At 40.1% G+C, this 72,089-nt stretch overlaps 2 protein-coding genes across 2 annotated transcripts; both read left to right on the top strand.

The window, feature by feature from the left end:
- Window positions 1-629: 629 nt before the first annotated feature.
- Window positions 630-12,438, top strand: LOC118565388. The gene is made up of 3 exons (XM_036145799.1): window positions 630-2,293; window positions 7,633-7,725; window positions 11,396-12,438. Exons 1-3 carry the CDS (start codon window positions 2,201-2,203, stop codon window positions 11,819-11,821), a joined length of 612 nt encoding a protein of 203 aa, XP_036001692.1. The 5' UTR covers window positions 630-2,200; the 3' UTR covers window positions 11,822-12,438.
- A 15,080-nt stretch (window positions 12,439-27,518) lies between these two features.
- tcf19l (transcription factor 19 (SC1), like) lies at window positions 27,519-47,145 on the top strand. Its single transcript, XM_036145798.1, has 6 exons — window positions 27,519-27,767; window positions 30,687-31,573; window positions 34,986-35,155; window positions 38,722-39,112; window positions 40,641-41,145; window positions 44,011-47,145. Exons 2-6 carry the CDS (start codon window positions 31,288-31,290, stop codon window positions 44,360-44,362), a joined length of 1,704 nt encoding a protein of 567 aa, XP_036001691.1. The 5' UTR covers window positions 27,519-27,767; window positions 30,687-31,287; the 3' UTR covers window positions 44,363-47,145.
- The last annotated feature ends 24,944 nt before the right edge of the window (window positions 47,146-72,089 follow it).

Raw genomic sequence — 72,089 nt, 5'->3', positions numbered from 1 at the left:
CGTGGAGTCTCTAACTTGTGTTAGATTTATATATTTGTTTTTTTTCTTCTGGCAAGAACAGCTTTATTCTAATTGCGTAGCCTCATTTTTTTTCTTATTATACAGCTGATTTAACACAGTTTAGATGCTTAATAAATGCCCCGCTTAGTGTTTCCACAAGTCATTAGGTTCCTCTTTTCAATCGCTAACCTTAATGTTTCGATTACTTTTGTAGCAGATCTTCTGTTGTTATGCAAGAATGTGATCAGGATCTTGCATATAGTCGCTTTTAAAAACGCTATAGTGGAATAGTTTATTTCTGACATAAAACATTTGAAGTCCATCCATGTTTTCACCAAGACGAAGGAGCAGCCATAAGACCTACATTTCACATTTTTCTCACCTCCTACATACAGTGTTTGATTGTGTTTGTCTACCTTTGCTGGGTTGTTTTTGTGGCTCACTGACCTTTAAAGCTAATGATGGTGTTAGCATCAATGCTAGCTTTGCTAATAGACACAAACTGCACCCTATTTGCCTCGAAGGTTAGGATAGAAAATGAGGTCACATGCAAGTAAACCGTGTTCCTGTAGTTGGAAAAGAAGGGAGATTTTCAAATAATAGTCAGTTTTCAGGCTAACTACTATTAGCTAACTACTATTAGCTACTGTTAGCTAATAGTAGTTAGCTAATAGTAGCTAATAGCTAACTACTGTTAGCTAAGAGTAATTAATAGCTAAGATTTCCTTATTTGTTCATGCAGTCAGACATGTTACATTCGCTGACATTGTCACATTTTGTAAGTTGTCTTTTGGATCAAAATACAGATTAGTCATCAATAGTATAAAAAAACACTTTTATAATTGCAACCATCACTGTATTTACGATGTTTGGCAGCCATGTTGGATTTTTAGTTTCAGGTTGGAGTGGAATCTCCTGATTTTTAAAATCAAACTTTAAACTTCTGCGCAACGTTTCAGTTGATTTTTTTCACCACGTTGGGACTCTTAAATTAAGGATTCTCAGAATCAGCTTTTTGGACATGTTTGTGCGCAGAAACAAGGAATTTGACTTTGGTTCCAGTTTGCTCTCAATGTACATCTTAAATATAAATATATAATAATTGGTGGGAAATAAAACATTTTTTGTTGCTCTCAGTTGATAATTTGTAAATATAGCTTTTCATTTTCTTTTCTTTCTTCCAACAAAATAGGCTGACAAGATTGAATTAGTACAAATATGCATGGTATTGATCTGGACACTCTGGTACTGTTAAGTGTCCATCAGAGAGACACCCTGGGAGAAGAAACTGTCTAATTTTTGCAAAAAGCAGTCGGTAGCGACAACTCAAAAATAAAAGCCTAAACAGTTTGTGTCCAGGATAAGCGGGATCTGCAAAGATATTGCCGCCCCTTTTTCTTCACCCTGGACCTTTACACGTCCTGGGTGGAGGAAGGTCAGCCCTGAAGATCCTTTCTGCAGATCCGACATACATAAAATCTATGCCAAATTTAGTTTTTCATATTACCAAACCCAATAACAATGAATAAAAAATGTCCGGCGTCTCTGTCTTTCCAGGTTCTGAGTTATTTAGCCGTAACATAAGTTATAACGTGGCTCTCGAACACAAGATCTTAACTCTCCCTAAAGTAATTTTGATGAAATTTTGTACTCTTGCTTAAACTTTCCTCACTTTCCTCCTGATATTGCATCTTAAGCTGTTCTGGTAAGAAGTAATTTCAGTCCTCCAGCTAACTGACATTTCACCTTCAACCATCCAATCTGCTGCAGCTTCGTCAGCAGATTCTTTCAGCCCCTCAGCGTTCGCTTCGCATTTTAGCAGAAAATGTAATTTCTCTAGTGTCACAGTTGTTTATGTCCCATTTGCAAAACCTCTCCTGCACAACATTTTCATTCTTTCCGCTGTCAAATCTTTGCATTTTTGTGCAAATCTTAAAAACTCAGCAGAATTGTGATTTTATTTTTTTTATTTTTTGATCAGGTGTGGCGATATTCTTCCAGGTTTGCATCATAGTTTAGGTGTGAAGTACTCCCGCAGCAACAAGGTCATGGATTGAGTGGTTTGCAAACAAATCTTTTAGTCAATTACGTGCAGATATGCGTGTGTTTCATATCGTATGTTTGCATTTGCAGAGTTGAATAATCTGACGTGGTCAATGTGCAGATCATGTCTCTGGAAAACAGGCTTTCTTGCACATAAATGGATGTTTCTGACTTTAAAGCTAATGGTGTTGCATGTTTATTACTTTCCCCCCCTCAAACATTAAGGAGCTTCAAACGGCGCCTCTTCTCGGTGAGAGATTTGTGTTCTGGCCTCCTCTGGTTCCTCCTCCTCCTCCTCTTCCTCCTCCGTTTTCTTTTTTGATATTCAGAGAGTCGTGCTGCTTCTGCGCCAGACAAGTTCCTTAGATCAACTTTGTTTCTGTGACAAACTTTCTGGTGGCCGCTTCAGAAATGTGTGTGTTCGGTATCTTTGAGACTGTTTGCGATAACATAAAGCCATTAAAGATATTGAGCACTCAATGACTCCTGCAGAGCCAAGAGAAACTGCAGCCATCAGACGTAATGATCGAGCAGATGTTGATTGAAGACCTAATTTGACTTAAAGTCGATGAATTACTTCAAGCAGATCTGGCACCGAGACTTGAAACAAAGTGTCTCTGTTATCCTTATAGACTTGTCAGGATTCATGTGACTGGCCTGCAGCTGTGGCATCATCTCTTATTTACAACGTTGCTGCATAATGTGGCATGGAAATTAGGATGTACACGTAACCAGCAGTGAGGGATAGAAAACAAAGTTGGAAATCGATGTAAAATGAATTATTAAATATTTAACGATTGCGAGGAGTTTATGCATCTCTGTCTTAATGGGTTGAGACAAACAGGGAGGTCGATTGGCTTCTATCAAAGAAAACCGTCGCTTCCTCGGGTCCAGAGACCTGTGTTTGGTAGTGGGTTGGATGCAGTTAATCTTTTATTTATTTTTAAATTGTAATTGACTGGGAAGGTCAGTTGACAACGAGTTCTCCTTACAACCACGGCCTGGCCAAGAGGGCAGATACAAAGTGAGAATAAAAGAACCTGATGCATAAAAATAATATTCTGGTGCAGGACTTTATCCAAATGACATAATTTTATTTTCAGTAACAATAAAAAAATTGGGGAAAAGGTCAATTATGAAAGTTGTTACACTAGTTTTCTGTCCCAAAATAAGCCAAAACCTCTCTGGATTATTTTTTATCGGAGTTCCTTTAAAATGACCTGCAGTATGAAGGAAAAATTGTGATTAATAAATGTTTAAAATCATTATGAAAATACAAACAAAAAGACAAAACACAATGTAAAATCTAATTCTGATAAGATAATGTGATAGTTAACAAATTAAATATCTTCTTCTCTTAAATTGTTAGTCCAGCTGATGGCAGGTATGAAGGCAAAGCAGAAGAGCTAAACAAATAAAAGCATTATTGTATTATTTTCAGCAAGTTTTTCTCTTATTTTAAGTTAAATAAATGTTTAGTAGATTAGTATACTTCATTTAATATAACAGTTTTAGGTGTTCAGCACATGTCCAGACCAGGGAAGGGAGGAAACTAAACAGGTTTGAAATAAAAAACACACTAATGCAGATGTGCATCAGAATCGTTCTGTATGCACTCTGTACGTACAAAATTACAATAAAGTTGTCTAAGTCTAAGTCTAAATCTAAGCGAGTAAATGCATCATTTTGGGAAGAAGTTTCTGCATCTAGGTGGAATGAAGACAAGCAGGAAAGAGGTGTACATAACATAACAGCCCAGAGCCAAGGTTTGCAAGTTGCCAGGTTGAGTTTGGGGCCGTGTGCAAGAAATAAATGAATAACAGCAAAGCACCAGATAGGATTGTGTGAGAAATGTCAGTGAAAAATTTTCTTATTAGTTTTTAGAAACACAAAACCTCCGGGGAGAGGATGAGAAATAAGACGAGGGCGGCAGGAATTCACTCTGAAAGGTTATTAGAGCGCCGCAGAGGGAGCTGTTGAATATCTGATGGGGCGGCGGGGTTTTTAGGGGATATAACGCACAGCCGGGGCTGGAGATCGAGCAACTTAATGACATTCTGTATGTTCTAGTTGTTTTGTTTAGGAAGGGAGACCCTTTTAGGTGTGAACACAGTTTCTGAACCACGCTGTGGACCAGAAGGTGTTGGTAATACTCCGTTCAGCCGGACGCACACCCTGTTTGTGCTGAAATGTTCATTTCTAGACAAATTTAGATTTCTGGTCCCTCTAAAAAGAACCATCAGTCAAATATATATAAATATTTACACGTCTCCAGACTGTGAAAATGTCAGGAGGTCTAGCTTCAGCTGTAAAGTGAAGTTTCACTCAGTCACGGGGCTGAAAACACGCGCCTCTCGCTGAGCATCACAGGAATCTCTATTTCACTCGTTCAGATTTTCTTTCCCTCTCTGCTGAATTAAAAACCAACAACCTGTTTATTTTCATGAACCGTCATCACAAGCGTTTCCAGTAAAGCTTCAGGGCCAGATTAAAGATCTCGTTGGGCTGACTTAGTGCTCCTTTTGCACACATTTCTATCCTCGGTGTGTTATTGTAAAAGGTAAATCATGATGTAAATGTTTGTGTGTGTGAGAACATGCGCCGGTTTCTGTGCCGTGAAGCTAATTTAACAGAAAATAAGTCTGTTAGTTTTTTTTTCTGTGTTTGTTTGTCGTGTTCATGTTGTGCCGTTATTAAATGTTGGGAAGTAATAAAGTAAAGCCTGCTGCTTTAACACTTATTGCTACAGTCTCACTTGTCAGGAAAATTAGAGTTAACGATCGGCCTGCCAGGAGTTTTGATCTTATTCAAAAGCAGATTTTGTGAATTTTGCCTCAGCTGATTTGTTTTACTGATTTGTATTCCTGCCGTATCGTTTAAAAGCCGGTGAAATTTGTCGTCTGTATTTAACTCTTTAACTCTGTATTTAACAGCTTTTACAGCGCCCAGGGACCAATCTGGAGCTTGTTTAGGGACCCATGGTGGCAGTCTTTGGGATTTGAACCGGAAACTTGCAGTCTTCTCAGAACGCAAGTGTGGTTCTTTAACCACTGGGCCACCACTACCCCATAGTACACCAAAGTAATATAAAGTAACTGAATAAATAAGGAAAAAAAACATAGTTTATCATCACTGCCAAATATCGAAATCATCGTTAAGACCTAAAATCTTAAAGTGTTTGTGTTTTCAACCAAAACAAAAATCATTTTACTGTTTTAAAGCTTTAAATCATTACGCATTTCCATTATTGCAGACTTAGCCCTGTAACGAGCCATGCATTCAGGCGAGTTGCGTCCATGAGCTGCAGGAGAGTAGCTCTCCAGGACGGGACGTCTCTGTCCAAAGATTTATAGGATCCTTCAGAATCCCTTAAAGCAGTGAATCTCCACACTTATCTGAAGTTTCTAGATGTGTCTCTGCTCCACACGCCTGAATCAAGCCTTCATTCGCTCCTCAGCAGCCATCAACGGCTGCAGAAGCTCGTTAATCAGCCGTTCATTAAAACCAGGCGTGAGTCAGCAGGAAACCACCAGAAACAAGCAGGACAGCGACTTCTGGGGACCAGGATTGAGAAACGATGCCTTAAATTACACGCAAACATTTAGAAAGCTTAGAAACACTGCTGTTAATGTCAGGTGTTCAAATAAGAGAATATTTATTTACTAATTGATACATTTTTCCTGTTTTTTTTTTAATGTTGTAACTGTTAAAGCTGCAGGTTTTTCCTCTTTTCTTATATGCGTCTGTGTTCATCGTTCATGTGTGTTTGTGACTTCCTGTTTTCCTTGAATCTCGTAACGTTTGTTATTATGACAGCTGATTATTTGTTGCATTGTGATGGTGGAGGTTGAGACGATGGACGACGCGCTCTTATAGATCCTAGAACAGGGACAACACACACTGACCAAAGTCAAGTCTCTATAAGACGGAGAAATCTCAGGCTGTGTTAGACCTCGAGAGAAGTAAAATCTGACGCGTTGATCAACGGCGGGTTCTCCACGATCTGACATGTTCAGCTTGATCCTGTTCTAGTAAGGCTTTAAGCAGAATGAGAAACTAAACATAAGCATTAAAAAGAAGAAAAAAAACTAGAGATAATCATGTCATTATCCAGAGAAGACAATGGAAAATAAAACATTTGAATATGTCCACTCTCGGCTTCCGTACTTTTTGAGATCTCGTTCGTTTTAAAATTTCAATATCTTGCCCCGCCCTAACTGTGATGAACCTAATTTTTGGATAATAAGTTTAATTTCATGAGTCACAGTGAGGCTGAGTTCCTGTCAGAACGCACTTAAACCTCTCTGACAGCATGAATCTGGCTTAAGAGATCTCAAACAACAGATGAGAAAATAAGTCGGTGACGTAGTCAGTCCTGTAAGGCTAAGGTTTTGGAACACCAGCAAAACACAGAGAGAAATTCATCCATAAATGGAGAAAACCTGAAATAGTGGAGAATTTTTTTGCACTTTTTGAATTGAGAAAGCTTCCTGGAGAGGAAGCGAAACGTCTTCAACTACGGAAAACAAGTCCAGTTGCTTTGTTTTTTACTTTTTTTTGGAATGACCATGACCTGGATGACTGAGAACCTTCACCAGCAATAGTGGAGAACGTTCTGAGGAGTCAACGGCTCATCTCGGAGGTCACGGAAAAAAACAGCTAAAGAACCACAGATTTTGTTCACAGCTGAGTTCACGGCTCAAAAACTAGGGGAAAAAAAAGGCCTCCGTGAGAAATTTCTGAGTCTAAAACTGCTGCAGACCCAAAAAGACATTTTAACGACCCCAAAGAGAAATTATTCTGTGGACCGACAAGACAAACGTGGAATTTTCTAGCATAAAACTAACATCTCTGAAACCGGCCGTCCTACAGACAGTCCAGCACGGTGGTGGCAGTGTGATGGTCTGGTGCTGCGCTGCTGCTTCAGCGCCGTGGGAACTCGCTGATGGTGCCATAAGCTCTAGTCTGAAGGAGAACGTTGGGTCGGTGCGTGGCAATTATATAAAGAACACCAGCAAGTGCGCTTTTTAAATTCCTCATTGTTCTGGAGTGGCCTAGTCAAAGTCCAGGCCTAAATTGGGTTGAAATATCGTGGCTTCTTCTGTAAAAGTGGGACAAAGTCCTTTCACGGCGACCTAAACGACTCGTCAGCAGCTATAATGCGGTTATTAGACTCAGGAGGCGATTATGTTGCCAGGTTTGTTCTCTTGATGAGCAGAATCCTTTGAAAGCTGCTTCTTGTTTTTACTTTTACTTTTACTTCCATCTGGTTTCAATCTTACTTTAATGTTTCAGAACAAATATTTGAGTTTTGTTTCCTCCTGGCGAGAGCGAACATCTCTGAAGCAGGGCAGCCTCCTCTCAGCCTCCTCTCAGCCTCCACAGATCTCTGTGAGCTGGATGTGGTCGGTGTGTGGGTGTTCTCCGTGTTCTCTGTGTTCTCCGTGTTCTCCGTGTTCTCCATGTTCTCCGTGTTCTCCGTGTTCTTTGATGACCGGCTGTGACTGAAACCCTCAGCTGTTGGGATGCTACGCTGCCGTGGAGTGGAACCCACTCATGCTGTGGGGATGTGTGTGTTTGTGGGTGCAGGTGGTCCATGACGCGTACATCAGGTTCACCGAGGAGTCGCTGGCGCAGTCGGTGTGTGACCAGCCGTCAGAGGCCACCGAGGTCACCATCAAGGTAAGAGAAAAAATAATATAAAGCTTTAGATTGACGGTAAAAGAAACGTTTGATGGTCTGTGAATGTTTGCTGTTTATTATGTTTTACATTTCTGCCGCTTTAAGGTTTTCTTCTTGGATTATTTTTGACATTTTCTTCTGTAAAACGTTCTTTTTCAAACTTAGAACCAATTCTTTGCAGTTTTTCTGTTTTTCTGTCCATCCATCTTTATTTTCCATTAACTTTCCTACAAACTTCTTGGTTTTGTTTCTCTTTCTTTTACTCTTTTTTAATCGTCTCTTTTTTTAAGACTTTCCAGTTAGATGATTGTTGGTTTTTATGTGGTTTGGCTTTCCTGTCCTAGTCCTAGTTTAGTTTTTACTAGTTAGTCATTTGGTTGATAAGGACCTTTGTTGTTTATTTGTTTCATGTTTATTTCACTCGTTTGGTTTATTGTACAATATTTTATCTATTTTTTAGCAGCAGTTAATAATTTTTTTTATTCATTTATTAGTTTTCTTTAGAGGTGCTTGATAAATTTTCTTTTTTCTTTTTATTGCTAACCGGTCAATTCCAATGAGTGCTGCTGTCAAAGTCACATCTCCACTGTATGATAATAAATAAATACATTTCTATGATAAAAAATCAATATGTTTCTATGACAATAAAGCAATAAGTTTTTATGATGAAAAATCAATGTTTCTATGATAATAAATCAATAATTTTTTATTAGATCACTTTAATCAGTTTCTGTCTTTGTGTGAAGATTAATTTAACTTTATTGTTAATGTTTTGCCCAGTAGCACTAGTATCACCCTCTTTACACACCCATTCAATATATTATAATTAATAAAAAATTAATTTATTTGAGTAACTTCACTAAATGAGGTGTTACATAGACTGATTAAACATAGACTGATATTTTCAAGCCTTTATTTATGCTAATTATGATGATTTTATGCTTACAGCTGATGAAAACTTAGATTACTACATCAGACAAATAATCATTTTTAATATATTAAAGTGGAAAACTATGTTTAAGACCTAATTATGGGTTATTAATTTAAAAAAATTCTAAGCGAGCCTCTCTGGAACAACTATCATTTTATTGAACATAAAGATTTAAGGTGACCAAACATCTTCCTCGCCACAGAGAGTCATCTCTCTCCATCTAACTCTGATCTTCTGCATCTTCTTCTCTCACACCAACAACCTTCACGTCCTCTAGGCCTCCCGCCTAAATAATCACATTTTTATCGCACAAAACTTTAATCCCAAACTTTTAAAGCTGCAAAATTAGGGAGTAAATGCATATGAATGTCAGCGCCTCGTAACCGCAGCATGAAACGATCTGATTCTAAATTACCTTTATGTGCGTCGTTATATTAATGTGTTGCAGGTGTTTTGTTTTAGTCTAATCTTTAAGCTTAATAATGTGAGAACAAACCTAAACGGTCAATTAAAAGCGGCTAACAGCCCAAACTGAACATGTGTCTAAACGTAACCGTCCGTGACATGAAGGCAGTAAAACTGAATAAAATACCGCCGCATTTATTTCTAATTGTGCACCGAGGTTAATGAAATTATTAAAGAATGTTTCTCTTTTGTTTTTGAGTAGATGTTTTAGAAAATTTAAAAGCACAGTGAGGAATTGTTAGTCTGTCTCACTAGCTTCTTTAAACTTAAATTGTAGGAAAAGCTTGAAAATCTGTAAAAGCATACACAAAGAGAAATGTCCTCTAAATAATTATTAACATTAAGGATCACATGACACCGGATGTTGAGCTAATGGAGCAATATTTATCATAAATAAGTTATTATACCAAAGTATAAGTGTTTAAATGATTATTTCTATCATTAAAGTTGTGTTTTATGATGAGAAGCGGCTGCTGCTGAGTTTCTCAGAGGTGCGTCCTCCTGAAGTATATCAATTAAAATCCAATAAAAGGCCGGAGCGTCAGGAATGGTCACTGGGATTAGTCAGCAGAAACCGCCGGCAACAAAATGCCACCAAAGTGCCGATCGTAATTAAAAAGCAATCAACCTCAGACGCTGCTCTCAGCAGTGAAGTGGATTAAAGTTTATAGCAGGGACCTTTTGTGGGGCTGAAGGAGGCGCGGCGAGCGGGGAGCGGTCAGGGTTCAGGGAGCTTTCTGCGTCGGCTGATTGGAGTCACCGTGCTCCATCTTTGAGGATCAGACGGAAACTACAGTTTCTTCCTCTGATTCTGGTTCACTTATGAATCACAAATCGCCTCAGTGACTGTTTTACGCTTCAACTTATTTACATTTAGCAGGACATGTTAGAGGGAGGATCGTTCCTGAAAGGGGAAAAAAACATTTTTATGCTGATTTAATATGAGATTTTCTTCACTAAACTGTTTTTCTGTTTGATTTACATGACTAAGTTTGACCTGTCCAGAAGTCCAGATGTTTACATACCCTGAATAGAAAAGACACATTTTCTTTCCTTCTATGTCTGAAAAAAAAAACTAAACTTGTTTGAAGATTTTGTGAGATTCCCGAATGAAATGAAAGAGAACAATTTTCTTATTTAACTTTTTTTCAGATTCTGAATATATATTCTGAATATAATATAATATGATTCCAGCAGTCAAAGAAGAAACAACACATTTGTGTAAATTTAGTTTTTTTTAATCCTTTATTTCTCCCTACACTCTGGTTTTTTTTCTTTTTTTTCTTTCTTTTTTTCCCTTTTCTCCCTTTTTTTCCCCTTTTTTCTCTTTTCTTTTTTCTCCATTTTCCCCCTTTTTCCCTTTTTTCTTTTTTCCCTTTTTTTCTTTTTTTCTCCCTTTTTTTCCTTTTTTTTCTTTTCTCTCTTTTTCTCCATTTTTTTCCTTTTTTTCCCCTCCACTCTAGTTTTTCATGAAGATATCGACCCTGGAGGTGTGAGTTTGTGTAAACCTGTAATTTCACTGAACCAAGCATTGATTTACTGCTTTTTCTCACATGATAGGATGGTGGTTAACCCTGGTATTACTTTTAATTTGAGGGAACAAATTGTTATGGATGATAATTTTATATCTTTAAAAAAACGAGATTTAGAAACACAGTAAAAGAACGTAGCGTTACAGGGAAAGGTGTACAATTATGGAATAATATCAACAAAGAAATTAAAGAAACAAGGCCACTTAAAGTATTTAAAAAAATAATAAATTAAATTAAGTGTATTGAGTAAATATGAAATTATGGAATAATTAAATGGTTTGTGACCAAGTTGATGATCAATAATAATAATATTATATTATTAAGAGAAATTTAGCATTTTAGCATTTGATTCTTTTCTATATAATGTTCCTTGAAGAGGAAATATTTTTGTGTTTTACATGTTTTCTTTTGTTTATGTGTAAAGAACTATGAGTTGAGTTTGAATTATGCTACATAATATTTTTTGAATACTGTAAAATGTAATTACAGCTAATATGGATAACTGAGACAAGATGGATGGAAATACTGTAAAAAAAGATGAAGTAACAGAACTGATGCACAATTATTGTAAGATAAGGGTCAGACACTGTAAGATTGCTCCTTTTCATTCACAATGCATCGATTTGCTAGTGTTGCGTGTATGAATTCTAAAGTTATTTTTGAATGGAATAAAAAAATAAATATTGGTTGTATTGGTTTTTATCCCCTCTTAATACTTTCTTCTTCTTCTTCTTCCTCACAGGGCCTGGAGGTGTCCAAACCAGGCCGCTACCAGACGCTCCCCTCGGACAGCTTTCTGGAAATGAGTGACTCTGGCGTGGAGTTCACCCACTCTGGCCTCCACCTGGACAGCGACACCGAGGCCGTGATGACCTACGCCTCCCACAAGCCCCTCCTGAACGCCGCCTCGCCGCCCGCCGTCACAGAAGCCGTGCTCTCCGACAGCCTGGAGGCCCACGCCGCCCCCGACGGAGACCTCAGCGCCGTGCGAACCCCGGACTCTGTCATGAGCGCCAGCCCCGCCTCCAACCCTCGCTCGGCCTCGGCCGCCACCCCCGACGGCAGCCTGCAAGGCGCCGCGTCCCCGGCCACGCCCTCCAGGGGCTCCGCGGAGACCGACCCGGCCCAGACGGAGGCGGAGGGAGAGGAGGCCGCCCAGAAGGAGTAACCAGGAAGTACCAGAGCGCCTCCGGAAGCTTTAAACGATCTAAACACGGACGAATCCTTTATCCGTCCTCCTGAAACATCAAATATAAAATATACAGAGGATGGCCGTAGATGTGCACAACACACACGTCAAATTCACAAATGCACAAAAAAATAAGAAAAAGAAAACACCAACATGGCCGCCTATCAAAAGAACAAAGCAATCCAGTGCATGAAGTTCAGGAAGAGATAAAAGAAAAAGTCTTAGGGTCAGATCTAGACCGTTAGCGTAGACCACATGCATGCGTTAGGAAATAAAAACACTCCCCGCACTTCTATCCAATCCTTTGCGTTCATGTCAAACCGGTTCAGTAACAGGAAAACGACAAGCGTCTGAGGCTACCGTCAGCTTTCAGTGAATCCTAGCTCCAAACGGCAAAGAGTTTTTCCTCTGAAGCAGCTTTGTCTGCCGCCTCAGAGAATCACGCCGATGATTGCATTTCAAGGCCGCTCCCACTCGCTCTGTTATTAACAGGACAAGCATGTCAGAGAAACATCCCCGCATCTCCGCTCGAAACTGCTGCTTTCAGCATCCGCTCGCCGGGATTAGCTACTCGAGGTGTTATTTCTGGAAAAAAAGAAAAAAGGAGAGGAGAGAAGAGACACCCTGCGAGATGAAACCGGTTCAAGTAGACTGAGCAGCAACACCTCTCTGCCGCTTGTTTCAAATATTGAGTGTCAAATCGGCAACATTTGAAGGATTCGTCTGGAGAAGCCTGTCAAGACGTCCGCTTTATCTCACTCAACACCTTGTCAGAAGCATCTTCATCCCCTGTTTTTGTTTTTTTTCCGGCTCCTGCTGGAGTTTGCATTCGCCCGGTTCTGGGAAAGGGAAAATTCAGGAAAAAAAACAAAACCCAGAGTGACATTTCTGTGACTTTCGGCGCAGCTCTTCAGAGCATAATTGGATTCCTGGTTTCTTTGCAGACAGACCAATTCACGGACGCCGTGGAGTGAGGGCCGGTGATAAAAGAGATGAAAGGGGGGGGGGGGGGGGGGGGGATTCGGGGAACAGATGAATGACATCCACGATTCAAAGCCCATTTTCATCTGGGCCCAGAACCCAACCTCACAGAGCTCTCATTATTGTAGCGCGGTTGTTTGGCAAAATGAAGTGAGTGGAGAGATAAAGTGGGTTCGGGGTGTGATAACGATCCAGCATTCAGCTTCAATAAAACGAGCGCTTATCAGAGACGTCGGTGTGTGGAGGAGCGGGGCGGCGGCGTTTCATGCCATTCAGCCCACGCTGTCAGACGCCGGATAGAGACGCGCCTCTGTCTGGCAGACTGGCTCTGCGGGTGAAAACCTTGAATTAAGGTTAAAGTTATTATAAAAACCATGCTCCCCAACAGTCGACCCACTTCTGTGAAGCCTATTCCAACATATAATTGGTGTAAACACCGATAGAAGTAACAGCTTCTCAACGGCTGCAGAAAAAACACTGTAAACTGTAAAATTAACAAAATAACATTTCAATTTTATTCATTTCACCCCCGACTATGAGTGTGAACAACTTCTCCAAACTACCTCCGTTTACATACAGGTTTGAAACGAAAGAAGAATTTTATATGTATTTGAAAAGAAAAACGGTTAAGTGAGTTAAGCTTCGAAGAAAAGTTGTGCAGAAAGTTGTTTATTGGTGTCTAAATTATCAAATGGGCTAAACAAACCTTTCAACATCTGCCGTCTTTGTCAAAGCTGAACGTACGACTAATAGGCTACAATAAAAGTCTGATTTTAAATATAAATTCAGGACTAAATAAAGACAAGCACTGGTTGACATCAACAAAACGTGTTGTTCTCAGGCTTAATTACATCAATTCAGACCAAAACATTGCAGTTCTACTTTCTATAAACTACAACTGAGTGAGTTCAATGTAAAAAGGAAGAATTGAAACGCACGATATGTCCCTGTAAATATTTTAGTAATAAATGTACCAGTACTGGTAATAAAGGGTTTATTACCACTTATTAGCGCTACAAAATGTTTGCACCTGAATTGATTGTCGGATCTATCTGACTTTAGTGTTTAAACCTATATAAATAGAAATATTTTTATTGTTTTGACTAGTATTGCTCATAATAATTGACCTGCTCACTGACCATCTGCAACCAGAACGCGTTAAAGTTGGACGTGGTTTCACAACCAGATCCAACGTCTCAGCAAAATGGAAAGCAGCCCAAACTCTCACAGACCTTTTCAACTACATTTGACTAATTATACTTTTTTTGCTGTGAAAAGAAAAAAGCAAATTCAGGTCACAGGGAACCAATTCCCACCTCTAAACGAGAGCGAGACGTCACACACTGCTGAGAAAACGCCCCGGCCTCCACTGAGCGCTCTGTTTTTAAAGAAGCATGGCGGCTGCATCCATCACATCCTCTGACACATGCAGGCCACAACAGCCCCCCCGGGTCCCAGCAGTCTCATTTATTCCTCCGCCTCACCGTCACCACTGGCCTCTGTTAGCAGCATGGCTACCTGGAGCAGTCGCTGGGCTGACGTCGGCCTGGACGGACGGCAACATTTACCCAAAAGCGGCAACGCAGGTTTCACTATCAGAGGAGAAAAGCACAAATTTAGCATGTGATTGTTTTTCTATATGAATAAGGTTCACCTTTTTATCCATTAGGGTGGAGCTTTTGTAAATACAGTTTAATTATCGGCAAAAAAAAAAAACAGACTAGGATTAGTTAATTGAATCATTGTGTGTAAAATGACTTGCATATCCAACTCAAATGGAGGGAAATAACTCATTTAAAGGTGTTTTTTTAAAAGCGAATGCTTAAAAAATGGACTCTGTAGATCTGTAAATATCAGCTTGGTGTAAATGAGCTATGATAGATCAACTCGGTGGACTAATAACAGGGTAAGCACTGAATATTTAATATAAAACGATGCTCCGAGTGGCCCTCGTTCTGCAGGAAAACCCAGACGTAGCACACCAGAACACAGGCCCCGCTGTTAGCCGTCTGTTTCCGCTGCTGTAAATATGAAAATATGTGATCTGCATGTGGATAGAATACTTATACGTTTTCTTACTACAAGGCTTATGCAAGATTTTCTTCTTCTTTTTTACTGCATTGATCCTTAAACCCCTACAGTAGGTGCGAAAACTTTGCCTTCAGGTAGGAAGTCCCTGGTGTTTACACGTTGGAGCCTCGTCGATGCCGCGTGAAATCCTTTCATCAAAGTTGGCCTCGGCGGGGGGGGGGGGGGGGGGGGGGGGGGGGGGTGTCTGTGTCTGCAGGGCGCGCTGACACTTCAGAGGCGCTGAGGGTTTAAGCAGGTGCAGCCAGATTCAGGCTGCGCCTCAAAGGCAACGGCTGGCATACAGAAAGCTGAAGCAGGAGTAAAAGTTTACTCTGAAAATGTTTATTAGACGAACAAAACAAAGTTTTTTCATGGGATCACATCTATTTTAGAAGAATAAAATGTCTTCTTTGATTTGGTTTTATTGTTGCAAACGAGCAAAGGGTTAAGAGGGAAGCACTTTTTGCCTTGTTCATCTTTAGAATACAATAGAATAGAATAAAATATAATAAAATGTATGCTTAACACCAACATACAGTTAACAAAACAGGAATTTGTTGTGTAAATGCACACAAACAGCAGATATCGTTTACGTCACCCAGCAGCATCTCCCCTTTTTTTTGCATCTATACTTTCTTATTTAGCCGTTTTTAAACAAAAAACCCCCAACAGATGAGTTTTAAACACCCTAAAATGTCTCCGCTAATTAAACCAGAGTTTTTTTTTTATAGTTTTAAAAACATGTTCCCCTTTAAAATGTTTTAATACGTAATCTTTAAAGTCTCTACCCAGATACACTTAAAAAGTATTAAATCTAAACAAACGTGACGTCAAGAAGGCAACAAGATTAATGTGCAGCAGCTTTTTATGTCCAGTTTTTATCTGATCATCTGCACCAGGCTGCAGGATTTCTCTGGCTCCCTCAGGCCGACTGCGGGCAGCAAACGATTTTTCCAACCACCCCGGCTGTGCAGGAGCATATGGCGGCTTTTGGCTGCTGCAGACTGGGGAAAAAAAGCAGGAACCAAAAAACAACACATGCCTCTTTAAATTATGCAGAAGCCTAAAGCCACGAACAGTTGTAAATCGGTTGTGGTTTCACCACTAGAGGGAGCTCTTAGAAGGTTAAGTTTCATCTAAAGTAGGTTTTAAAAGAAGCGGAGGCCTCACCGCCTCAGAGATAGATAAGCAGAGGTCAGGTTTAACATTATGACCTCTGATCATCTCTTCATCAGGGCACCTGCTCGTTGTTAGGATCTATTAGTTAGTCAGTGTGTGGTCAGCAGAGAAAATCGTGGGAATTTAAGCGGGTTTTGTGGGAGGCGAACTGTGATGGATGGATATTTGAGGTGTGCTCCTGGTCTGCAGAGGTGGAATCTGTCAGAAGTGGTGGGAAGGAAGGAGCGGGTCTGGTCTTAGAATCATGTTTTTATTATTATTCCTGCTTACCTGGTCAATGCATGGGAGCAGGATGCTCTGTGGGAAGGAGGCAAGCTGGCAGAGGGATGCTGATGGTTGGGTTAAAAACACGTTTGGAGGGGCATAGATGAAGATTTAAGGAGGTCGACTTCTCATCTGTGGGATGTTCTGGACAGACAGGTCCGATCCACCGAGGCCCAGCCTCTCAGCTTAAAGGCTCTGCTTGGTGCCAGAGACCACCGTCCATGTTCAGATTGTCTGGTGGGGTCTAGTTCCTGTCATGGCAGCACCAGGAGGACCCATAAACCACCTGGTCATAATGTTATGCCTGACGGGTGTGAATTACTTTGTTTCTGTAGAAGTTTGTGTTGCAGAAGAAGAAGTTGTTTGTGTTTCTACAAAGGCAAAAGAATCGAGCAGACCTTCAAAATGCAGATTAACGGTAACATGGAAGCTATTAAGCTGCACGATAAACTGCTCCGACTTTTCTTCGCCTCATTAAGGTCCGATAAAGAGCCGGTGGCTTAGAAGAGCGTCTGGACTCCATAAACGTCCACAAGTAGAATCCTAAAGTGTGCTGGACTCCAGGTTTGCTTACTTCTCTACGGTGAGGGTGCGATACGGCCTTCCCAGATGTGCATGTTCATGTTTATGATGCCATGCTGATAACTAATTACCAAACATTTCAGAGAATGCGTCCAGACCAGATCGTCTATGTTGTTACTTTTCCTCAACAGGACAATGAAACAAATTCAGCAAGCTGTTTTTAAAGATGCTTCCCTCTTGATCCTTTTTGGTTTGGCTAAATTATTGGATTATAATATTAGCAAATAGGAAAAGCTGCTTAGAAAACATGACTGTGGTTGGATTAACTAAAAAAAAACTGCATAAATCAGGGACAACAGGAGTCAGTCATCTGAAGACATGAAGAACGGAGGTGTTTTCCTCCACTTTCCTTCATTCTGTCTCTGGGCTATTTGCACATAAATGCCTCATGTGTGCAGAAACGTTCCCCGTCTGCATACTGGCTGATGGGTTAAAGCTGATCTGAGCTCTTCTTTCTCTCCATCTTCATATTCTGAAGGGTTGCTAAAAGCTGTTTTCACTCCTAATTCTGTAGAGCACCACACTTAGAAACATGTCTGCCTTTTTAAAGTGAAGATGAAACATTTAATCATTAACAAAAAGTAAGAAAAACTGCTGATTCTGGGGCCCCTTTAAAGCTTGACGAGGTGAACGTGGAGCCTAACGACTGTAAATTCAGGCAATCACAGCCGAAGGCGGCTCCGTGAGAGGATTTCACCCTCGCTCTCGTGTTTTCTGTTTCATTACGAGTCTGAGCTGTAGTCCAGAAAGCTCCACGGAGCAGAAGTGCTGGTCCATGCTCCGGCAGAGGGAGTGCTAATAAAATGCTCCTCCAGCCGTGATTCCCTCTAATCTTAATCTGTCGTTCTCTGAGATGCCACCGGAAATGATGGAAAAGCGGGAATCGGTGTCTGCAGCGTGTGGCTGTTGGCTAATCTCTTCAAACCCAACTAGAGGTTAACTTTAGCTTAAAACGGAGCCGTCCGACTCTGGGATCAGGTTCTTTCCCTTTCACCCGAGCTTGAATCAACATCTCTTTTGATTCACAACAGATAATTGGAGAAACTATTTATCTTTGTGACAGTGAGCTCATTCTGGAGCAAAGTGTTTTATAGCGACTACTCCGAGCTCTTCTCCTGATTGATCCCTCGTCTCCAAACTCGTTTTCTAGCCTCATCTTCATCCTCACGGCACCAGAGAATGTTTTTATACCTCAAGACAAAAAAGAAAAGCTGAAATTATTTTGATATGAGTTGTGTTGAAAGCAACGACGTCATCCCGTAGTTTAATAGAGTCACCATGCGTCTGAATGAATGAACATTTAGGCGTTTTTTTCTAGTGTTACATTTAGACTGTGGCTGTGTTTAATATTCCTGCTTACTCTAATATCCTAGCCTAACCCTGCTGTCCTGTGTGTATGTGAAGTTAGAGTAGCTGCAGCATGCTGGCCTGTAGATTGCTTGCAGGATGATGAGCCTGAAAGCCAACAATGATCACATGAAATGCACCTTTTTTTTTGTTTTTTGTACAATTGTTCCTGATCTCTGGTTTCCCATCAGCCTCCTGAGGCTGAGATTCTCTGTTTCCCTGCTGGGACTCAGCAGCAGCGAAAAGGGAAACTGGAGGATTTTATTTCTCATTTGTATAAAGTATAAATTAAACAGCTTTTTTTTGTTGTTTTAATTTTAATTTTTTCTTTTTTGCTTTTCACTGCTGTGCAACCTGAAATGGAAGATAATTATATGTATTCTGAAAGCAGAAGACCTCCTGTCATCTTTGCTTTTGTGCTTTTTTAAATTTTTGTTTTGTTGTCTGGGTTGAAAATATGAATATAAGTGGATAACATTTAGAAAAAGCGTTTCAAACACGACCCTGCCTCGCATTCACTGATGATTTTATCTATTTTTATTACACTCAGTTAATGTGTTTTTTCCCCTGTTTTAATGGAATGTTATTGTTCTGTTTTTATTGTGCAGCAGTTTGGGTTAACTCGCCGTGTTCTCATTAAATCAGAACCGCGTCAGTTTTGACCTTCAGACAGAAACTAAAAGCTTTTGAAGCAGAGTTTATTTTTATTTATTTTTTAGAAACCAGATTGGCTGACAACTGCAAAAAGCTTCCCCAGAATGTAAGATTCTCTGTAATGGGTCGTATGGGCAGTTGCCCAGGGTGGCTTCACAGAGGGGGAGGCAAGAGCACAAGGTGAAAGAAATTACATTTTCTGTACGTTGCCCCATGACCAAGTTTTCTACAGCTTTTATGCATAAACTGTCAGTGAAGAGTTGGTGCTCCTGTGTGTTGAACGATGCCCCTGCTTGCTGCTGGGAAAATGCCGACTACCGTATTTTTCAGACAATAAGTCACAGTTTTGTTTCGTAGTTTGGCCGATTCTGAGACTTATATATAGCAAATTTAAATGGTAAATCATCTTGACCAGCATGAACCAAGGAGTAAACATTACTGTCTATAGTATATATATTCATTGTATCATGATGGAGGAAAAAAGCTTAGCGTAACGCTGTCCAGACGTAGCAGAAGAGCTGAGCTGAACGCTCCTTCCCCGCCCCCCGTCGGCGTTGCAATCACGTAAAACAAACCAACCCCCAGACAGAGATTATAAACAAAATCAGACACATCCCCGGTTTTCATTAGAGAAATCTGGTCACCTTAACTTAAAAATGTATTAAAACATTAACTTATAGACAACAAACACTGAATACATGTACATATGTTGTTTCTTTGTTCCAGTCTGCATTCATGCAGCAGAGCGTTGATTGTTGCAGCTCAGATAACCCAGACAGGGACAGAACCTGTTAACGGGCTAGCCATGAAGCTAATAGCAGCTAGCGCTAGCTACAGCTCTGTTATCCGGGCGGGTTACAACTTTGCTGATACGTTTAGTCCGATGCGACTTATATATGTCGTTTCCTCTTTATGACGCATTTTTTGACTGATGTGACTTCCATTCCGGAGCGACTTATAGTCCGAAAAATATGATAAATTAGATCGCTTTGCTTTTTCCTGCCTCTGCAGAAGCTAAGATGATTTCCCTGTTTTTTTATTGGGTGGGTGGCAGACAGAGACGCTGTCCCAGGGTTTCATCCTGCACAGCTCTGGACCTCCATGAAAGTCAACAGTCCAGATGGTTTCTTGTGAATCACGGAAAGACATAACCATTTTGCTAAATTAATAGCATTTGCAGTTTGTTTAAAATCGTTATTGTTATTATCATCACCTGCATGTTCGAACCTTTCACCTCTACAGAACCATTCACCTTTATTAACACCACTGGTAAAGGCTAAATTCATTTTCCACTGCAGAAGCACGGTCTCATTCTGCATGATACCATCTATTTTGTGACATGCATTGGTCCATTTTTTTTAATTTTTTTTATTAATTCAGTCAATCATCAGATAATTTGTTGTCAACACTGCAGACAACATGACAAACAATAACCGTTCAGAAATAAAACGCCCCCACAACGTGATGCTCCCAAAATTATCATTGGATGGTGATTTCAGGCTTAAAAGCTTTCCCTCTTTTTCCTCCAATTGTAATGATGGTCATTTTAGCCACAGGACATGTCGGAAAATATGAAAGTCTTTGTGCCTGAATCCATTTCCAAAGTGTAATCTGACTTTTTATGCTACTTTTGGTGGAAATGCTTCTTCCTGTCAGAGGAGGTCCACAAATCTTCCTCATATGTCGGGTAATTTATTTCTGGATGATCTGACACAAGGAAGCAGCGTGTTTGAGGTTTTTGCTTTTAAATGCATTCACAGACGTGGCCTGATTTTAATCAGAGGCTTAATGCCAAAACACACCGGATCAGATTTGCCATCCGATCCGACAGAAAATCGTGATTTTTCTAGAACCTCATAATCAATTGGGCGGAAAAGTCGTGAGTCAGACAGGAAGTAAAACACGGTGGAAAAGTAAAACATCCACCTTGGGGAACATTTCAAAGTAAAATCTTTAACCTTCAACGGAAATAGTAGGAAAGAAACTAAGAAGTGAAACAGCCTTGTTCAGGCAGCAACTGCAGCTTTATGCTTGCTGCCACTAGGGGGCGCCCAGGAGGTCAGAGATTACCACAATACAATAAACTGCTTGACCATAAATTCGTCCTCAATTACTTGCCTGCTGATAGATTTTTAAGTCTGGTCTAGTCCAAGCTTCTTTATCTGCTTTCATTTCCCTCAGTGAAAGCCGTGTCTCTGAATAAATGACAACATTTTCTTCTGCTGCTCCGTTTTCTTCTCGTTCACCTTAACTGTTAAAAAAGCGTTTGCATCCGCATGTTTGAGTCACATTCACACATCAAATTGACGGGGGTGTGACTTTGATTGCCAGGTATGATGAGTTAATCTGATTGGAGGAGGAATGACACAAAAAGCGGTGATTGACAACAGCCCGCTGCCCCCTGAAAAAATCTTTATGTAACCAATCAGAGACCAGCATTATGTCACATGGAAGTCAAAAGTTTAAAAACATACGTACACGCTTAACTGGCTGGCACCCTTCATCATAAAAAAACAAACATTTGAACTTAGATTTACACACTAAAAAAACTAAATACCTCAAATAAAGCCAAAATCGGACGAGAAAACTGAAAAATCCTTTTATTTCATAATTTATGTTTACTGATTTTATGCTTGTTTTCTGCTATTTTGATGAGGGTGGCGCCCCCTATTGACCCGCTAAGGTCTCAGCTGACAAAAAAAACCCAGGACACTGCAAGAAAAATTAGTTACTGCCATCTGTTCGTATCTTATGGTCATATTCCATCATTAGTTGATACGTAGTCTCTGCTAAAATGACAAAACTAAAAATGTTCAGACACTATAAATTAACCAATAAAAAGCTAAAAGACCAACATCTGTACAAAACTGAACAGGATTACCGTCTTTTGTTTGATATGTCCAGCTTTTATTTTTTTAGAATGATACCTTTTTTAAATTAAATTCACATTCATGTTTTATGTTTATTTACTCTGTTTTAACTCTTTATGTGTTAAATTCAGTTCATACTGCAACTGTTCTCCTTTAATGCTGAATCCAGACTCAGGCTGATTTTTTTAAGATGTCTCAAAATTTTCTCACAAATTTAAAGCTTAGATTCCAGAATAGTTATTTATTTTTATCTGTGTTAAACACTAATTTCATGTTTAATGCTGTAGCATTAATGTGTTTCATTAATGAGCGCCAGAAAAAAAGGGAGCTAAATGCAAAAGGTTATAACACTTCAGATTTTCATTTGGAATAAATGTTTAAAACTGTGTTGTTTTCCTTCCACTTTGTAGTCATTCACTTTAGTTTGTGTTAATTTATTCTATTAAATTCCTATAAAATATACCAGTGTTTGTCAATGGCTGATCGCATGAATATTAAAAGATTTGTAAGACACCTTGTTAAAGGTTAATTATTTTATCTTTAAAGAGGAAATCAGAGAGTCGGGCCAATTATTTCGGAGAAGTCAAGGCCAATATAACTTCCAAATTTATACAACTGTTGTTTCTTATATTGTATTTTGTTTCAAATTGTGTTTGAAAAGTTTCTTAAGAAACTGAAATAACAAAAGAGGTGGTAAAAAGGTTTAGATGTGATCAGAGAATTGTTAAATATGAAGATGTATAAAGAGTGTTTTGTACCGTTGAATTTAGCATTTTTGGACAACAGATTAAACTCTTTACACTAAAAAAGTGTTTGATTATTAGCAAATATATTATCAGTACTTAAATCACCAGTTAATTAAACCATGGACTAAATGTTGCATGCATTTATTTGACAAAGCAGCTTTACTGTTATTGAACATCAAAACAAAACCTTTATATTTATCAAGACATTGGATGTTTGGGTTGATGCATATGAAAAATAAAACCTGACATTTTGTTTACATTTATTAAAACACAATAAAAATTGTTTCTTTCATTGCATCATTTTTGGCTGTCGCTCTGTTTTTGTATGCAATCGTTACATCTTGCTTGTATTCTTGTTTAAAACAAACGAAAAGACTCAAATCCAAGAGTTTGTTCCTCTTTTTCTCTCCACAGATGATATTTATTGACTTCAACAATACTTCAGGGTCGTTCCACATGCAAGCCTTGTCTGCTTGAGCAATAAATAACTGCTTGTTTATATAAAGAATAAAACCTTTCGGCATCCTGAACACAGTTTTATAAAGCTTCTTTTTTTTCCTCTCTCCCTGTGTTGTATGAATAAAACCAATTAAATGAATTTTCCAACCAAGAGCAAATCAAAGGGTTTATTTTCTGTCACTGCTTATTTGTGGGAATCGCTTCTTCTCAAACGTTGAAGCCCAAATATTTTCCAATGAGCCGAACAAAAGGATCAGCCTCCAGACTGAATAAACCTGTGAACAAAGAAGCTTCTCTCTTCTAAATATTGAACTCCATGAATTTATCTGGAAAATACAATAAGCCAGAGAGAAAAGTTACTAAAATGTTTTTTTTTTGTTGTTCTTGTCTTTTTTTTCTGACGACTCTTGGACGTGCAAAACAGGCACAACTACATTCTACATTTGTCCAGTTTATATAAAGATTGTATTTTATCTCACAAACTTTACTTCTACACTGAAGCTCAAATGCATCTAAGGCATTAGGGAGAGACTCTAAAGAACAGATTTTTTTTACTTTTGTACTTTGTAAAAAGCAAAGCAGAGCAAATTTATCTGTGTAGCTCATTTAATTACAAAGACAATGCAAAGTGCTTTACATGATTAATTATAGGAAAATAAAACAGAACAAAAGCAAGTTGGAATAAAATGTACAAACAAAATAAAACATGGAAAAATAGAAATTAAAAGCAAAAAATAAAAACAGTTGCATTACAAAGTTGAACTAATGTAAAAAACTAATGTATAAATAGGGAACCAGGGTCTTGAAGGCAGCGATATTTGATCCATGCAGATATAAAGAAACGGTTAGTTAATACACTGAGGGATGCATTATTAACCCACCGTCTCCCAGCATGTTTTAGTTTTGCCTTAGAAGAGAAAATGAAGGAGGCAAATGTTGGTCAGGAAAAGACCATTATTGAGAAACCTTTATAATCAATTTAATCACTTTAAAGAACGCAACATTTGTCTTTATGACCTTTAGCTTTACATTCAAAGGTACTAGAAATCCCTTTTTGTTTGTGCGCTTTCAGGGTTTTCCTGTAACAACACAGACATTTTTTCCCACATTCTCCTCCTGTTTTAAGGCCTGGAAGCGTGCCGAGTAATCCAGGCAGGAGGAGGACGCTGAGGCTCGTGTCGACTATGGATGCGGTGACCTCCAAGGCCCCGGGAGCCGGCGGCACCATGTGACCGATTGGGTTTGACTTCAGAGTCACACTCAAATGTTTCAGATCATAAAACTCATTTTAGCAACAGACAAAGATGATATGAGTAAACACAAAATGCAGTTTTCAGACTATGATTTCATTTATTAGGGGGAAAAACTGTTTCCAAACCAACCTGGCAGCTTATTAAATAATCACTGAACTAAATAACTGGTGGTGCCTCTGCTTTTTGATAACTGACAGTCTTTCACGTCACAGTAGATATATTTTTAAACCCTCTTTATTGCTCAGTTGTTTTAATTCAGACCCATTGAAGGTCATGCCACACCAATCAGGTTTAAATCCGGACTTTGACTAGGCCACTCAGATATGGGAAGGTTCACTGGAGTCCCAGAGCCTTAGAAATGGCGTATAACGCTTTCTAGATTGATATTTTACATGTGTAGCTTTTTTAGATTTTTTAGCGTTCTTCATGCTGTTTGACAGGTTCTGTTTAACGATGCGCTCCAAGATTGGCATTAATCAGGTCTGGGTGCACTTTGGACGCCCTTTTCCCTTAATAAATAAAATCCTCATTGGAAGTTTCACTTTGTATTGAGGCAAATTGTTTCTGTCTGGTACTGAAATGTGTTTAATGGACCGAAATGTTTAAGTGTGACAAAAAGCAACAGAAAAACCTGTAAGGCGGCAAATCCTTCTTCGCAGCACTGTACTTTAATTTTCCAGAGAATTAAATATCTCCCGCTAACGGTGTCTGCCTCTGCAAAGTACAATATTTCAGCCCGCTGCAGTCAGAAAGCTTAAACAGTTTCTTGTTACATTAATGAATAAATTTGTACATCAGTATTTACACCATGCTGACCTAGCTCCTTTTCCCCCTCAGGCAATTTTCATCCAAAGTGTTTTCATTTCATTGTAAATGTTTTACTATTCATTGATCTTGCCCCTTTCACACCTTCTGAACACTTTAATGCATTTAAAGTGAATGAGGTTTTTATTCTTGGCCATGCATTTGTTAAAATGCTGCCATGCACCGATACCCCTGGGCTCAATATAAGTTTTTGTTTTTTTACTGGACCTTAAATTATTCCCTGATCTTATTATTCATAAGGATTTGTCAGGAAGCAGAAAAACCTTACAGCTGCTTTATGGGAGACAGAAACGGGACCCTCTAAAAGCCATTTTTAGTGCTCCGCTTTATGGCCGCTATAACCGCACACGGTGTCCCGTCCCCGTGAAGTCTTTGTCACCATCTGCCACTCCGGCAGGGCCGCGTCCTTCGAGCCGAATGAGACGCACCGTGGCTGCAGAAATGAGCTCTGAAGTGTCATCTCCACACGCTGAGACGTATCAGCACCTCTATCGCTTCTGTGCGGGAGGTGAAACAGAGATATTCATGAGGTCAGAGCCAGAGATGACACGATATCCGCCTCATGATGATGTGCTCCAACACAAACACTCTGAGCACGGCGCAGATCGACTGCAGTGGAGATGCAAACTGACAGCAGGAAAAGACCGAGAGTTAAAAAAGGTTTTTTGAAGGGTTTGCATAATACCTTTTTGGTCCTTTTAACAAGTGTAACCAGATCTAATGTTACTTCTGTCTATCCGTCCTGATCCTGACCTCCTCATCAATGCATTGCTTAATATAATTGATGTTCTTTATGAGACCTAAGCAACACAATCAAAACTAAATCTAAAAATGTACAAAAAACATACCAGTAAATGAATAGTGTGATAAATTACACAAAAACAATTAAACAATCCGTGTTCAAAATGTGGCAGAAGTTGATGTTTTTCTTCATCTACATCTTTCATCAAAAAAACCCTACATTTTTTTATGTTTCATTTCACTTTTTTCCAATCTTCTTTTCTTTTTACTTTAGTAAAAAGGCAACAGAAGCCATCAGGAAAGGTTTTACTGACCTACAAACATCCCAGAGAACTGCTGACCAATGTCACTTTGAAAGATTGTCTGAAAAGGTTACGTCTGACTGAAAGAAAACGGTTCATGAATTGGGTAATGGTTTGGAACATTTGCGTGGTATTTATTTTGGGTTATATTCACAGGGAATTAATCTTTATTGACCACATCTGCTACTAGCTGCTCATTTGCATCCTTATAGTTTCACTTTTTACTTCATGAAGGCAACATTATACACAGCACAGATTTCTGTTCAAGCCATCATCTGTGCAAACCAACTGCAAACCGACCAACACACGGACGCCCTCCTAAACTGTCCGGCCGGGAGAGGAGATCATTAGTCAGAGACGCAGACAAGAGAGACGTGTTAACTCTGGGGCGGCTGCAGAGATTCAGAGCTCAGGTGGAGAATCTGTCGAAGGCGCTCTGATGGGATGACGCCGAATTTGAACTTTTTGGCCTAAATGGATGGCGGTGGCAGCATCACGGTCTGGGGATGCCGGTCAGAGCTAATGTGAGGATAGATGAATCTAAATACTAATAAATTATGATGTATGGACAGTAGCAGGATGACTTTAAATGAAGGCCAGAGCTACTATGGAAGAGTTTAGAATAAAGCACATTCATGTGTTAAAACGGACCAGACCTAAAATCAATTTAGAATCTATGACATGACTTAAACCCTTAGCAAAAAGTAATATGAAGTTACTTTTGTTAAGTATACTTAAGTATTAGTATAAACTTATATCTTAGTGTTAATATACTTAGTCTTAGACTTCTGTTTACACTTTTTAGTATAAGTCAAATATACTTTACTATACTATTGTTATGTATATAAAATAGTATGGATTGAGTATAGTAGTAGTAGTACACTTTTTACTACGGGAAGGCAGATATTCAGAAACAGCCTTCCTCTAATCTGCCGGACTTTTAAAAGCTGTTTTTTAAAAAGCAGAATGGGCAGAAATGTCAGAGTCTGCATGTAAAACCCTGCGGGCGACGGGCTGAAGCTCAAAGGGGAAAAATTATTCTGCAAATGCGATGAATACAAATGCACTTTTTAAAATATTTACTTTTTTAAAACATTTCCTGAATCATTTCCTCTTCCACCCAACATTTAATGCTCTACTTTGTGTTTTTTTCCTTTATTTCACATGAGATTTCACAGAAAACTCGGTAAAGTTTGAGGTTCTAATGTGACAAAGAAAGAAAGAAAGAAAAAAAAAACGTTCAAAGGTCCAACACACATGCACACTTTCATTTTGACCGGCTGGCTCCAGTCCCAGCAGGACAAAAAAGCAGCTCCTCCTGCTCCTCCTGCTCCCGCTAAAGCCGCCATGGCTCTCAGCCAACCGGGGGACAATCCGGAAGTGACGTCACGCGCAGCGCACGGAAGACCCGGGACTGGCGCGCCAAATTTCAAAGCACTTCCTCCTGGCCGAAGGCGACAGCGGCTCGCGGAAAGCCTCACGGCGAGGTCCGGTGGAGGAAAATAAAAACGGCGGCCGTGAAAAAAACAAAGCCAACAACCGGTTAACGGACAGAAGCAGCGGCGGGGCGCGGAGGCCGCGGACCGAGCCGTGGATGGAGCAGCTGCTGCGGAAGGAGGCGGATGAAGACGCGGCGCAGATCTGTCATTGTTGTAAGTGGAGCCTCCGCTCCTAACGAGGAACTAGCGACCTGCTGCCAGTCAGATCCACCCTGATCGCTCCGATCCGGTCCAACTCCGGCCGGAGCCGCGCGGTTAGTGCGACCCGGACCGAAATATGATTAAAAAGTTTATATTTAAATGATAAATTCGGTTGCAGCGACCCGGTTTGTGTCCGGAACCCGTGATTTGGCAACCAGGACACGATGCGCACTTCTGCTTCCTAAAGCTGCTTTCTGCTCACACAGCTGCAGACCGACAAACTACACGATCAGTGTGCAGATAGCTTATGTTAGCAGGCAGGTTTCACACGGAATCATTTACATACAGATTCCTAGCGTTTAATCCTTTTTAACTTTAATGCCATTAAGTATCCAATTTCGAATGAAAATGACTTCCAGTACAGAAATGTTGGTTTTTGCCACAGTCGCTGGGAAGAATGTCACTGAACAGAACAAGGAGGATAGGAGTCACTGTTTAAGTCCTGTATCCTAATATGGTCATGGAAAGTTAAGTGGAAGGAAAACAGTTGTAGAGAATGGGTGAACAGGCATGAGGGGAGGAAGGCTGCTGCTGGAGTCAGAGCTTCAGGAGGCGATTTATCCAGAAGGTGAGCTCTTACCGTAGTAATCCGTCTGTTAGAGCAGCGCTGAACGAGATCAAGAGAAAAGCCTTTCCTGGGGTGAAGAGAGAAAGTATTGTCTGAAATTAACTTTTTTTTTAGACGCAGACTCCAAGCTGTTCGAAGTAAGGTGTGAAGTTCGCACAGATTGTGATAATTTGAGGCAAGGCGAGTTTATTTATTAAGCACTTAACGAGACAATTCAATAAAATTTTATTTATGTAGTCCAGTTCACAAGATGTCATCTCAAGGCTCTTTCCAAAGTCAGACTCCATCAGATCCTCCAGGTTGGTGAGAAAGTTTCCTCTCTAAGGAAACCCAGCAGGTTGCATCAAGTCTCTCCAAGCAGCATTCACTCCTCCTGAAAGAGCGTAGAGCCACAGTGGACAGTCGTCTGCATTGTTGATGGCTTTGCAGCAATCCCTCATACTGAGCATGCATGAAGCGACAGTGGAGAGGAAAACTCCCCTTTAACAGGGAGGAGAACCTCCAGCAGAACCAGGCTCAGTGTGAACGCTCATCTGCCTCCACCCACTGGGGCTTAGAGAAGACAGAGCAGAGACACAGAAAGCACAGAAGCTCACATTGACCCAGGAGTACTTTCTATGTTAGAGAAGACAGAGCAGAGACACAGAAAGCTCAGAAGCTCACATTGACCCAGGAGTACTTTCTATGTTAGATGGTAATAGAGGATGATCTGCCTCCCCTGATGATGTCACAGCTAACAGAACGCCAGACCAGGTGTACCTTCTATGAAGAGAAAAGAGAGAGAACAAAAAGTGATGTGTCCAGAACGTAAATTCACAGGAGGAAACCGTCTCATCTGCTGGTTCTGGTCCACCGATGTTTTTTCATCAGGTCCAAAGTCAGTGCAGCTTCTGCCAGCAGGTTTTGGAGGACTTTGTGCTTCCCTTAAAGAAGCTTTCAGGAGATGCTGACTTCATTTTGCAGCTGAACTTGGTGCCTCTCCCTGCTGCCAGAAAGCACCGGTACCTGGTCTGATGATGGTGGCATAATTGGTCCTGACTGTCCCGCTAACGGGCCGGACCTGAACCCCACAGAGACTTGAAGAGAGGAGACTCCAGAACCAGCCGTGCAGACGAGCTGAAAGTTGTGATCCCGGTTACTTGTGCCATGTTCTCTACCGCAGTTTTTCCTTCCATTTAACATTTTCATAATTTAATTTCAGTTCACATGGAAATATCAAAATACATTCACAGTAACATAAAAGTAGCACTTTAGTCCCAGTTTATACAGTTTATCTGCAAACAAAGTATATATTGGGGTGAGTTACACTTACACTTAACTCATCATTCTGCATCACTTTTTCTCTCTTTGGACATTTCTGAGTAGTTTTAATGTGTCGTGATAAATCAGGTAAAAAAAAGACCAACATTCGCTACAGGAGGATCAGTTTTAGCCACTTTATACACTTTAAAAGGATATATTCCTCTACTTTATTACATGATATGCCCTTTTTGGCTCTTTAGGGCCGAATAAATTGCCTTGACGGGCCGGATTCAGCCCGCGGGCCTCGAGTTTAACACATGGTTTAGGTTTTTTAATACTGAACTTCTTCAAGATATTCTAAATAGTTGACATGCACCCAAACATAAGGAGTTTTTTTTTACGGCACTTTCTATTTTAAGCCCATAAAGTTGAGCTGTATGATTTGCCAAAAATCTAAATTGTGATATATTTCAGCCATAATTGTAATTTTATTTAGACTTTTCTCAGCATCAACCACATGCAACAAAAACGTCCGGTAGATAAAGATGTTTGTAAACAAGCACTATTTAACACAAGAAATGTAAAATGTTTTATTAATCATAATATTATTATTCAACAGAAAAGCTTTTAATAAGGTTGGACATCAATCCTTGTTGAACATAAAGTGAAACCAACAAACAAGTTTATGTATTAAACAGTCTGACCGCAATTTAAGGATACGCTGAGATTCCTGAAAGTTTCTGGTACTAAGTATAAAAATATAAACTCTAAAACAAATAATAAAATTTGATTATTTCACTGCTGCAGCTCTCTTCCATGTGGAGCAAATCCACTTTAAACATAATTACAGACACCTAAAGGACGCAAGTGATCCATTAATTGTTATGTAGCCAAAAACTGCAGACCTCTGCCATTTGGAAATTGCTATTTTTAAAAATTGTGATTATATTGCAGATGTGATTAATAGTCCAGCCCTACCATAAGGAAGCTTTTATGTTATATATCAGCTGTGATCAGACCAGACGTGTTTTAATGTGATGTTTCTGTCTGTTCTCTTGCAGATCGATCAGCTGTTTCCTCCTCCCAGCCTCCATTCCTGTCTCTCATCTGTGATTGGTTCCCCTGTTCTGCCCCCCCCCCCCCCCCAGTCTTAGCTTAAAGCCCATAACTTCACACACTTCAAAGTAAACGTCGCTGCAGCACAGTCGTCAGCAGGTTTTAGTCTCAGCGCTGTAATCCATCCGGCCTCAGCCGCGCTGTGACACACCTGCCGTCCACGCCGGCGCGCCTCTTCCTGTTTGAACTCGCAGCTTTATCCCCCCCCCCCTCTCCACGGGGGATTTACTCCATTTGAGCCGGTGCTCATAAAAGCGAGCATCTTCCACAGTGCTCCTAATCCTCATTATTCATTCATGTATGCGGCGCTCTGCAGCAGCTCTGCATGCTGATGGTGACACCTGTAGCTGAGCGCGGCGCCCCCTGCCTGTGACCTTCAGGCTGACGCTCTCAGCCGGCCGTCCCCATTCGGCGGCTCTCCACCCGCTCAGAGGGGCGTCGGGAAATGGATCGCGGCCGGCGGTGACTCAGGGCCGGTCACAGATCAGGGGCGGCCTCCGTGTTTGTGTGTGTGTGTGTGTGTGTGTGTGAGTGAAGGCGGCGGCCATGTTGTGTGGGGCGCAGCCGTGCTTCCAGCTGCTGCGCATCGGCCTGTCCACGGGCGACTCGGCGCGGGACCTGTTCACCTTCCGGCCGGCGCTGAGCCGCTCCGTCTTCCGGCTGGGTCGGGCCGCGGAGCTGTGCGACGTCACGCTGGAGTCGACCGCGGTGTCGCGCATCCACGCCGAGCTGCACGCTGAGAAGGAGGCGAGCGACGGAGGAGGAGGAGGAGGAGGAGGAGAGGCGCAGGAGGAGGGCTGGAGGGTCCACGTCAAAGACAGGAGCAGTCACGGTGAGACACCAGAGGCGTGGAGCACGCAGCGACACGGTCAAGATGAGACATGCACAGCGACGCAGGAAAAACCGCGTCTGCAGGCCGCAAACCTCAGAAAAATATAAACGCCTGACTCTGTCACGACAAAGATTCAAACCTCAGCAGGTTTGACTGGATTTAATGTGACTAACCGACACAAAGTGGAGCATAATAATAATAATAATAATAATAATAATAATAATAATAATAATAATGATGAAGTGATAAAAACATCCATCTAAATTTATCCCCCTTTTCTTCTGATACCCTGAAATAAACAAAAGTTGCCTAATTACACATGTTTGAGATTAGAATATACATCTAGTAGTTCTCTGAAGGCCTCAGAGGTTCCTAGGAGAACGTCATAAAGACAGAGGAACCCGGCAGACGGGTTAGGGAGGAAGTTCTGGTCCAGTTTAAATCAGGGGCCGGTTCTACAGCAGCATACTTTCCCAGAGTTCTGGTCAGTCCATCTTCTGGACATGAACCCGCTGCAGACTTACGGAGACACGGAGGTCCACCTGCACCAGGGTGTCCATTTACGGCCCGTTTTAAGGATTTTATGCGGTCCCCAGTCACAGTTTAAGAATCTTACACGTTTGGCCTGTCTGTACACAAAATACAACACCAGGTATTCTTTTCCTGGTTACTGTGAATTAATTGAATTCTGATTTCATGGTAAATACGACCTCAAACATGCATTTTTTTTTTTTTTTTTTTTTTTTTTTTTTTTTTTTTTTTGTCAAAAACAAACTTGGGCGGATCCATACATGAAACTTGAAAATGCAGGAAACGTTTTCTTAGAGAGAGTGGCCCATAACCGGTTCTGCTTGCTGGGCTTAGACTGATAGTTTTCTGTTGTTGCAAGTGGATGGGAGGGGCTGCAGATATAAAGATGAACACTGCAAAAACGGAACTAAAAATAAGTAAAATGTTCTTAAAATGAGTGTATTTTTCCTTGATTTGAGCAGGTAAATAAGATGACCTGCCAATGGAATAAGATTTTTGCTCTTAAAATAGGAACAACTCATCTCCATCATCTTATTTCAAGTGCAGTAGATCTAATTATCTTATTTTAGGGGTCAAAATACTCATTCCATTGGCAGATAATCTTATTTACCTGCTCAAATCTAGGACAAAAGCACTAATTTTGAAAACATTTTACTTATTTTTAGATCTGTTTTTGCAGTGAAGGTGTTCTGGCTAGCTTTTCTTTTTTTTTTTTTGCTGAAATGGTGAACTAATTTTAGCCTAAAACGTTACTGAGACTGAGCTGCAGGTTCCTCCTCCAGCAGGACAGCGACACCAAACATGCAGCCAGAGCTACAATACTAGGCTTTAAATCATATTCTTATTAAAACGGCCTAGTCAAAGTAAAAAATACTTTTACTGGCATGCCCCAAACGACTTTTTTTTTTTTTTTAAATATACAGGTGTTAATCACACCTGTCTATTTAAACATGCTGCCTTTAATGCTAACATAGGTTATTTTAACAATGCCAGGAAACATTAAGGAGATTTCAGTTTAGTTCAAACTCAATCCTTAAAGTTTTCTGTAATTAGAACAAAAACTTAATTTGCTGTCTAACGTTGCAAAAGAAACGATTGTTTTAAGGCTAAAGAAATCGTTTCTGTTTTAAAAATATAAACACATTTAGAGATTTAATGCATTTTTACCACAAAGCATAGAAAATAACGATCTATTCTCTTTATATTAATTTAATAATAATCGTAAAACCAGCCTTAGGTGTCCAGACTGAGGTGTGCTAACAGCAAAGCTTTGTTCATTTTAATATTTGCTCTGCAGCTCACCGAGGTCTCAAGAGATCTGCTTTCAATAGATACATTTCATTCTGGTTTATTACCATGACATCTGTCTTCTCAATTATTACCTTTTGTTATTAAAATGTCAAGATATATTAAAAAAAAATCTACTGGAAAGTTATCAGATGGTGCCAAGTTAGGTGAAGATGAATAAAATACGACTAAATATAAAATATTCAGCTGGATGCTCACAGGTAGACCTGAAAAAAAGCTTAAAAAAAAAACACAACAGGTAAAACTTTATTCATCTATAAAGGTTTATTATGATCAGATCAAAGGAATTCAGTTGGGATTTTTTTATTGTCTCATAAATTTTTAAATTACATTGATTCTTAAATGCAAAATAAAACAGTATTTGGTTTTAGAAACATTCACTGGTCATTTTTCTTTGTCACACACAGACTAAGTCATTTTATTTGCAATAATTAACTTTTTTTTCAACAAATATGCTAAATTATCAGTGCTTTGTCCAATGTAACTTTATAGAAATCAGACCGTTAAAAAAGTTTAAAAATAAGTTTAAATTTTGTTTTAATTTTTGTCCAATTTTTTTATTTTTATTCTATTTTTGACAGAAAATCCAAATGTCCACTTGTTAAAAAATGTTTTATCTCTCAGAGCTAGATGCCTGGATCAAGGTTTTGAGATGGACCAATGGGTCAAACAGTCCTGTTTGCTAAGAAATGTGCTAAATTATTATTATTTTTTTCTGTCCAATCTGACACGGTTGAGTAAAAATTTAACTAGAGTAAAAAAATAGAAAGGAAAAAATTTGATATTTTAAGCAGTTTTTATCTGACAGGTTTGAGCAGCTCTACAGCAAAGAACGGTGAATCAAAGAAAAAGATAAAATACATTTATCTGTTTTATTTAGACATCAGTGGACGTGCATTTAAAGCCTCATCTCGCTGACTTTGACACCAAAAAGCAGCAAACACACTAAATGTGAAGCCAGCATTTTAATGCACATGGAAAAAGCTCACATTTGGTTCAGGTGTTTTTCACGCAGACTCAGGTGTGTGTGTTAGATCTAAAGAACAGCGTTGAGTTAAAGTTCGGCCTTGGGCCTGACTGACTGTGACTGATGGACTCGGCATCTAAACTGCGCCCTTATTGTCTAATTTTTCTGGTAATTTCACAGTCCGTTTCCCAGATTTGCCATTTTCGCCGTCAGCCTCGTGTTCTCGTATTCCCGCCACATTTCTCCTGCTGTCACGGTACCGTTTGATTGGCTTGTAGCCTTCCAGCTTTTCATTTCTGCTGCCATTTTCACAGCCTGTTTTACATTTCCTCCAAAGTCTCAGAGCTGTAAACACATCCCGAGTCGGCAAACGGCTTTTATTTCCAGCGCTCTGCTCGTTCGATTACTCCTCTCTTTGTCAGATGCTGAAATATTAAAAAGTTGTGTGAAACGCCCCAGGTGACGTTTCTGTGAAACCACAAAAACTGTTTTTTTTTTTATCTGCTTCGACCACAAACAGCTTCCATATCAGTGCAGAAACCCTAACGTCTGATATTTGAGCAGAAGCACGGGTTCACATGGAGACGTTCTCCCTCTGGTCTGCAGGAACGTGGGTGAACGACGTGCGTCTCCAGCCCGGCGCCCTGTGGGAGCTCTCAGACGGCGACACGCTCACCTTCGGAGGCCATTCCACTCCAGGAAACCCCGAGTTCTACTTCCTCTTCCAGAAGGTCAAAGTTCGACCGCTGGACTTTGACGCCATCACAATTCCAAAGGTATTTCATGACGCATGAGGCGTGTTCACGCACGGCCTCTGTATACGTTTGTGCAAGAAAAGAAAGATTGTATTAACACTGCAAAAAGAGAACTAAAAGTTTCTTGAAATTAGTATATTTTTCCTTGATTTGAGCAGCTATTTACCAGTGGAATGAGCATTTTACCCCTAAAATAAGATAATTGGATATCCTGCACTTGAAATAAGATGATTGACATGAACTTTTCTTATTTTAAGTGTAAAAAATCTTATTCCATTGGCAAATAGTCTCCTCAAATCAAGGAAAAATACACTAATTTCAAGAAAATCTTAGCTAATTTTAGTTTTTGTAGTGAATATATTTTGACCAGCTGATAAATTATTTATTTACTCTCTAGAGCAGCAGTGCTTTAGTTCAGTCTTTTATAAGAACATATTATAATGACTGTCTTTCAATGTTTGTCATAACTATCCATAAAATCTCTGTTTTTATTTTTTTTGTTTGTTTTACATCCGTCACATTAAACGATTAAATACCAGTTGACTTTTCAGCAGTAACATGAAGAAACAAGTTTTATTCACTCACTGTTTGATGCAGGGGTGTCCAACATGTGGCCTGAGGCCCATTTGTGGCCCATAGAAGGATTTTTGGTGGCCCTGACTGCAGTTCAGGAAAAGTACAAATGTGGCTCGTCAGGTCAGGAAGTTGAAGAAGATGCACTATGTTTAAAAAAAATAAAAACAGGGGCCAGACTTTTACAGAACAGTTAAAACCTTGTGTTTTTTTTCTTATTAATTTCATAGTTAGTGGAACCAGAAGCATCCATGGACTTTAACTTGGGCGCAGCCATTTATTAAACATAAGCTAATTAAAACAAGCATTTTCAAAGAGAGTGATTAACCAAACCTTTTTTATTTTTCTGGACCGACAGAACAGAAGAAAATCAAACCGTCCACAAAGTTAGAAATTGAATGTCTAACTTTTTAAAATTCAAACATACAAGAGCTGTTTTAAGTTTCAAATCTATGTGGAATTACAGATAACTTTTCTACAAAGATCTGTCTTTTTATGTCCATTAAAATGTTGCTTGTTTAATTATAATTTGTTTGAACAGGTAAAAATACGAAAAATTATAGACAGATTTATTTGTTCCATATTATAAAAAGAAACACAGTAACAAAAAACAGAAATGGAATAAAAAAATATAATAAAAAAAATATACAATAAGATAAAAGAAACAATAGTACGTAAAAGAGAGACCTCTAATCTTTTAGAAAGCAGTATTTTCAAAGCACAGAAACATAGCATATAAAACATAAATCTGGTTCCTGTGGGCATTAAATCTGAAAAATACATTTATCATTTTGTTCTCAAACTGTAAAAAGGAGAGGAGGAGATTTCATTTCTTGGATAAAAGAACAAACCTCAACATATCACTGAATCAGTGAGATAAACCAACTACTGCATGAAAACTTAATTAAATAGTTTTATTAATCTCTTAAAAGGAAGCAAATGAAACAAGACTTGTTCTGCGAGTAAATAAAGTAACATTAGATGTACTGAAGGGAAAACATTGTTCTTGAGTTCTTGCATTTACTTTTTAAATGTAAAATATGTCAACAAAACAGATGATTCATCTGACTGGTACAAACTGACACTTAGCACCTGAGTCAGAAGTTTACTTGCCTCCATTGGCATGAATGTGATAATAATTTAGTGCTTTTAAGGCTTTGTTTTAATCAGGCATCGAATAATAAATACAACATGTGAATGTGGTTGTTTTGAGCTTTGGGTTCTCAGGTTTCAATACATTGTGAATTTTCTCCTGTCCAGCATTAAAATTATGCAAACTGGCTCAAGGATAAAAATACCGTATTTATCGGACTAAAAGGCGCCCTTAAAGTCCTTAAATCTCCCCAAAAATTGACGGTGCGCCTTACATCTAATCACCGTTGTGCTTACTGACTGATTTTATGTGGTACAATGCTCTCAAAAATCTGTTAAAATGTGTAAGTATGACTTTAGTTAGCAACAAAGCCGCTCCTCAATGGATATTAGGAGCATTACGGTACACTATGTCACTACCTGAGGACCCCTGAGCTGTCTACCAGACTGCCTGACTGTAATGTCTAAACTAAAAGTGCATTCATGTAAGGCAGCCTGGAGTACGCGCTAGCAACAATAAACCTAATAAGTTAATTTATTATAAAAGTTACATTAATTTATTATAAAAGTTACGTTTATTTTGGCTTTATGGTAGAAACAGAGCAGTGTAGTCCAGCTACTCTGTCCTCCCCACAGAGACGGATAGAGAGCTGTAGACGTGGAGGAGAGATATTACACACCTGGGAAGAATATTTAATGCTAGTCTGTCTAAATCAGTTTAGACACTGCAAAAACGGATCTAAAAATAAGTTAAATGTTCGTAAACTTAGTGTATTTATCCTTGATTTGAGCAGGTAAATAAGATTATCTGCCAATGGAATGAGTATTTTGACCCCTGAAATAAGATAATTAGACATACTGCACTAGAAATAAGATGATTGAGATGAATTGTTCCTATTTTAAGTGCAAAATTCTTATTCCATTGGCAAATCGTCTTATTTACCTGCTCAAATCAAGGACAAATACACAGATTTCAAGAACATTTTACTTATTTCTAGTTCCGTTTTTTGCAGTGGATGTGTTGGTTCTCCCACTTTTAACCCTGTAAGCTGTTAGGTTGCAGTAAGGTTGATATATTTTTTGTGGTAGTCCTGGAATGTTCTGTCCTCTTGGAGCAATGCAGCAGTGCTAAAAGGGATTAACGGGGTCCCACAGCAACATGCTCCCACCGCCGTGTCTTACAGTTGTTGAGGTGTTCAGAGGTTTCAAAGCTTCATCCAGACTAGGGCTGAACGATTTTGCAAAATAATCTAATTGCGATTTTTTTTTTTTTTTCTTAATATTGCGATTTAATGCAATTTTTTATTTTATTTATTTATTTATTAGGATTAGTTGCTAAAAGACCCGCAGCGTCTAAACTCAGAGCAGAAATTATTGCGTTCTGCCTACAATATATTTCAACCAAAATGGCAAATTTTGACTTTTCTCTGCATTAACCACAGGCAACAAAAATGTTCTCTAAAAAAAGATGTTTGTAAACAAGGACTATTTAAAACTTTTAATGTTTCTATTAATCAGAATATTATTCAAGAGAACTGCTTCTAGTTGATTTGGACATCAATCCTTGTTGAACATAAAGTGCAACCAACCAGTCTATGTATTAAACTGATTGACCTGAACTTAATGCTATGTATGATTATATAAACTCTAAATCAAGTAATAAAGTTAGATTATCTCACTGCTGCAATTGTCTTCCCTTCCATGTGGAGGCAAACCTACTTTAAACATTTTACTGACACCTAAAGGACGCGTCTGATTCCCTAATTGTTACATAGCCAAAAATTGCAGACTCTGCGATTTGGAAATTGTGTTTTTTTTAAATCGCGATTAGATTGAAAATGCGATTAATTGTTCAGCCCTAATCCAGACTCAAACCTCCGTCTTGGTTCAGCTGTTAAACTGTATGTTTGTTGTTTTTTCAGGCCGGGACGTTTTCATCGGACTTGCAGAACCGCATCAGAACCAACCTGGACAGAAAGTCGGTCAACAACCTCGACCTGTCCAAGATGTCCATCAACCGGGCCACGGTCATCCTGAACTCCATCGGCAGCCTGAGTAAGATGAAGGGCAGCGCCTGGACCTTTAAGAGGAGCCACAGCCACGAGGGAACCGTGTCCGACCCGGGAACCCCCTCTTCCTCTTCGCCCGTGGGCTTTTCCTCGTTGCTGCCTTCCTCCACGCATTCGTCGTTTTCCTCGTCGACCTCGGCGCCGCTCAGCAAACCCCTCCAGACCGCCTCCAGGAGCAGGAGGAAGTCTGCGCACACCGTGCTCCTGGAGGACGACAGCTCCGATGAGCCCCGGAGTCGAGGAGGTGAAGTTCAGCTGGCTTTATTAGTCTATAATTAGGGCTGGGCAACGATTAAAATATTTAATCGCGATTAATCGCATAATTTGCCTGATTAATCGCGATATTAATCGCATTGTATTTACAAACTCCAAGAATGAATTCAAAAGTAGTGTAAAGAGCACTTTTATTTTAATGTTCTGCTGCCATATGAACAAAAGTGTTGTAACATTTGTAGCACTTATCAGTAACACATATTTAGTGTAAAGCTCAACTTAAACATGTAAAACAAAAAATAGCAATAATAATAAATTAAAGCTTATTGCCACTGACAGGGAATTCTCTTTATGGGGAAAAAAATCTACCAAAAACAGGCAATTTCTGAGGTAACCGCAGGGAGCAGCATTACCATTTTATGTTCAATACCAAAGTTTAACTTGGCAGTGGTTACAACTAACTTGTTTCTGTCATATTCCATGCTGGAGGAACTTTAAACTGAAATGCTTGCTAACTCGATATGCGTGCATGTTTATTTGACGTTAACACACGGTTTTTTGTTGTTGCTTTCTCGCGTGCATATAGTGAATGGCAGGGGGAAAACAGGCAAAAATACATGGATACTTTGAAACGAGAAGCGACTTCACCGACGGCGTCGATGCAGACCCCCCCCCCCCCCGCTCCGCTCCGCACAAAACTTGTTCCGTTCGCCAACTCACCGCCTCGCCTAAGCAAATTCCTGCGGGAAACACCGCCTTCCGCATGTCGGCTTTGTTTTTTTCCGGCCAGCACCTTTCTTCCTCTTTGAATCCGAGGTTTGGCTGACAGCGAGGTTATTGGCGCATTATCGCCACCTACTGTTCTGATTCAAACCCCTACACCGCTTACCTGACTCCGCCAGATAGATTTGCTCCGCATATCCATCTGGAAACCTTCCGTTGAAGTAATTTTGGGAAGGGGCGAAAATACTGGTTAGCTGATTGGCCTACGTTGGTGATAGACGGGCCAAATGAACCAATCAGATTCGTCGTCGCTCTGTTACGAGCGACGACGAAAACACAACCACAAGCCAAGCTACTCTTGCTGCTGCAGGTAAAGGCTCGTTAGCTCAGCAAAGAAATACTCTGTAATTCCGATAAAACTTGCTCGATAGCCACGCTAACGCTAGTTTCATCGGCTGAAGCCGCCATGTTCTTTAGACTGAACTGCCGCACTTCTCGTTGCGTCACACCTCAACCCGCCTCAAAGCCAACGCTGATTGGACGTTCGTTTGGTGAACGGCTCCAAATTTTCTTTAACGGAGAGTAGCCAGACTGATCTGCAAGTGAAACCTTGAAAGCTCGCGAGATCAGGATGGTCTCACGAGGCTACTACACCGCAGCAACAGACCTTCACAAAATAAAAGCATGTGAGCAACATGCGTTAACGCGCGTTAAAGAAAATATCGCCGTTAATAGTCTGAGTTAACGCGAAATTAACGCGTTAACTTGCCCAGCCCTGTCTATAATAGAACATTTGTTTTGAAATTTAACTTTATTTTCTTATTTTTTTTGTACAGCTGTGATAGGGATTGTGGAGGACGGACAGAGATCGCGGCCAAAGAAGAGGCGGAGGCTCTACAGGTCCGAGTCCGACGGCTTCGGCTCCCCTCCGCCTCCCCAGCTGCAGCCCAAACTCCACAGCGACGTCCGGCGTCCGCTGGAGGCCAAGCCCTTCCCGGTGGGCATCCGGACCATCGGCAGCTTCCACGGCGCCATGACGAACAGCCGGCTGAACCAGCAGCTGCTGCAGGCTTCCTTCGCCGGCGTGGCTCCGCACCGGCAGGAGGTGGAGACGGCCAACCGGGTCAGGACCGTCAACGGGAACATCGCCGCTTTCCGCCAACAGAAGGCGTCCCACGGTTCGCCGACGGCGCAGAGAGGCAGGAGGCGGGCCAACAGCTCGCCGGTGTTCTCCCCCCTGGTGGTGGGAGGGGAGAACTACAGCCTGGCGTCGCCCACCGTGAGGATCCGCACCGACGACAGAGGAGGCGTCCAGTTCAACCGATTCCACCATCAAACAGCGTAAGGAACGGAGTTTGTCCTGCTGCCCGGGGGGGGAGGGGTGAAAATGGTCGAATGTGGTTATTTTTAGTAAATAAGTTAATTTCTTAAAGATGTCAACGATAAATAAAACAAAAAACAGATTAATAATATAATAAGGGTTAACACAAGTAAGTCAGTACTTGAGTGTTAATTGACTTTATTAGAAGAAAACATCCAAAAAATTTAAGACAAGCCTGTAAGTTCAAACATCTGCGTCTTTCTTTGGGTTTCTTTAATAAACAGAGCTGAGTGTCATCATCATAGCAGTAGATATATTTTCTGATAACTGAGTCCAAAGAAGGGATTCATAAAGAAAATAAGACTAAACTAGTACAGAACCCTGAGGAACACCGTAGGGACAGAGGTAACAAATGACGGTGCGTTTATTGTCCTGCTTACTGCCGAAAAATACCCTTAAAAACGTGATTTCTCATATATTAAGAAAATACTGTAACTCTAAAAGCAGGAAAGATTATAATAAACTTATAAATTACCCTGACTGCATCTTCATCACTCTAGCTGTCCAGATTAGCCAATCAGAGGTTGGCATCTGTTGGTTCTATTTAAAGTTGCGTAAAAAACACACAATCTATTGTACAACATGTGTAGATTTTATTGGATTTGGATTGGAGCATTTCCAATCTTCTAGACAATTTATTATAAAATAAATTTAGAAATTAGGGCTGGATGATATGGCTTAAAAATAAAACCAGATTTTTAAATTGTTATTTACTGAATGCGATGAATCAATTGTATTTTCTTTTATGAAAACAAATTGGTGAAATAATTTTTAAAAACTCACTTGTATTTCAATAATCTCATCTGAGAGTTGACCTGAATATAAAATGCGACTTATCACGATCTTTAAAACATGCTAACAAAACAAGATGGCGGCCCCGCCGTAGTAAATAATGAAAATATAACAAAACGTTTGCTGCTGGTTGTATTAATAATAATGATAATACATTTTTTTTTAACAGCGCCTTTCTTGACACTCAAGGTCACTTTACAGACGATAAAAAAATTAAAATACACATATAGGGAACAGAAAAATCTGAAATAAGAGGTCTAAGAACAGGCGTAACTTCACATGTGTAACTTAACACCAATTTAACAAATAAGTAAACAAATTAATTAAAGTGCTATGTCTGAGGGTAAAAAGGTTTCATCTTTGGAGTATTTTGATGATATATTTTCACAAACATATTCAACATTTCATGCTGTCACCAAAACAGTTTCCCATTTCAGGACTGATATATACAAAGTTTCATGGAAGCCCAGGAGAATACATATGCAAAAAAAAAAATAACAATAAAATAAAAAAATCTTCAGGCGTTGCAAACTCGAATTATTCGATAAAATCAACTAATTTGATCAGCCCTACTAGAAATGAATGGTTGCAGTTTTTAGATTAACCGTTAACAGTTTTATCTCAGCAGGCAGAATTTGTTCATCAGAACGTAGAAATATTTTTTCCTCTTCCTCCAAATCATTTGCAGCAGATGCCAATTAGAAATCACCAGAAATAAACTAAAGTTATGTGTTGATAGTCATCTGTTGGCTCTATTTTTATACAAAAAAAAAAACAAATCACTTCACAAATCTCATCCTTGGTGCAGGATGGGAGGTTTGTGACAATTAGGGCAGCAGATGAAAGCAGTTTGAGACAAAGTTAAGCAAAGTCTGTATGGGCACTTGACATCGTTATATCAAACTGAACTGTGAGCGGATGGACGTTTAATTGATTAATCTGATTAACGCTCCTGACTGATGCAGGAAGTAGCTGAGAATTGGCAGCTTCAGCAACGCCACTGAAATCTCTCCTAAAGCAATTAAAGCGGATGCTCTGCAGTGCAGAATTCCTAAAATAATAAATCAACTAGTGAAATAAATGTGTTTTTACATGGAAATAGTTGATATTTTAATTAATATTAGATTAAATTTTTTTTAAATTTGTCTGTTATTGGAAAAAAGTTTAAAACTAACCTGGCCTCTTTGAAAGAGAGAACCCTATTTATTAGAGGTGGTTGGTAAATGTACATTAAAGGATGGGGTGATATATTTAACGGGTTAATTTCCTATTAGTTTTGATGATTATGGGTCACAGCCAATGAAAAAGAAAAATTCAGTCTATCAAAAAAAATTGGACAGAACTTTAACACCAATAGAAATAATTTTTTAGCAGTAATGCAGACCTTATAAAAAGTATTTTTACAGTAAACTGTGAAGCCTTCCCATGGCGTCTAAAGCCGCTTGGATTTGTAGCTCTCCACCTTTCCTTAGACATTTGGACCTTGATTGATTAATGGAAATTTAACAATTGAACTTTTTCTCATCTCAGATAAGATGCTTCTCATATTTCTGAAGCATCTGCAATAGAAATTATTTTTTTTTGGGAATATCTTTTTTGGGAATCTCCACCAAACTCTTGGAGGAAAACTTTTTCGGCCACATTTTTTCCTTCCACTCAACTTTCCGTTAACGTGGTCGGACTCAGCGCTCTAAGAACGACCGGCTCCTATGGCCGGTCCTTTGTGGCTTACCTCATTCTCTCTGCCTTTTCAGACTATAAAAAATTATATTCCGTTAATTAAAAATCCTTTTATTGGTCATGTGTGCCCTTTTAGTTTAACGAGAAACTAAAATTTTGGGTTTTCATCAGCTCCTGAGCCATAATCATCAAAACTAACAGCATTAAACCTGAATCCCTCTGTGTAAGGAAACTATACGAGTTTGAATAAAATAAAATTATTGCTGATGTTGTGGTTTATTAAAGTTTTACCTGTAATCAGTTTTCTCCACTTCCTGCATCTTTTTAACGTTTCTCCTCTCTTTTTTTAAAAGTAAACGACGAGGCCGGCCCAGGAAACACCCCCTCCCTCCGAGGCCCTCCCTGCCCTCTCCCTCCTCCTCCTCTTCCTCCTCCACCTCCTCGGACTCCTCTTCCTCGGGCTCCTCCTCGTCCTCCTCCTCCGAAGAGGACGAGGAAGACGAGGGCACGGCGGGGGCGGGGGCGGGGGCGACGGGGGCGGTGGAGCCGTGCGCCGCCCCGCGGTGCCGGCTGCCGCAGCAGGACACGGTGCAGTGGATCCAGTGCGACGTGTGCGACGCCTGGTTCCACCTGGACTGTCTGCATGTGGACCGCAAGAAGCTGCTGATGGACCCCAACGCCGACTTCCACTGCGGCTGCCGCTGACGCACACCCGGGGGGGGGGTGACCCTCAAACCTTTAATTCCTTTAGCCATGAGAACGTGAAATGAAAGCTGGTTCCGCTGCATAAGCGTGCAGCAGTGATTCAAACCCCCCCCCCCACCTCATCCCACCCCCCCACCTCCATCCCAGCTGCCTGGTAAGCCTGAGCCCCACTCCGGAGCTTCAGAACAGGAAAACTAATGAAGTGTCGGCTCGGCTGTCACCGCGGTGCCGGGTTCAGGGCGGCGACGCCTTTATGAGATCTATAAGCTCCTTCCTTCCCGCCGGTGACCAGAGCTGCATTCAGCAAGATTAATTAAAGTGTTTTAGCAGAATAAACTTCTCTCGGTGCTCCTCTGCAGACGCCCCCTTTGCTGATGCAGCCGCCTCACAGACAATCAGACTTTCCTGGGCGGAGGCGGCGGGGCAATTAGCGGCAGAGACGTGTGTCAGCAAGCTGCTGAGAGGCTCTCAGGATGATCCTCAGATGTTTGGAAGCACTTCTGCAGAAGCAGCTGCAGGATTTAAGCAGGTTTGGGGATTTTATTAAAATGGAAAAAAAAAAAACATTTCCTAACCACTGAAACGATGAAATCTGAACTCCTGACGGAGGAATGTGGGAACAGGTCCTCTCCTCTGGGTCTGATGGTGCCAGGGATGGTTTGGTGGTCGTCTTCTCAGCTCGGTTTCTACCTTTTCATAAACGCCTCACACTACTGAAACTTTAAGCCAAAGTTGGTCTTTTTACCCTGAATGTACACAAATTTTCACTCCGTTCTTTATCACTTATTTTCTTAATCTTCATTACCAATTATTCTTCTGTTGGGGGAAAAAAAATATTTTTCTAGCAGGTAAAAAAAAAAAGAAAAAAATGGGAGAAAATGTTGGAAAAAAAAACAAATCGTTTAAAGGAGAAGATAAAACTATATATATTTTTTTGAGTGAAAGTTTTCAGCTCCGGTTCGCTCGTGTTGGATGTTATCTACGTTTTGTGTTGCTGCTGGTTCTCAGCTCTGTAAACCAGCAAACTAAATTAACTTCATATCTAGAACTAGTTTGCAGGTTTAAATTAATTTCCAAAAAGATTCAGGCTCTAATTTCACATAACATGCATCAGTTGTGATTTTTTTTTTTTCCTCACTTATCAAATGAGTTGCAATGAACTTTCTGACCTCAATACAAACGTAAAGTTGTTCAGTTCTGGTTGCTTGATCGATCCTTTTTTAGTTTTTCTGTGTTCGGAGCGTTTCTGTGTTTGTTTGCAGTTTAATTCATCAGTCGTGTTTGCGGCCTTTTTGATTTTTGAGAGATAAAATGTTTTAAGGCGTCTTTCTCGGCTTCACGGTGAGGCGTGTGCCATCTTCTCCGCGTGCGTTAACGCTCTTAACGCTTTTCCTCTTTCATGTGGCAAACCCCATGGTTGCATATCGTTTACAAATTAGTTTTTTTTTTTGGCTCAAAAATGTGCTAAAATTCAAAGTTTGAATTGTAAAAGTAAATTATTCAGAGTAGAAAGCGGCAGACAAATTCAAAGTTCTACCTGGTTCTACATTAATATTGAAGTCTGAAAATTTTATCGGTGCTTTTTTTTTCCTCCTCTGAATTCCCTGAACATTTCTAAATCATTTTAATAAAAAAAACTGGGAGTAAGCAGGGTTTTACTGATGTTTACTGTGTTTTGGAGGTTTTATTTTTGTATTTTTAAATTTTTGTTTAAGGTCTTGTGCTCTCAGTTCTGAGTAAAATCTGTTATTGTTGTGTGTGATCTTACCGGTGCAGACAGACTGAGGTCAGAGGATGTAAAGTGTGCAAACCTCTGCTTAAAGGCCCGTTTTCTGTGATGTAAAGAACCGAAGTAGGTGATTTAAAAACGTCTTCCACCTTTTAAATTGTGCAATTCAGCTAAAATACCAACAAATCGTGGTGGTGGGAACATATAAAATAATCTCCATAACATTTTATAATTTGGGTCAATTATAGCATTCAGTCTTGTTGGTAAGGAGTCTTTCAGCTTCCCTCTGATTGGGAGAACATCTGCTGTTCAGAACCGTCTTCAGGTGAGTTTACCTGAAGACGGTTCTGGACAGATTCCTTCATAGATTTAAAAAAACGGCAGAACTCAACCAGTACCTTCTGATCCCAGCAGCTGCTTCACTATTCTGGCCAGTTTCCATCGTTTTCTTTCATCGGTTCTGGACAAATATAATTTCTTTACATCATATTCTCCATTTATTGACGACTGCATTGACTGTGCCATACGCTGCATAAATATTTTATATGGGATTTATTTCCTACCCTTCTCCTGATTGATACTTTTAATCCTCTGGACTTTAACTTAAAGGTACAAAAGTCAGGAAAACCCCACCAGGATCGCTGAACCTTAATTTCGGGTTGATCTGATTTAATGTTGAGGTTGTGTCAGTCAAACGGATCATTTCCAACCATTTTTAACTAGATAGAAATAAAAAAAGTTTAATTTTGTCGCATCACAAAACAAGCCTGCCATTTACCAGGGGTGTGTAGACTTCTCACATATTCTGTGCCTTCAGATCGTTATAATGCATTTCATGAATGAAAGGCAGCTGCCCTGCTTGAGTTGCAGAGGTTGGTTCTGTTGTTGCGGGTCATAAATCTGCAGATCTGGGATCGTTTTCATCGTTATCGCTTATCGTCTTTCAGGGCTTTGACGTCTCCATGATCACTTTGCCCTCTCACGTCTTCGTCGTTTTTGTTTGTGCCGTCTGAATCTGCGTCAGATTTCGCCTCCCGATTAAAAAAAAAAAAAAGTCCAACAAAGCTGCACTTGTGAGGTGACCGCTTGGTTAACGAGCAGCGAATCAAAGGGACTGTTTTGTAAATCACTTTGCTTTGATTCGGCGCTTCACAGGCGCTCCGCTGTTTACGGCGCCTTAATTAGCACATTAAAAATGAGGAGAATGTCATCGCAGTTTGACTTTGTTGGTTTTCTGTTGGTTGTACAGAATCATTGATCTCTGCGATGCCATCAGAGGAGAAATAAAGATTATTCACAAAATGTGTCTGCATTATCTGTCCTGTTTTTTTTTTTTTTTCTTATCTTCAGAGAGATAAGATGAACTTTTCTCCTCTTCTGCAGAAACGTCTTTGGAGACGAGGAGGCTGTGATCAAAAGCACATCTCATTTATTATAGATTGCCATCCAGCTGCAGTCAGGATTGATCAAACATTGATATCGCAGTTTTCGCTTTCCTCCGGTCCTGTTGTTTTGTTTCCTCTTAAAACATTAACTGCAGCCAGAGATGTAATGTTTCTGCTGATTGTTTTCTTTCAAGCGATTACAGGGAAGCGTGATCCAACGAACACGGACAGCGTTCTCATATTTGGCGCCCATTATCTCAAACATTTATATTTTTTTTACCCTCTCTGACTGCATAACAGCCTGGTTCTCCATGCGTGAAGTTACATTCACCCACAGAATTAGAGTTGAACAGGACCACCGCAGGCGCTCACACTGATACGGAGCTTTAATAATTTACACCCATATTGTAGAGCAATGTCATACGTTGCGTTTAGATGTTCAGGGAGGAACCTGACATTTAATATCCCTGCAGTGTTACATGGTTTGAGGTTCATTTGCAGCCCTCATGGGGAAAAATGTGCCTGAAAGACCAGAAACGAGTCTTATTTTGTCTGTTCTTGAACTAGAACGCGAAAAGAAGAAATATGTCCATGAATATCTGCATTTTATTCATTCAGTAAATCGTGATCTCAGCACAATACATTTTTTAAAGCTACAGTGTCCTTTTCGGTTCCACCTTGCAATAAGGGTCCCCTCATAGATGTCTAATAGTTTATAAATACGTTACTAGTCTTTAAAAACTTTATTACCTATTCGTAATTGTTTATTATGCATTTATTAATTGTGAGCAAAAGACAAAACTGACAGGTTTGTGCTTACAATGTATTAACTTAGTCTAAAATGTTTGATACAAGTAAGTTAGTTACAATATGACTATAAAGCAGTTTAAAATTATTGTTGACCAAAGTGTTGTACACTGACAAAAATTAATAAATGCACAAATGCCCTTACCAGCTCTAGCAAGCAGAATTACAATACAACTATGACCATAAATAGAATATCAGACTTAAAAAAATAGATAAAATAATAAAATACAAAAAAAAGCTTCTCAAACTGAGTTAAATGTGTAACTGAGAGGTAACCTTATAACTCCAAATGTATCATTTTCAACTATTTCTACTTCAACAAAGTCAGTAATTTTCTGAACATGCAAATGAATATATTTTACACAGCCTATATAAAAATTTAGAAAACATGAGGAAAATGTTAATTTTTTTATTTGGTCTAACGTATTAATTACGATGGTTAAAGAATTGACCTGCTGGTTCTTTTTCTGAATAATGGGGCGTTTCTATTGTAGACTCCTGTAGTAATAAAAAGACTCTTTAAACCAAAACTATACTTGGTTGAAACAACTTAGTTCTTTAGTTAGTGGACAGAGTAGTCAGAAGTTTTACTCAAGTACTTCTTCATGATATTTACACAAGTAAAAGAAGTACAGTGCAGTAGAACTACTCCTAGAAGTACATCTTGTTCAAAAAGTTACTCAAGTAGCCTACATGTAACTGAGTAAATGTGTGTGTGTGGGGAAAATGTCAAAAGATTTACAATTTCGTGTAATAGACTGAGGTTTTAGAACAAACATAAAATGCATTTCTCAACCTCTCATAAATGTGATGTTGAAGGCCAGCAAGGATCCATAAATGCTCAGATGCCAAAAGCTCGGCCGCCTTCTGTTCCAGACTCAGCCTGATTATGCAAAATGTCACAAGAATAGAATAAAAAGATCCTTTATTGTCCCATTGTGATTCAGGCGGACCAGCAGCAAAGTGCAAATTTACAACAAAGGAGAAAAAAATGCAGTTATTAAAACGAGCATACTGCTGAAATTAAATGTGCCTAAGTAGGTAAGGTGATTTATGTGCAAAATGTCTATATATATTTATGCATGAAAAACAGCAGCAGACTATATACAGGAAAGAATAAGTGCAACTAACAGCAGGGATGTAAACAACTTATTGAGTTTGTTGGGTGTTACTGACGATTATAAAAGTTAACAGCTGCTGGCAGGAAGGACCTGCGATAGCGCTCCTTTGAGCATCCAGGATGCTGCGGTGTGAACCCACCACCAGCTCCTTGGTTTTCTCCACACCGATCAGGAGGTGGTTCTTTGTCCAGTGTACTCTGAGTTGTCCATACCTGGGTGAGGCCGTCTATGACAGAGTCCTCAGAGAATATCTGCAGATGGCTGCTAGGTGAGATGATGGAGAAGTGTGCAGAGCAGAGGGTGAACAGGAACGGTCCATCCAGAAGAAGCCTGTCCTGACTAGGTTCATGACACGGAGGAATCCTGAATCCTACAGATTACCTCTGGGAAGTGGGGGACTTCAAAAACCGACATTTTGAATTATGCAGCTGGAAAATAATCAAAAGGAATGTATTTTCTGAATAGTTTTAATGTTAAGAAAAACGATAGAATAGAAGTGGCCTGGTGGTTAGAGCAGCGTGATTGGCTTAGACCAGGGGTGTCAAACATACGGCCCTGTGGCTAAATGCATTATCATTATAATTTTTTTTTTTTTCCAGTGTCCTGCCTGCCAATGTGGCAATAAGATGCCACAAAGAGCTCATCAGATTTGACTTTCACAAGTGGACAAGATAAAAGGAAGAGCATGATAAAACAATTATTGAAAAAAACATGTACTTCGTTTAATTGAAAATATGCAGTTCCTATATTGTCCACGAGGGGCGCTCTGTTTTAATTAGCAGATTAAGCTTCAGGTGTGGAAAAATTCAAATCATTTCTTAATTTTTATCTGTTTGATGTATTTTGTCATGCAGGACAGTGTTTTTAAGTTCCAAAAAATGTGAATAAATGTTTTTCAACATTGTACAATCACTGTGATCAGTTCTTATGCATAATCCACAAGTAAATGTTTAACTGAGTAAAAGTATTGTTGAAATTGCACATACTTTTCTTAAAAACGCTGAGGTTATTCATAATATATTGTGTAAAAGTGAAATTAACTTAATATAAAAATCAACAACAAGTCCACATTTATTAGCTCTATTTAATCTTGCAATGAGTTTACTCGTGTGGCCCTCTTGAGATCAGATTAAGCTGTATGCGGCCCCTAAACCAAAATGAGTTTGACACCCCTGGCTTAGGCCCTTGGCCCCTGATAACGCCCTGAAGGACGGGTTAAATCCAGATAACATATGTCTGCGGTACGTACAATTGCAATGACAAAGATTTCTTCTCTCTTTGTGGAATAATTAAACCTTTTAAAGTCAAGATGTATTATTTGGTAAATTACTTTTTCAACCTCATTAATGAATCTTTTTGTTTTTTTCTAAAACAATCAAGCGTGTTAGTTTAATGTTACCGGTTGTCTCCAGCTACACACAAAAAGGGCATTCAAGCTGAACCAAATGTCACTTTCATTGAAAGGTGTTATAACTCCCTGGAATTTGTCTTAATGTAATTTAGATATTACCGTCAGTATGAGTCAGCTTGTTTGAAGGTCTGATATTTTGGAGCAAAATGAGCTTTAACTTTTAGCCTTAGACTTTATGATTTAAGCACTGCTCTCCTTTTTTAAATGTCCAGACAAATCTCTACATAGGGTAAAACGGGTTGGTAGATTATCTATCTATCTATCTATCTATCTATCTATCTATCTATCTATCTATCTATCTATCTATCTATCTATCTATCTATCTATCTATCTATCTATCTATCTATCTATCTATCTATCTATCTATTCCACAATCATTCTGAACATTATAAGCATCGCCGTGATCCCCTTTTGAATTAAACTTTGTATTGTAAACAGTCAGGAAAAAATACACATGGTGGTTACTACTTACCATCAATTAAGGGAAATCATGTTATTTGATGTATTTTATTATGAATATGTAATTTTGTTTTATGTCACAGAATATGATGGCCTGCAGAGAATGGTGTGTCATTGTAAACAGACGGGAGAACAGCCCAGAGATGGTGTGTGGCGTCATCTAAAAAACAGAAACCTTTGGTTCTTCACATCACTAGTTTTTTAGTTCTTTCCATCTAAAATAATAAATTATTGCTCCTTTAGATATATCAACAATAGACTAAATAGTTAAAACCAAAAGTAATAACAATACCGACTGTTTTCCAACTTGGTTAGACTTAGACATTTTGTATGCAAAGAGTGCATACAGCTTACGACAATGTAAGGAGATTGCAATTGAAACAAAATAACATTACAATATAAAGTGCTGCAGTGATAAGAATGTAACAGTGCAGGAGAAAAATGTGCAGAAGAATGTTTAACCATGTTTGTAGTGCAAAGATAATGGTGCAACCAGACATTAATTAGAAAAGTTCAATATTGGCAGTGCGAAATAAGTTGTATTCAGTTGTGTACTTTTAAATTTAAATCGATTATAAAAGTTCAGCAACGTTGGCAGTGCAAAAATAATGGTGTGAAATGTCCATAAAGTTCAGTTCTGTGCTGCAGAGTCCAGAGTGGTTGTGACGTCATTCCCAACCCTGACTCATGTTAGCATAGTAAAGCTAATGGACGTCGTTTCAACGCATCATTCTGAGCTCCAAGTATTATTTTCCTTGGGCAAAAGAATCCAACATCACATCAGTGTTAAAAGGGAGATTTTGTTGCCTAGTTGCTTTTTTTTATTCCTTGTTTCATTGTGATAAAGTTGAAAATATAAGATATTCTTTTATTTTATTCTTGACGAGGTCTTGTTTTGATGCCAAAGAAGCATAAAGCAGGATATATCTCTAAGGGAGCAAATATATTTCCCCCCTACTACACTGTATTTGTAGCAGTATTGATCATTTCATATCCACACTTTTTCATGTCTACTTATTTTGCCCACTGGAAAGTAAAAGTGCAGAATCAATTTTGATTGATATAAGCAGACTTTGCAGCGTGTAACTCCAGTAGAGGTTCATGTTTGTTTCCCAGTGTTTGCCGGGTGTGACCTCCTGGCTGCCGACGGGCGTGGCTTCTTTTATCTAAAAAAAAATAACACAGATCTGACAGACTTTGACAGCGGTTGTCGCCCTGAAATGAAACTTCGAGTGCACGTCTAAAATGCTCAAAATGTCAAGGTGGTCTCTAAAACGTTTTGGAGCTGGACGGATGATGAAAGTGAAACACGCCGGGCCGTCGTTTCGCCCCCTCCAGAGTCAGAAAAATGCAGAATCTCATTTCAGGGTGCAGAAAAATCCACGCACGCACGGCGGTCTGGAAATAACCCGATGTATCACTCAGCAAATTTGTGGCTCCCAACTCCAGGCAAACCTATTTTACCGCGCCGGTCCAGCGGGGAGTTACACGGGTGATGGAGAGATTATAGAGCCGTTATGCCCGCTGCTCTGACCTGCAAAGATGGAGGCAGACAATTACAATTGTCTGAGCTGTTTCCATAGCAACGCCGCTCTCCACGGCGTTTTTTTTTTTTTTTTTTTTGTAACCAGCCTGTACTCCATCCTGTAATACCGGCTGACACCCTAATTCCCTTCGACGGTGAGTGTACCGACACAGAAAGAAGCAGCAGAGATGACGCTCTTCACTCAAAGCTTATGCTGGGCTGATTTTATTCCTAAAGCTGGTTAAGTTGCATGAAACCCAGGGCGTTCATTTGTAGATGCAAAGACCAAATACAGCTTAAACATATCCGAAACACAACGTGGATGAGGTCATCAGTTAAAACCAAAAGAATCTGCTATAAGTACCAATACTGCATGCGTTAAATCTAAAAATGAAAGGCCGAGGTCCCTCAGAGCTTTATGGGCTGGCTGCAGGGCAGACGTGGTTGTATGTGGATGCCAGCATCACAGCTGTCTGTTTTTTTTTTTACCACTGGATGCTTGGCAGGAATACTTACCGCCGCCGCCTCGATGCTGCAGCCGAACAGAGTGGCTGCAGGAAAATGAAAGCAGAGGAAGCAGAGAGCTGAGACCTTCGAAAGAATTAGGTCTGCATTCAACGGTTCCCTTGCACACTGCAAAAATGAAACTAAAAATAAGTCAAATTTTCTTGAAATTAGTGTATTTGTCCTTGATTTGAGCAGATAAATAAGATGAGTTGCCAATGGAATGAGCTTTTTACACTTAAAATAAGAAAAACTCCTCTCCATCATCTTATTTAGAGGGCAGAATATCTAATTATCTTATTTTAGGGGTTATTTTAGAGGTTTTCCTTCCCGTTAATGGGGAGTTTTTCCTTTCCGCTGTCGCTTCATGCTTGCTTAGTATGAGGGATCGCTGCAAAGCCATGGACAATGCAGACGACTCTTCCTGTTGCTCCACACATCTCCAGGAGTGAATGCTGCTTGGAGAGACTTTGACACAATCAACATGTTCCATATATAGGAATTTTTTTTTTGACCAATTTGTATAATTTGACCCAATCTGTATAATCTGATTGATTTTGACTTTGTAAATTTCCTCGAGATGACATGTTTCATGAATTGGCGCTATATAAATAAAATTGAATTGAGTTGAAAAATGCTCATTATATTGGCAGATCATCTTATTTACCTGCTCAAATCAAGGACAAACACACTCAGTTCAAGAAAATTTGACTTATTTTTAGTTTAGTTTTTGCAGCGCAAAAACAACCAGAGAATCCAACAACGAGCCTCAGCTTCCAACAAAACCAGGACAGATAGAGGCGTAGGTAGGCAGACAAGCAGCTGCTGGCCATCAGGGAAAGGGTTAGAAGAATGGATTCAAGCTAACATAAAAAAACGCTCTACAGACAGAAACATTATTCTCAGGAGGAAAACACTCATCCCAGCAAATTCACTCCAAGGTCAGACCCCGCCATGCTCAGAGAAACGAGAATTTTGACGCTCTACAAGCTTAAAGACCCTGACAGGACATTGTGTTGAAAAAGTGAAAACCTTCTTCTATGTGAAAGGAAAATGGCAGCCGGCTTTAGTTTGCACAGTTCCATCTGATTGACCGCTTGAGACAAAAAGTGAGAGATGTTCGACCACGGCGTAAAACCTTTTATTTAAAGAAACATAAGCGCACCACAAAGGGGCAGAAACCTCTCCTCAGGCGCGGCACTGGAGGGTTGGTGGTTTGGGCTCGCTGTGCAGACCCAGGTCCTGGGGACCGAGAAGGAAATGAGTTAAACATGAACTCCTGTGGAGCAAACGCATTAAACATGTCACCATCTGTCCAACAGCTGAAACATGATCCAAACTGGATCATCAACAGAACAATGATCCAAACTAATCAAAGTCAAACCTCCTGCTCCAACAGAAAGGTTGTGATAAAACTACCAGGCCTAATTTATCCCTTCTGGTCCACTTTGCTGCTCACTGGACCGCTACACATGCATGGAGTAAACTGGATGGTCTGCGTCCATCAACAATGATCTCTGCAAACGTCTGTGAGCAAATTAAAATCTCTGCCACCATGTTCGCCTTTATGCCTCCAGGTTTCAGAGCGAAGACGACGACTGAGAGCTGCTGCTGAATGAGGCTGCAGGCTGATAAATCACGGGACGGACACCGGTGGAAACTTTCTTATCTCCTTGGTGGCAGATTAATCGAAGATAAAACAAAGTTAAAGGTCAGTGGACTATCGTATAACGAACGTGTAATAAACCTATAAAGTCTTAAAGCTGTAGACTCAGAGTAAAAGCTCTTACTTTACCAGAGTGTTTCCACTGAAAGCAGAATTTCTGCAGCATAAACTACAATCATAATTGTCTTAGTTCAGGGGTGTCAAACTCATTTTGGTTCAGGGGCCGCATTCAGCTTAATCTGATCTCAAGAGCGCCACACGAGTAAACTCATTGCAAGATTAAATAGAACTAATAAAAGTGGACTTGTTGTTGATTTTTATATTAAATGAATTTCACTTTTACACAATATATTATGAATAACCTCAGCGTTTTTAAGAAAAGTATGTGCAATTTCAACAATACTTTTACTCAGTTAAACATTTACTTGTGCATTAAGCATAAGAACTGATCACAGTGATTGTACAATGTTGAAAAACATTTATTCACATTTTTTGGAACTTAAAAACACTGTCCTGCAAGACAAAATACATCAAACAGATGAAAATTAAGAAATTATTTAAAATCAATTTTCCACATCTGAAGCTCAGTGCTACCATCTGCTGATTAAAACACAGCGCCCCTTGTGGACAATATAGGAACTGTAGATTTTCAATTAAAATAAGTAGATGTTTTTTTCAATAATTGTTTTATCATTCTCTTCCTTTTATCTCCTCTTTCTTTCACCTTTTCTTTTTTCTTCTTGTTCTTCCTTTCCTCTCCTACTTTCCCATTGTAGTGTCCATATCATTTGAGATATTCCCCTCATGAATCATAATAAAACTATTCACATTCATAAATCAAGCGGAGCACTATGGCAAAAGCAGTACTGCTCCACTTGTGAAAGTCAAATCTGATGAGCTCTTTTTGGCATTGAGACAACAATTCTTATTTTCACATTGCCAGACAGAACACTGAAAAAAAAAAGAAGAAGAAGATTTAATTTACTTTTATTATAATGATAATGCATTTAGCCAACGGGCCGGACTAAATTGTTTGGCGGGCCAGAACCGGCCCGCGGGCCGTATGTTTGACACCCCTGTCTTAGTTGAACCATTCAGGCTTGATTTTGTTATTGAGATAAATGTTCAAGTTAGTCAAGTAAGGTAAAAAAACAACCAAAGTAGCATACATCTGCATCCCTTTAAAATAAATAAAAGGGAAACATGAGTCCAGGGTTGTTTGCAGTGGTGCAATTCCTCTTATTTAGCTTCTTTATTTGGGTAAAAAAATAAATAAACAACAGCAACTATACAAATGCATCCCTTTGAACCTTGAAGGTCTCCTGACATGTTTTATGGAAATGACACGTCGGACGGTCTTTGCCCTCTACACGAAACAAATCAAGGCGGGATTACGGCGCCTTTCTCCGTCTCCCTGTGTTCTGTGACAGGATTGATGAAGGAGACAGAGATCAGTTTTGACCTGACAGGCTAAGCGAGGTTTTCACCCCCATCTGCTGACTGGTTTAGGGACAAGCCGGCTTCCTGAGGGACAGATGTGGCCATGATGAGCGGTCTGCGCACCAAGCCAGCCAAGCGTTTTAAAACTGCGAACAAGACTCAGAAATCAACGCCGATTGAAGCATTTTTCTGTTTTTATGTTTTTATGAAATAAATATTTTTTTTGAAAGAGGCCATTGCTCCCTTTGGTCCAGAAAAATAAATTTAAACCAGATTTCCGATCCATACCGTCCACATTTAGACACTGAAGCTTGGTTTCCTCATTTAATCTAATTTAGTATGAGGGATTGCTGTCAAACTCATTTTGGTTGAGGGGCCGCATACAGCTTAATCTGATCTCAAGAGGGCCACACGTGTTGATTTTTATATTAAATTAATTTCACTTTTACACAATATATTATGAATAACCTCAGCGTTTTTAAGACAAGTATGTGCAATTTCAACAATACTTTCACTCAGTTAAACATTTACTTGTGCATTATGCATAAGAACTGATCACAGTGATTATACAATGTTGAAAAACATTTATTCACATTTTTTGGAGCTTAAAAACACTGTTCTACCTGACAAAATACATCAAACAGATAAAAATTAAGAAATTATTTAAATTTTTCCACACCTGAAGCTTAATCTGCTAATTAAAACACAGCGCCCCTCGTGGACAATATAGGAACTGCATATTTTCAATTAAACGAAGTACATGTTTTGTTCAATAATTGTTTTATCATTGTCTACCTTTTGTTTTTTTCTTCTTGTTCTTCCTTTCCTCTCCTACTTTCCCATTGTAGTGTCCATATTATTTGAGATATTCCCCGCATGAATCATAATAAAACTATTCACATTCATAAATCAAGCGGAGCACTATGGCAAAAGCAGTACTGCTCCACTTGTGAAAGTCAAATCTGATGAGCTCTTTTTGCCATTAAGGCAACAATTCTTATTGCCACATTGCCAGACAGGACACTGGAGAAAAAAAAAAAAATGTATTATTATTTTTTTTAATAATGATAATGCATTTAGCCACAGGGCTGGACAAAAAATGTTCGGCGGGCCGGATCCGGCCCGCGGGCCGTATGTTTGACACCCCTGATTTAGACGGAGCTTCACCTTTTACTCTGCAGCCACATTTAAACGTCATTTAAGTTATCTTGTCATAGTATGGGTTTTGTTTAGGTTTAGTTGTGGACTTTTCTTCATTTATCCTGTCACTCCTCAGTCATCAGGTCAGTCCACTTCTGGTCACCACGCTTCCTTAGATCAGTTCCACCTGTTCCCAGTAATTAGTTTTCACTCCGGTCACCTGTTCACTTCCTGACTCATACCCACCCCAGCCTACTTCTCTCTGCCAGATTATTTAAAGCCATTCGGTGAGTCTAGTCCAGCGTTGCCTGCCTACCTATGATCTGACCCGATCTCGGCTTTAGATCATCTGAGCCAGCCTGATCCCTGTGATACTTGATTACCTGCGTCTTACCTTACCTGTTTTCTGTCCCTTGATTCTCTGCCTTGTCCTTGTCAGTCCTGTTTTTGCCAGCCTGTTACCGGACCTGTACATTTGCCCTGGACGATATTCTGCTCTGGACGGTTCCTGTAATCCTGATCTTTGGACTGTTTTCTTGAATACGGACTCTGATTATCCTTTTTGCCTTTCTGCCTGTCATCCTGGTTCAGATCCATTTCCTGTCTTTTTAATAAACGGCCTTTAAACGTCACCTACTGTATCTGGCTCTGTCTCTGTTCGTGACATATCTTGTATTTTTGTTACATCATTTCAATGAAATTTTGCCATTGGGAATGACAGAACACTTTGGATTAGGTCAAAAGTAACCTAGATGTAGCCTCGTGAGACCATCCTGATCTCGCGAGCTTTCAAGGTTTCACTCGCAGATCAGTCTGGCTACTCTCCGTTAAAGAAAATTTGGAGCAGTTCACCAAACGAACGTCCAATCAGCGTTGGCTTTGAGGCGGGTTGAGGTGTGACGCAACGAGAAGCGCGACAGTTCAGTCTAAAGAACATGGCGGCTTCAGCCGATGAAACTAGCGTTAGCGTGGCTATCGAGCAACTGAAATTGTGCCTTTTATTCGCAAATTATCTTTACATAAACAGCAAATATCCTTTGCCGACATGTTGCTTATTTGCTGAGCTAACAAGCCTTTACCTGCAGCAGCAAGAGTAGCCTGGCTTGTGGTTGTGTTTTCGTCGTCGCTCTGTTAGTACGTCATGTTTCTTTGCTCTGATTGGTTTATTTGGCCCATCTATCACCAACATAGGCCAATCAGCTAACCAGTATTTTCGCCCCTTCCCAAAATTACTTCAACGGAAGGTTTCCAGATGGATATGCGGAGCAAATCCATCTGGCGGAGTCAGGTTAACCTAGATGCACCTAGATCTAAAATCCATGTCAAAAGACAAAGGAGGATGTCACAGAGCCTTTGGTTCTGTTTCTCCAGTCATTGGGTAATGGTGACAAAATGCATATAAACAGTTTATCTCACATGTTATTTGAGCCAATAAATACCTTTCAGGAGTTTTAGGATGCATGTAAGATGAGCATCCTGCAGATGAATGGACAGCTGTTGTTTAACAGATGAAAACTGCTAATCATGAATTTTGGTCAGGGATCTTAAAGAAGTCCCGCTGCCTCCAGCTGAACTTTCAGGACCTTCCTGGGTGAATCTCCAGCTGCATACATGACGCTTCCTTTCCTCCTGCTGTAGCCGGGAGGAGCTTTACAGCCGTATGGACGGGTGGATGAATCGCTCCGATGTGTCTCATGATGGAAGCTTCTATCATCAAGTAATGGGCTGTGGCAAATAAAGCGAATAAAACATCTTTCTGATGATCCCCCATCCATTCATTTATCCGGTCCTGGAAGGCCACAGCTCTTAAACCAGGTCAAATCCATAAACATTAAACCAGGAGGCAAAGAAAGATCATAAAAAAGTAACCGACAGGGTCTTCAATTTCCATTGCATTTCAGATATTCTTCTCTTTCCTGTGACTCTGTGATCAATCTTCATGTAAAAAAAAAACCTCTGCAGTCAACAAATCCTGTTGCGTTATGGACTCTATCAGTTGTTCTGATCTTGTATGTATTGAATCCAGAGAAATATCCCCAACCCGTATTGATTTTCTGGGAAAAAACAATCCCATAAAGGAGGAGTGCTGAAAAATGACTGAAGGTTATAGTAAATATTTTGAGCTGTGGAGTTTTTTTTCTCTCTCTCTCTCCCTCCACTGATTTAATTCAGCACATTTCAATAATCAAATCAGTGCAGCAAAGGTCAAAATAACTCTTAATTTTTAAAAAAAAAAAAACATCAAATGAGCTTTTGCATAATTTCTGATTTTTATATAAGGATTATTGAAAGAGTTATCACTTCCCACGCTTTAAATTTCCCAGTTGCAAGACATTATGCAGATGCCGTTTCAAGAGATTTTAGTTCCTGTAATGCTTTCAGCTACACTTACCACTTAATTTTTAATGTTACAAAAAACAAGGCTAACTATAAACCCAAAAAAAAAAACAGATGGAAAATCTGTAATTTCCACTCCAGAAAGGCCTGAAAATGCAGTTTGAAGACGTGTTTTCTGCCAGTGCTTGGTGTTTGTTCTCTGCCGGCCCAGCAGGGGGCAGTGCTGAGCCGGCTGGGCCCACAGCGGACAGTCAGCAGGAGGCAGAGGATGAACACACAGGGATAAGTGTGCAGGGCCACTCCCTGAACATTACACCCTGATTTGAAGACCACGGTGTTCATTCATGGTGAGGCCACTGCTGATGCTGCTGTAGATTCTGTGAGTGGAAGTGGAGTCAGCAGTGGGGGTGTGGGTGTGGGTGAGGAAGGAGGAAGTGTGTGGGTCCTTTAAGGATCTGGAGCATCTGCATGCTTTAATCTCCTACCTGTGCTGCTCTGGCCCTGGTTCTGAGTTAAACGTTGCAGGTCTTCAACCTGTGGGCATGGCTCTGTGCGACGATGACTTTCTAATCTCACACAGCTCAGAGCCAGTGGGGCTTGTTGGAGCGCGCTCAGTTAATGTGGGGGGGGGGTGCTCCTGTGCTCTAATAGATTCTCTGGAGCAGATGTCGATTTGTCCCGACAGCCTCTCACGTTCACTTCTGCCTCTCTTCTTCTCTCCCTTTCATCTCTTTGTCCGCTTCATCTTTTTCTGCTCCCGCTCTCCTCTTTCATCCACGCAGACCAAATTCCTTCCTTGCGTCCTTTCCTTTCACCTTTCCTCCTCCGTCTTTTCCTTTCATCTCATTTCTTCTCCTTTCAACGCTCCCCTGCTCTTGCCTTCCCCTCTTTTGTTTCCTCTTTCATTTCTCTTTATCTGTCAGCCGATCTCACCTCAACTCATTCTCTCTCTTTTTTTATCTGTTTTCTTGTGTTTATCTTTCTGTTCTTTTCTCCTTTTAATGACATTACCTAATTTCTTCTTCACTTCCTTCACCCACGTTTTACTTTTTTTATTTTTGGCCTCTCCCTCCCTCCTCTTTTGTCTTAATTTAATCCTTTCCCTCCTCTCCCATCCTAATGCTGTTCTGTCACTTCTCCTCATACATACATTAGCTTTCCTTTTGTTCTTTAATCACATCACCTAATTTCCTCGTCTTCTTCCATTTGCTGCCAGCTGTCATCTCAGCGTCTTTTCCCGTTATTTCCCCTTTCTTTCGGGTCCTGTCCTTCTTCTTTTGTCATGTTGGACCCATTCCAACAGGTCCAGGAGGGAAACTCTGACAGAACAAATAGTAAAAGTGCCTCGAGATGACATGTTTCATGAATTGGCGCTATATAAATAAAACTGAATTGAATTAAATTGAAATTTGAATTAAACCAGCCTAAAACTAAAAGTGCTTTACACATAAAATGACTCCTACCTTCTCATTCCTGTATTCAGACTGAGCAAGCATGAAGCGACAGTGGAAAGAAAAACTCCCCATTAATGGGAAGGAAAATCTTCAGCCATGTGGGTCTAAAGCAACACTACAAAGACAATTCAGGATAACCTAAGCCACTCTAACTATAAACTTTATCCATCCATCCATCCATCCATCCATTTATCATCCATTCATTCATCCATCCATCCATCCATCCATCCATCCATCCATCCATCCATCCATCCATCCATCCATCCATCCATCCATCCATCCATCCATTCATTCATCATCCATCCATCATACATACATCCACCCATTTATCATCCATCCATCCAACCATCCATCCATCCATCCATCCATCCATCCATCCATCCATCCATCCATCCATCCATCCATCCATCCATCCATCCATCCATCATACATACATCCACCCATTTATCATCCATCCATCCATCCATCCATCCATCAATCCATCCATCATACATACATACATACATACATACATACATACATACATACATCCACCCACCCATGTATCATCATCCATCCTTCCATCCACCCATTTATCATCCATTCATCCATCCATCCACCCATTTATCATCCATCCATCCATCCATCCATCCATCCATCCATCCATCCATCCATCCATCCATCCATCCATCCATCCATCCATCCATCATACATACATCCACCCATTTATCATCCATCCATCCATCCATCCATCCATCAATCCATCCATCATACATACATACATACATACATACATACATACATACATACATCCACCCACCCATGTATCATCATCCATCCTTCCATCCACCCATTTATCATCCATTCATCCATCCATCCACCCATTTATCATCCATCCATCCATCCATCCATCCATCCATCCATCCATCCATCCATCCATCCATCCATCCATCATACATACATACATCCACCCATTTATCATCCATCTATCCATCCATCCATCCATCCACCCATTTATCATCCACCCATTTATCATCCATTCATCCATTTATCATCCATTCATCCATCCATCCACCCATTTATCATCCATCCATCCATTCATCCATCCATCCACCCATTTATCATCCATCCATCCATCCATCCATCCATCCATCCATCCATCCATCCATCATACATACATACATACATACATCCACCCATTTATCATCCATACATACATCCATCCATTTATCATCCATCCATCCACCCATTTATCATCCATCCATCCATCCATCCATCCATCCATCCATCCATCCATCCATCCATCATACATACATACATACATCCACCCATTTATCATCCGTCCATCCATCCATCCATCCATTCATCCATCCATCCATCCACCCATTTATCATCCATCCATCCATCCATCCATCCATCCATCCATCCATCCATCCATCCATCCATCCATCCATCATACATACATACATACATACATACATACATACATACATACATACATCCACCCATTTATCATCCATCCATCCATCCATCCATCCATCCATCCATCCATCCATCCATCCATCCATCCATCCATCCATCCACCCATTTATCATCCATCCATCCATCCATCCATCCATCCATCCATCCATCCATCCATCCATCCATCCATCCATCCATCCATCCATCCATCCATCCATCCATCCATCCATCGCTCTTGAACAAAATTCCTCCGCTCCAACCTCCCGGTTCCCATTTTATTCTGAATGTAATCTCAACACTTTTTATTTGCTGTGTCTGTCTCCATGCTAACCTCTGATGGATGGTGACCTATCCAGGTTGCCCTCCCACTTCTTACCCAATGAATCCTGCTGGTCCAAATCTCCAGCAGGATGAGAAAAATCAGGTATTACAAATGAACGGATGGATTTATAATTGATTCCTAATTATCATCTTAACCTTTCTCCCTGCTTTACCATCGCTCCTTCATAATTTAACACTGGCTGCTGCCCAGTTCTCTACTGCAGTAAGTCCATTCCTAAGTGCTTAAAACTGCATGTGAACTACTTTTTTCTTTGTGTTTCTGTATTTCTATGAACTACGGAGATAATAGGTTTTGAAAAAAATTATCTCTTTGCACATCCTGTTTCTACTGATGGTGGTTATACAAGTACAGGCGAGCCGACTCTCAGGAAATAATATATTTTGTTCTGTTGTATTATAACAGATTAGGACTCCAAATGAAAGTAAAATAACTGAGCGACCCCCCTGCTGGTGGATAATATTTACCGGAATCACACGTTCTCTCGGGCGGACCGTGAGTAAATTACAGAAAATTACCTGAAATTGTGGAATGTCAAAGGTAGTGAGAAACGTCCCGCTGTCCGGTATGAATGGATGAGTGGCCCCTGCAACATTTCCTGCGGCGGGAGACCCCATTTCATACCCATAAAGGTACAAAATAAGTGAAACTACAAAGATATGCGACGGCGAGGAGGTGATCAAGCCTTCTGTCTCCTCTCCGCCGTCTTCATCCCAGTCTCCATCCTGTACTTCTACCTCCAATTTCCTTTCTTTTCTCTCTCTCATTTATCTTCCCCCTCGTCTTGATTAATTTCCTCTCCTTTCAGCTCCCAATCCAGTTGTCAGCGCAATTTCTGTCTCTCCCATTTTCTTGGCGTTTCCCTTTATGTTTTGTCTGTTTGTCATTTTCCTCGTTTCATGTTGTTTTCTTTCCATTCTTTGTTTTTATCTCATTTTACACCCCCCCTCCTTTCTTTTGATTTGCTTTTTTCATTTAAACCCTCTCAAGTCTTCTTTCTTTTCTGTTTTTCTGCCAGTAATCAATCTTTCCCTCGTTTCTTTGTTTCTTCTTCTCCCACCCAGTCTTCTCTCCTTTTTTATTTTACATTTTCCCTCCCTTCCTCTGTTCTTTAATCTACGTCTCCTCCTTGTTTCTGTCTCCACTCTCATCACCTTTCCTCCCCATATCTTCCTCTCCTCTTTCTCCTCCTGTCTCGCCACCTTTTCTCTTCTTTCCTCACATTTTCATTTTCATCTTCTTTCCTTTCCGCTCAACTTGTTTCTCTTCCTGGTTGCCTCCCTCTCTCATCTCCTTTATCTTCACTTTTTTTCATCACTCCTCCTCTCACCTTCTTCTCTTCAGCACGTCACCCTCTCCCCTCTCTCTCTCTCTCTCTCCACCCCTCTCTCTCTCTTTCTCAGTGGCTTTCTGTTCACCTTTTTTTTGTTCTGCCTTCTCTCACTTGCAGAAGTGGATCAATGACATTCTTTTTTTCTCTCTTTTATCTTTTATTCCCACTCCTCCCCTCCCTGCCTTTTTTCTTTCCATCGAACTTTCACTCTTTCACCTCTCCGGCTCACAGGAAATGAGATTCGAGCTTATTGGCTTATTTCCACCTGTCCCCAGTTTGACCTCTGCGTGTCTCACAAACAGACCCAGTCACACACACTTTTTGTCATCCCCCCCCCCCTTACCCAACATGTCGGATTCTGATATTCTCTTCTATTTGTGCACATATTCATGAAGTAGAGCCGCACACTTTAAAACCGCTTCCCTCCCACATGCACCCGTGTGCTTTGCTTCATTTCAGTTCATTGTTTCACCTCACCAATCAGCCTCCATTGACTCCAGCAAGATGTACGCTCAACCTCTCTAAACTGTTTAATAATGCCATTAATCATCGGGCTCTGACTTTGCGTCGGCACAGTCGCCTCTATAAGTGGACTCAAAGTGGGTTACGATTCCTCGGGGCCCCAAAACTTCAACAGAGGCCCTTAAAAAGCTCCAAATGAATGTGGTATTTCATTTTGTGCAGTTTTTAAAAAAACAAACACAGAGAGAGAAAACCAGAGAACATTTCTGTTCGGTTCTATCAATTCAGTTGTTTTAGTACGACGCCAGTTGCCGAACAAATGTTATTTAGAGGCCCTTTACAAAAAAAGTTTAATTCCGATTCAACTACATACCATCAAATTTGGTGTAAACAGGTTCAAACCGATACAAAATAGTCAAATAAAGTTGACCATAAAATGCAGAGTGGTATAAATTAATTTCAAGAAGTCCAAACAGTTTCTTTGTGTGTTCAATGTTGCAGCAACTCCTTATTCTGGAGTGTTTGGCGACAGTGGAAAGGAACCACTCCATTTTCAACAAGAATCCAGCTCAATAAGAGAGGCTTTTAAGAGGACAGGAGGGAGTCAAAAGAAAAACACAGATTACAGTACACAAGAATACCTTTTCCACTGCCACTCAAAAGCCTGGGGCGTTTCCAAACACATTTAGCTGGATAATTTCACTTTCCACGGGACTTGTTTGAGGTGGGGGGGGGGGGGGGGGGGGTGCGTGCAAAACTGTCCTCCATAAGGGTGGAGTAAGTAGCAGAATGGAGATGAGGAGTTTACAAACCGGATCGATTTTTTACCTTTAAAGCTAGTTTGTAATCCTTTTCAGATTTTTTTTTTTTTTGTAAAAGTGGGTAAAATAGTAGCCTCGTGAGACCATCCTGATCTCGCGAGCTTTCAAGGTTTCACTCGCAGATCAGTCTGGCTACTTTCCGTTAAAGAAAATTTGGAGCCGTTCACCAAACGAACGTCCAATCAGCGTTGGCTTTGAGGCGGGTTGAGGTGTGACGCAACGAGAAGCGCGACAGTTCAGTCTAAAGAACATGGCGGCTTCAGCCGATGAAACTAGCGTTAGCGTGGCTATCGAGCAAGTTTAATCGGAATTACAGAGTATTTCATTGCTGAGCTAACGAGCCTTTACCTGCAGCAGCAAGAGTAGCTTGGCTTGTGGTTGTGTTTTCGTCGTCGCTCGTAACAGAGCGACGACGAAGCATGTTGACAAGTACGTCATATGCTTCGTTGATCTGATTGGTTTATTTGGCCCGTCTATCACCGACATAGGCCAATCAGCTAACCAGTATTTTTGCCCCTTCCCAAAATTACTTCAACGGAAGGTTTCCAGATGGATATGCGGAGCAAATCCATCTGGCGGCGTCAGGTAAGTAAAATGGTCCTTCCTTCCTGAAAGTAGTAAATACATTATGTACTTAGAGAAAGACGGTTACTTTTTTTTAATGGAAGCTGCAGGCCTGTAAAATCTATGACCCTCGGTCCGAAAGGGCATAGATTGGTTAGAGTTTTGTTCCTGCTCTAACCCCCCTCTGTCCCTCAGGTTCTGGGGTATCACTTTATCTATCGGTTGTCCCACATGTCGATCATTCTGACGCGCTCACATAACGCCAGTGTCCGTGCTCGTTCCTTCATAGCTTCCGCTTGCTGGCTGCGCATTTCTAGTGTTTATGTATCCGGTTAGCTTAGCGGCTAGCTTAGCGGCTAGGTTAGCGGTTAGCTGTTCATTTTAGCTCCGCTGCTCTCACTGTAGACTTTAAACATGGCTGATAGTCACAGGAAGCGCACCACATTCATGTTTAGGAGAAGAGATGCAGGTGTTGGTAGGAAGTAATAACACCAGAGTGGATTTGGGAGATTTTTAAGACGCAATCCCTCTGAAGAGGGGAAGAGCTGGTAAGCTGGTCTTGCGCATGCGCACGTTGACCCCAGCTTTAACTTGTCACAAAAAGTTGTTGTTCGGCAAGAAAGAACACCTCAAAACTTCATCTGTGCAGTCAGTTAATCAGGATTATTAGCCAATTTTAATCCTGCTTGGAAACCTCCAGAAAACCAAAAGCCTGGGGCTTTAAATCCTGGGGCTTCTAATAGAAAAGAAGCCAAAGTTACTGGCAGCAATAGCTCCATCCAGAACAATGACACAGCTAAACACAAAAGCACTGAAACAGGTGCACTTTCTAGGGGATATAAAAACAACGATGGTACTGTTAGAGCAAATAAAAAGTATTTTAAAGGGGGTGTTATGAATACTTTTAATGAGGTTTGAATATTTGTTTAGAGGCCAAACCAGCTGCCAGTTTCATTATGAGGTAGTATTCTGACACTGTTTGATAGCCGCTTGCTTTGACACAAACTACCTGAATAACGATAAGACGGCCTGAGCAGCAGGGATCAATGTGAACCCGAGGCAGAGATGGAGGCTTCCTCTCCACCAAGGGGGGTCGAAAGTCTAACCCACAGATTCCTGCTCTCATCTTTTTTTTAGAACCAATCATTGTAATTTTGTTTCACATCCCTTGTATAAAACATGTATACACTGGATGATTGTTGCTCTTTTTCTGGGGCACTGTGTGCGCCACGGTGTGTGAAGTGAGCTGAATGGAGAGTCCTTGTACAACAAAACCTAGATTTTCAGTGGAGAGAAGTAGTTTTGTGATCTGTTCAAAGATAAACGAGCACACAGTGTACAAAGTTAATGGCAACAATAGCTCCTTCAGTGACTGTTTAGGTAAAACACACCCAGACATGGAAACACTAGGGCAGAAGTACTTTCCTTGGGAAAAAGGAAATAAAATACAAATGTTATGAGCAATACCTTCAGAAATGGCTTACAGTCCCATAAAGAGATACAGGTAAAAATAACAGCAAAGGACTAGGAGTACTTTCTATAGGAAACAAAACCAAGAATATCACACTTTGCAAGATTAGCTTCTTTAACAGCTTTAATACCAGGAAAAACACACAGCATAACACAGGATCAGTAAAAAATAAAATATACAAGGACGGTACGCAACAGTTAACGGCAGCCATAGCTCTGTAAATGGCTCAATCCATGAAAAAGAACATAGCTAAACAGAAGCACCTGGCAAGGGATACTTTCTGTTGAAAAGAACAACAAATAGAATATGGAAATTTAATGCCAGCAATAGCTTTTCTACTGGCTACATCCAGGAAAAACACACAGTCTGGTCCAGAAACACTGGGCCTGGAGTGCTTTCTATGGGGAGTAAAATCCAAGGAAATACAAAAATAGCAACAATCATTTTAAAGGCGCCATCCAGGAAAGAGACACAGCTAAACAAAGATGCAATGTGATAGGGGGACAGTCTATGAAAAGAATGAGAGAAAAAAAGGTTAATGGCAACAACTGCAAAAAAAAAATAAAAAAAAAAAAATAAAATAAAGAGAAAAGCTACCAGGATGTCTTTCAATTCAATTACATTTTATTTATATAGCTCCAATTCATGAAGCATGTCATCTCAAAGCACTTTACAAAGTCAAAATCAATCAGATTATACAGATTGGTAAAACATTTCCTATATAAGGGAACCAGTTGATTGCATCAAAGTCTCTCCAAGCAGCATTCACTCCTCCTGAAAGAGCGTAGAGCCACAGGGAGAGTCGTCTGCATTGTTGATGGCTTTGCAGCAATCCCTCATACTGAGCATGCATGAAGCGACAGTGGAAAGAAAAACTCCCCATTAACGGGAAGGAAAATCTTCAGCCATGTGGGTCTAAAGCAACACTACAAAGATAATTCAGGATAACCTAAGCCACTCTAACTATAAACTTTATTAAATAGGGAAAGTTTTAAGCCAGTGGTTGAAACTGAATCAAGGACACAAAGTAGGAGACTATTTACTGGAGAGGAGGCCGAGGACTAAAAGATTTGGCCCCATTTCTAATCTTAAAACCACAGGTTCCTAACATATCATAATACTGGAACATATAGAACATTCCAATATTATATTAGACAGCTTGGTTATTATAAATTCAATCAAGAAGAGGAGTTTAGATTTTAAATTCCTAGATATTTTAGGAACAACAAAGTCTAGCCACAAAAAGCTTTTCCCCTGGTGAGCTCTGTAACCAGCTGGGAAAATTAACCTTTGCTTTTAATCCAGACACTTTTGTTGTTTATCAGATTTGTATCTGAGAAAATCATATCAGTGTTTCTGCTTGTTTTCTACATGTTGCCTCTTCAGTTTTCTTTTTCTTTAATAAGATTTGTTCGTTTACTTTTTCCTGTTCTTGCATGACTTAATAAGTGTGATCAGCATCAACAACCACCAATTCCTCCAGTTCCTGTTATGCTGTCAGCCTCTGAGCGTTAATCTAATGCGCATTTTACACACTGCTAAAAAAAAAACAGAAATTGAAGGAACACCTTGATTGCACGTCTCAATTGGAAAACAAAATGCTGCTGGAGACCTGGTGAGGAACGGGTGACGTGTTAAGAACTAAAGGATGCCACATGATTTGATGCAAATTAAAATAATTAACCCACAGAGGGCTTCATATGAAGACACAGAGAAAGTGAAAATCTGGTGTTGCAGACAGCTCTAATTTGCTGAAATGTCATTGTAGAAACTCACCTTGAGCTTCAGTGGCTTCTATGGGCTCCACGTACTTGAATATCCGCTTTACTGGGCTCCTGGACAGTCACGGACCCACCACCAAATCAACTGCAAAAACAGATCTAAAAATAAGTAAAATGTTCTTAAAATGTGTGTTTTTGTCCTAGAGTTGAGCAGGTAAATAATATTATCTGTCAACAGAATGAGTATTTTGACCCCTAAAATAAGATAATTAGACAAACTGCACTTGAAATAAGATGATGGAGATAAGTTGTTCCTATTTTGAGTTCAAACATCTTATTCCATTGGCAAATAGTCTTATTTACCTGTTTAAATCAAGGACAGATACACTTATTTTAAGAAAATTGTACTTATTTTTAGTTCCGTTTTTGCAGTGTCCAACCCACTGAACAATGTGGCAGGAAGCAGAAGGTTCTCCAGAACCTTTAAGATCTGTCATCTGAGCTCAGAGTGAACCTGCTTTCATCTGTGAAGAGAACAAGGCCAGTGCTGAACCTGCCAGCTGTTCTCCGGTGAGTGCCAGTCGAGCTCCACAACACTTTAGAAGAATAGAAAGACCAGAACTAAACTAACAAAGTGTGTGTTTATGAAATAAAAGACATTTTCCAAATAACATAATCTTTCTTTTGCATCTTAGTTATTGTTAGAAATATTGAATTTAACGTCAGTTCCTCCAGGTCTGAGGAGGAAACCTCTTTTTGCGCCTTAGTGGGATGAGTTATGGATTTAAGGGTCCGACAAAATACAGGATAGGTCTGCAGGAGGAAAAACTGCCAAAAAACAGAGAAATAATGTGAAAGATTGATCAAAAATAAGCAAACTAGACAAAAAAAACATGTTAAAAGGCATCTACTAGAAGGTTTAAGAGCATCAGGACTGGCTGGGGAGACTTTATCCCACATGTGGTGCAGGAAAACCTTGGAGTTTCCCCGGATGAGCCACACATAGCTGTGGAGACAGACGGGATATTTCTGGGATGCTGCTTCACCCGTGACTCAGGATCTGCTCAACGAAGCACAATTAGTGGCTTCATGATTTTTGACATGAAAACTTATCACTTTCTTACCAAATGTGCTCCAGAGCAGGTTAGCTTTCCAAAGATAGAGATCAAGACCAATAAAGCCCCGCCTCTCTACCAGCGTCAATTAAGAGGAATTAAGCTGAAATGTGAAGCCTCAGGTTTGAGAAAATTCAGTCATGAAAAACTTTGAGTTTTCTGCTCTCTCTTGGAGGGACGCGGCATTTCTGCAGTATTTAAAACAATGGATGCAGCTGCAGATCAAACCAGCCTGTATTCAACAACTGGTGGCAGAACAAGAACCTGTAGCGGAGTGAGTTTCTCCACTGCAAGGTTTGACCTCATAAGTGTTCATTTTCACCACTCCTTTGAACATGTGTCAATGAATACTCTCCACAGAGTTACATTTTACCGTCAGCAGAGAATCCGTCCGGTAGATATCTCAGTAGGAAGGATGCTTGTGCGCCGAACAGAGGAACCTGTTAATTAAGGTGTCTCTCTCTGAAAATACCCCGTCCTCATTGGTCAGCAGCGCAGAACGCACCACAGGCTCAAAGCTGCCACATAATTGTGTTTTTATGTATTTTCATGGTGACATCGCTGATGAAAAACACAAAAAAAAAAAAAACAGTTTGAAATTATGAACCATGGTTTTATGCATCATTATCGAGTTTAGATGGTGGTAAATGAACCTATGAGATCTCGGCCGGCCGGACTGAATGTTTTTTTTCAGATCATTTAGTACAAAGATGATTTAGAACAGCTGGATTGTTGTAGAGAGGTTAAAAACTTTCTATGATACATAGAAAGTCAGCATTGTAGTTTTTAATACAAACCAGTTTATAAGGACAAAACGTTCATGCTTTAATAATTTGACGGGTATATTAATGAACTAACTGATTTGTGGCCTCACTGATGTTTTTTCATGGCCAGATTTCTTTCTGTCTCTTCGTTGTGATCGGTCTTCTTACCAGTTTTATTTGCAGGAACAGACGTCAGAGCCATCGCTCAGCTCCTTAGAACCACTTTAACTCCACCATCAGTGTTAGATCAGCTGCATTTATTTAGAAAATCCTCAATAGGCTGAACCTGTTTTATAGGATGGAGCTCCAATCCTGGATAATAGATGATCTGTACAGAAGATTTAAACAAATCCATCCTTCCGTTCTATTGTCTTTGAATCATTTTTGTCTTTTTGTTTTTATTTCTTTGACCTTCCTGTCCTTGCATATAAAATCCAGAGGTTACTCTGGGTTTATTTTATTGTTTTTTTTTTAAGCACACACCTGCACAGTTTAACTACCTTCACACCTGCCTCAGGTTGCTCGTTAACACCTTTCAGTATTTATATTCCAGCTTTAGTCTGTTGTGTTCTGATGTGTTTTCCTTGTTAATGCATATGTTGTGTTCTCATGTGATTTTTGTTCTTTACATGCTGAGGTTTATGGACACGCAGCTCCTGCCGTATCCATGTCTCATCCGTTTATTTTGTCCCATTCCTGTCATAAACACCCCACCGGT

The sequence above is a fragment of the Fundulus heteroclitus genome, chromosome 13 (genome assembly GCF_011125445.2).
Source record: "Fundulus heteroclitus isolate FHET01 chromosome 13, MU-UCD_Fhet_4.1, whole genome shotgun sequence".
Lineage (NCBI taxonomy): Eukaryota > Metazoa > Chordata > Actinopteri > Cyprinodontiformes > Fundulidae > Fundulus > Fundulus heteroclitus.
This window is presented reverse-complemented; position numbering and strand designations above follow the sequence as displayed.

Excerpts from the sequence above, each read along its gene's own strand:
- LOC118565388 (XM_036145799.1), top strand. The coding sequence starts at position 2,201 with ATGGATGTTTCTGACTTTAAAGCTAATGGTGTTGCATGTTTATTACTT. Across the intron at positions 2,294-7,632 it reads TCAAACGGCGCCTCTTCTCG|GTGGTCCATGACGCGTACAT; the intron begins GTGAGAGATTTG and ends TTGTGGGTGCAG. Across the intron at positions 7,726-11,395 it reads CCACCGAGGTCACCATCAAG|GGCCTGGAGGTGTCCAAACC; the intron begins GTAAGAGAAAAA and ends TCTTCCTCACAG.
- tcf19l (XM_036145798.1), top strand. The coding sequence starts at position 31,288 with ATGTTGTGTGGGGCGCAGCCGTGCTTCCAGCTGCTGCGCATCGGCCTG. Across the intron at positions 31,574-34,985 it reads CAAAGACAGGAGCAGTCACG|GAACGTGGGTGAACGACGTG; the intron begins GTGAGACACCAG and ends TCTGGTCTGCAG. Across the intron at positions 39,113-40,640 it reads TGAGCCCCGGAGTCGAGGAG|CTGTGATAGGGATTGTGGAG; the intron begins GTGAAGTTCAGC and ends TTTTTTGTACAG.